General features: G+C 38.2%; 5 protein-coding genes across 5 annotated transcripts in view; all 5 read left to right on the forward strand.

The window, feature by feature from the left end:
• Positions 1-525: 525 nt before the first annotated feature.
• On the forward strand, positions 526-11,612 carry LOC140138863 (uncharacterized). The gene is made up of 8 exons (XM_072160642.1): positions 526-1,582; positions 4,542-4,714; positions 5,534-5,716; positions 7,698-7,847; positions 8,730-8,897; positions 9,748-10,004; positions 10,353-10,450; positions 11,072-11,612. The coding sequence occupies exons 1-8, from the start codon at positions 715-717 to the stop codon at positions 11,089-11,091; spliced, it is 1,917 nt and encodes a 638-aa protein (XP_072016743.1). The 5' UTR covers positions 526-714; the 3' UTR covers positions 11,092-11,612.
• Positions 11,613-21,181: 9,569 nt separating this feature from the next.
• LOC140139260 (uncharacterized) lies at positions 21,182-21,688 on the forward strand. The gene has a single exon (XM_072161041.1). The coding sequence runs from the start codon at positions 21,182-21,184 to the stop codon at positions 21,686-21,688; it is 507 nt and encodes a 168-aa protein (XP_072017142.1).
• Positions 21,689-32,949: 11,261 nt separating this feature from the next.
• LOC140139532 (uncharacterized) lies at positions 32,950-34,534 on the forward strand. The gene is made up of 2 exons (XM_072161253.1): positions 32,950-33,120; positions 33,319-34,534. The coding sequence occupies exons 1-2, from the start codon at positions 33,099-33,101 to the stop codon at positions 34,089-34,091; spliced, it is 795 nt and encodes a 264-aa protein (XP_072017354.1). The 5' UTR covers positions 32,950-33,098; the 3' UTR covers positions 34,092-34,534.
• Positions 34,535-46,936: 12,402 nt separating this feature from the next.
• Positions 46,937-59,530, forward strand: LOC140138867 (uncharacterized). The gene is made up of 6 exons (XM_072160645.1): positions 46,937-47,724; positions 51,903-52,750; positions 54,279-55,408; positions 56,281-56,366; positions 56,682-56,936; positions 58,657-59,530. Exons 1-6 carry the CDS (start codon positions 47,574-47,576, stop codon positions 58,905-58,907), a joined length of 2,721 nt encoding a protein of 906 aa, XP_072016746.1. The 5' UTR covers positions 46,937-47,573; the 3' UTR covers positions 58,908-59,530.
• Positions 59,531-68,790: 9,260 nt separating this feature from the next.
• LOC140139261 (uncharacterized) overlaps positions 68,791-72,089 on the forward strand; it is a 6,849-nt gene continuing 3,550 nt past the window's right edge. Inside the window, exons 1-3 of the mRNA XM_072161042.1 lie at positions 68,791-68,941; positions 70,070-70,917; positions 71,398-72,089. The exon at positions 71,398-72,089 is cut by the window's right edge and continues 402 nt beyond it. Of these exons, the coding sequence (XP_072017143.1) occupies positions 68,791-68,941; positions 70,070-70,917; positions 71,398-72,089 (1,691 nt within the window). The remainder of the gene's footprint in view (positions 68,942-70,069; positions 70,918-71,397) is intronic.

A 72,089-nucleotide genomic window follows, 5' to 3' on the forward strand; every position in this document is an offset into this window, starting at 1 on the left:
CGATCTATTAATATAGCAGATTTGTTGATACATAAATCAAACTCAGTGCTAGATTCAAGTTTGCACATGGCAGCCATTGTACATGAGTTCTGCCACTACATTGCCTTTGATAACAAACAGGTATGATTTGTATCTACAACAAATTGAACCTTTGCGATAACAATACAGTGATCAAAGGCAATCCCAATAGAAACTTTAGACAATGTAAGCTAACTAGAAATACATTGTTTGCTTTATTCATGAGTAATATGCACCGATTTTCCCATTCTATGTTATGGTAAACCATTGGCCCGATACAGGTACATTTGTTCAGATATCCATGTATTTTCCCGTATATAAATACATAAATGAGCATTTCAACTTTTTGTATCATTAATTTTAAAAAAATTATTCGAAAACAAACCTTTTACTTTACACAAGTTAAGTTTAAAGCCATTGTACCGTTACGTCAGACGCGGAACTATTCGTTGCTAAACTGGCTTGTCAAACTGAATCGAGCGAAAATAAGTGCAACGGGGAAATCAAATATATTGTCATAGAGGAACTATGACATGACAACAAAAAAGTTTGCCTCTATTTGGTATTCACCGATTTGTGTTGTATTTGAAGGTCAGGACAGGTATAGAATCCCTTCGTGTCATTTTGCTACCGGTTTATTTCCTGTTCAGCAGCACGTAGCTATGAACATTTGGGAATTTCTACATTAGTTTCAAAATGGCTTCCAATCAGGCCTATGTGTCGGATGACGATGTGAACGCTCATAAGAAACCTAAACCGTTTACTGAAGTGGTATCGAAACACGAAGATAAGCTACCTATTGCTGTTGAAGTGAAAGGTGGAAGCAGGTATTCTGGTACCAGAGATGCTGATAATAATACGGTTCAGTTGCACAAAGGGGATATACTCTGGGTGGTTAAAGCTAATGTGGAGAGTTTCACAGTTGCTGTGGATGGCGCTAAAAAGAAAGAGCAGGCTGTTCTGTTACCTCAAGGATGGTCCGGCAAATTCAAACTGCCTTCTAGTGAAGCATACCCATCTGGACATGCGTATACATCGGTTGCAGAACTTGCCACTGACTTTCCGATCTTTGTCACTGTTACAGAGGAATTCGATATCGATGGTGTTCAAATAGCAAAGGGTAGTCGATTGAGGTTGCTTCGGCAGTCTACCACCACAACAGGAGGAAAGTTCTTAACGTGTGACATTGGTGAAACAGGAAACAGTGTAACCTTGCCGGAAGATCTGAAAGAAGGCAAGTTTGAAAAGACCGATGCTGATATCAGATTTGAAGTTAAGGATGTTCAGGAGCGGCTTCCATTGCACATAGTTGCTGTGCCTGATGATGAAGAGAGTGATGGAGCCAATGTAATTCCTGGTATTCCTGCAAACCATGAAGGCAATTTGTTATTGAGCTCAGTCAGTTATTCAGAAGCAGTTATTTGGGAGACTTGCAATCAGGAAGAGGTTGGGATCTTGAAGGTGCCATCTGGGACGAAGATGGAGGTCATTGTCCTTAAGAACTGGGAGGAAGAGAGAGGTCCACCAATGGGGATCATGGAATTGGCAAACTCCGCCACAAAAGGTATTTTGTTTATCTCAAATTTGGTTCATGTGTCGGGGTGTGTCCGTGTTGTGTGTGCGGAGGGGGTGGTTGTGTGCGGGGGAATTTGCGGAGGGATGGGTGTTTCGCGTGAATGAGGATGAATATTTATTGTGAGATATATTTGTATTGCGTACTCTCTTGATGAAGACCTCATTTATTGTAGTTTTGTGGAGACATTTTCATGTCCCTACAGACATGACAGATAAAATGTGTAAAATATTTATTTAATTTATTACAATTTAACATAATTTGTACATGTTACATTTATTCCTTAATATTTATCAGTGAATCAAAATTAAAAAACTTTTAAGTTTTTAAAAACATCTAAACAAAAGTTACATGTCTGCATTGTGTGATTGTATGTATCTTATCTTGATGGGCGTGGGGTTTTGTGGTGGGTGTAGGGTGGTGTTAGTGGTGTATACACATGTTACATGTAGATCATATAATATTTTTACATAAGATTATTTATACCTATTTGTCTATTTGTACCTATTTCATACCTACTTGATTAACCACAGAATGGTTTTTTTCTTCAAAATTCGTCCAAACCTCATTTATTCCCCTCGCATAACCCATTAAACATAACGAAAAAGACTGAAATAATACAGAATATAGTTAAATCTCATTTTCAATAAATTCTTTTATGTGATAAGTTCAGTAGCTTGAGAATTAGTGTATTGTTATATTTTATATATTATTCATTTACTAGGCAAGTGTTATCAATCTTGCACATAAGGGTTCAGTTTCATTGTATTTTCTTTCACTGTATAGCCCTGCTGGTTTTACTGCTTATTATTAAATATTATTCACACTATATTCAGTACCGTTTACTTTGTAGAACGGGGTCGTGAAATTTTGCGATACTTCCGTCTTCAGTCCGATTTACACACTGAGTACAACTGCCATATCTCTGGTAAAATAACTGGTACAAAAGTAAACAATGCCCATTATGAAATACTAATAAATTGTTGAGTTTGGACTCTGATTTACATGATTACAAAAACGCAATTTACAAATTATGTAAGCCTACCAATATTGGCAAACCCTTTAACTTATCATAGATCAATTAGTCATTTTATTTAATCAATATTAACCATCTTCTTCTGCATCGTCCCCTTTATATTCTACAAAAAGACAATTATGCCAAAATTAAAACTAGCAGCCAATACACATACCTTCAGCTCTAATTTAAGACCTTAGTTGAAATCGGTTAGAAATTAAAGAAAGGAATGAAATCAACAAATAAGGTCTTAAATCCAATCTTAAAGATGCAGCTATATTTGCTGTTGGTTCTATGACATATCTGCCTTTGTTTAGGATATAGAAGAGGGTTAAAAATAACAGGTACCATAATTATTTTGCTATAGTAAATACTAACTATAAGTTGTACCAACTGGAAATAAACACATGAAATAATAGCGATGCATTGTGCGACCAGCATTTAGGCTAATACAAGAAGTTATTTTAAATTTGCATGAAGGCGGAAGTAAACAAGGTATAGATAGGAAGTATGTTAGATCACATGAAATACCATTCTATTTACAGTCACGATGAAAAGACAGTTTGATTTTTTGCGACTACTAATACTATACTAGTTTTTAAAGCCTGTATTGAGCAGCAGTAACAGGAGTATATTAGAAGCTATTAGAACCCAATCACATTTTTTCCACACGGAGCAATCACATGAAAATGCAAATGATCATAAACAATTCGGGGAATTTCTGATAGTTTCATTATTAAACTTGAACCTCTTGACTTTCACGTGAAATCATTTTGAAAACTATGTATCCTACTATTTCAGTTTCAACTGCTTCTATTATTAAACTGACTGAATATTATGATTCATATTTTTATTTTAAAATGAATCATACCAAACCATTTGGTAACAATATTGGAAATACATACACCTGTTGCAGCGATACCAAAAGATTGTATGCTATATATTTGTATAGCTAAGAAGATATACAGCCTACCATAACAAATGAACGCAACTGATATTTAGACCAAAATTGTGTTTTTAATCATAACTGGCTCCGTGTTGGTATGGTAATATTTATACTAGGCCTATATATAGAATATCTCAATAGAATACACACTTTTGAATTGCTTTATAATACAACTTTTACAAGTCAATGATAGCTGAGTACACTTTGACCATTATCTCCGAATTTCATACACTTGTGCCTTTTTGTCGTGGGACAGTTTCCATGATAGATAACCACAGTTTTACTTTCGGTTGTATATTGGCTGCATCCCTGTATGAATTGTTAGATACCCCAAATATCAGAATATTATATACAACGCCTAGTTCTTTAGATAACCTCAATATACATGTACAGTCATAAAATATGTTTTAGATCCGAGTAGATAGGCTTACCTACACTCAGTACAAATGACCACACAGGGAAGTGCCAAAAAATATGGGTCTCAATTTCGGGCATTTGGTATAACAATGGGCCTTTTTCGAGGTCAATTTCGGCATAAAAGTTGATCTTTTTTTTCTCCAAATTTTTCGAGAAAAAAAACACTCAACAATTTCACTTTAGCTAATTTTAAATAGTTTTTTTGAATTTTTGATTAAATTTCTGGAAATGGTTAAATATGGACGTAAGGTATAAAAATGAGTTCAGTTTTCTTGTAAAATTTATATAAATATCGGTGCACTTTCAGATTCTCATAGATCCTTCCGTATTCAAACCAAATTTGAGTACCCACGGGGTATAGATAAACTCAAACTTCATAGCTAACATTTAGCCTGGCCAAGAGCCCTTAAAAAGGTAAGTCCGGTCCTTGCCGGATGGTTTGTTTTAGTGACGAATTAAGCATAAGCCAACTGTGATCGAGACTACCTGTACCTCAGACAACTGAATAGTTTAAATTAATCATAGCCTAATGGACTAAAAAAATAATGCATGTATTTCTTTTCTGCTGCTAGATAAGTCAGTGTATGCGATACCAGCCGATGGACATGAGGAAGCTCTTGACGATCTTGGTATACCAAATGATGCCACTCTCATCATTCATCCTGCAGAGAACATTGAGAGAATCCTTGTGCAAGGATGTAATGCTCCACTGATGGTTAGCAAAAACTATCGGGGATATTTCAAGGTAAGAAATGTGAAATATTATACTACCAACACAAACCTATGACATCTTCCGCTGGTTTGCGAGTACAACATTTTAATAACAATAGGTCTCCGCAAATTTAGTAACAATAGGATACATTATGGGAATTTTTAGTACTGCTTCAAGCTTTGATATTCCTTGAAAATAGTACATGCTTGTCAGTGGCTTTTACGAATAGCCCGCATTACTCCCGATCGGTCCAATAGAGTGCCAAATATGGAATATGAGTATTGCATGCTGATAATACCTTCATAGGACAATGTCCATACTGGGTTATCTCATTATCTTCCCATGTGGAAAGCCTGGCTGGACTAGGCGGTCAACCAATATACAGGTATCCAGTACATACTTTACGGTGGGAGCTAACGTTTTGGTTGGTCCAAATGGACACACCCAACATTTCAAAGTATCTAGTATTGGTTGGTTGGTTGGAAAAAGGAGGGATGAATAATGTAAATGGGATGAGAATTGAAGGAAAATTGCAAGCAAAGGTATTCCAAGATTTTAGTTGTGAAGTGGGGTTGTGGAGAGTGGGGTTATGGACCAGGGAATAAAGCATAATCTCGTTATAACAATATCCAAGCAGCACAATAAATCATCTCCCATAAAAAAGTTTGTTCCTACGAATACATTCCCCAGCTCCCCTGTAAAATAACCCACGGGATTGTTGTTGAAGATATGTGGCCATGCAAGCATCATTTTTAAAGCCTTTAACCACTAAATGATCCACTGAGTTAAGTAAGCCTACTGGTAAATGCCATAATTATGGTCCGATATTATTAATATCTTATTCCTTTGAAGCCCCAAACTGAATATGGTACGGGACAAGATCTGGTCAACTATGGAATCCAACGTGAGGTGCGTGTTACCAAGCCTTATGAACCTACTGAAGATGAAACTGGTTTATCAGCGTTGTTTGTCAATGATATGGTCAAACTACATCTGTCATCTGCTAAAATGTTCTCTACGGATGAGGAGACTGAGGTGAGTCAGCAGGGTATTCGCCGTAGAAGTGACGTAAATAATCGGATTAACTAGCATTGCAATAGATGAATACAATTTTGAATAGATCGCCCTTCACTACATCATTCACGCGGTACTATATTGGACCATAAGTCGTGTTCACACGGTCGGACTTAAGTCACTTATTACCGGTAATACGGTAAGTCACTATTACCGGTTATAAGTCGCTTAATACCGATAATAACTCATTTATTTCCGACCGTGTGAACACGACTATAGATGTCAAAGAAAGGCTGATTACTCGCACCTGAAAAGAGCGGTATTGTATTCAATCTATGTTTGCAGACATATATATAAACGCATCCCAAAAAGAAAGTATCCAGTTTGATTTTGGTCCATAAATCAAAGATGGGGTCTTAAATCAAGACCTACCAAAAGTATGGTACAGATGAATTTATTCCGCACAGTTTGATACCTCATTTGTCCAAATCGATGCAGAATTGATGACACAGTGACCTTTTAAATGCAATCACCTCAATTTAAAAAGTTGCAGTAATCTCTATGTGGTTTTCCTGCTTCTCAAGATTCTTCATCAGAGTTCTTCATAAAGGTACACAATAACTGAGACGGTATAAGACTGTTTGACTTCACTTCATGTGTTTTATTCAATACAGATGCTCGTTTACTCCTTCCTCAATGTTTTACTCTTCACAGTCAATATCTGGTATGTCCTCCTGCTGCATCAATGACTGCCAAACAGACATCTGCGGCGCATGCTTTTAGTGAGACGCCTGATGCGCCCTGGCCTTGATCTATCGCTGCCCATATTGAGCATGTTGAGTAGCAGGACCAAATCAATAGAAATTTACTGCAACTTTTAAAATTGAGGCGATTGCATTCAAAAGATCATTGTGTCATCAATTCTGCATCGATTTAGACAAATGAGGTATCAAAATGTGCGGAATAAATTTATCGGTAACATACTTTTGGTAGGTCTTGATTTAAGACCCCATCTTTGACTTATGGACCAAAATCAAACTGGATACTTTCTTTTTGGGATGCGTTTATATAGGTAAATAGAGCAATCTGCGTGTAGTGCATGGCGATCTATTCAAAAATTGTATTCATCTATTGCTATGGTAGTTAAATAAATAAATAAATTTCGGATTTATATAGCGCCTTTTTCCAGCTAGATCTTGAAGGATTCAAAGCGCTGTAATTTCGCTGCTATGGTGAATCATCACAATCAGATCGCATCATCTAGGCCAGTTGCAGCCGAACCTCAGGCGCACACCTATCCGCATTTATATTGTAACATCCACCAATTATCTGTGCAGCTCCCCAAATTCCATTGGGTGAAGAGAATTTTGATAACCAAACAACTATTTACCGATTTTGTGGAAGCAGGAGGAAACCGGAGATCCTGGAGAAAACCTGTGAGAGCGAGCGTGGAATCGGGATAAACCAAGTGCACATGAGTCCTTGGGCCGCGCCGGGGCTTGAACCCGGGACCTCAGTGGTACAAAGCGAGGGAACTACCGCTGCGCTAACTCGATTATTACGTCACTTCTACAGCAAATAGGGACAATATCGAAAAGTCACTCGGGTCACACACCTTTACAAGTCTATCCATGCATAGCACCTAAACGAAGAAAAACAATGAAAGAAGGAAAAGAAAAAAGAAAGAGAGGAAATAAAAGAAACGGAAAGACCGAAAGAAAAAAGAAGAGAGAGAAAATAAAAAGAAAGAAAGAAAAAAGGTGGGACAAAAAGAAAGAAACATATCAATACAAAGGGCTGTGACCTTTTGGAAAATTATTGTTAAGTACGCCTTGCTGGCCTGGAATTACTTCCTCCCCAAAACCTTCCAGACATTGAGGCAAAATTGTATTCTTCAAATTGCGACATCTCAGTGGCTGGCAGCCTCTACGTAATAGCCCTGCATAATATTTCAATTAAGGTCAACATGATAATCATTGCCTTATTTTCTATATAATAACAGATTCTGGTTGTCGAATTAGAAAGAACTTCTTCAAAAGTTGGTGCCACGTTAGGAGTTATTTACGTGCCGGCTACTGAGGTGGTTGGCTTCCAGGAGAAGTTTCAATACTCGGTGGATCAGAAGATAGCACAACTGGCTCATACGTCACAGGTAAGGGGTGCTATTTATCGCTCTTCTTAGTCTTCTATTTTAGGAACGTGTAACTGGGATTCTAAAAACTGGTTAGCAAGTGGTGGTAACGTTTTCCTTTCTTAGGATAGGCTTGTTAACAGGGCCGTTCCTAAGGATTTTGCCGCCCTAGGCAAAGCCTCTTCCTGCCGCCCCACCAAAGCATACCAAAAAGTGTTAAGGGAGGTTGCCCCCTTGGAAACTCATCATTTTTTTCCAGTGGCGGAGCTAGGGTTTATGGCCCCCAGGGCTAAGGGTACATAATGAAACAATTGCGCGCGGACGAGCGAAAATATGCACAAATAGGGCTTCCCACTAATTAATTTTGGTTATCATGAAATTGAATATCCGTCTTAAATTGATATTTCAAATGATTTTGTGCGAAATGCGCGCGAAAATTTTGACTTTCAGCACATGGAGGGGCGCAGAATCGATGCTGAATTGGTCAATTCGGTGCCCCCACGTGCCTCCACCTCCCCCATCGCTACGCCACTGGATTTTTTCCACCCTGTTTTCTGATTCTCTTTTCGCTCTTTTCCTCCCATTTTTTCTTTTTATCCGCCCTCATTTTTTCTTCCTTTTTTTTCTCCATCCCCGTTTTTTTTCTTTTTCACCTTTTTTGCGCCCCTCTGCGTTTGCCGCCCTAGGCGACCGCCGGCCCTGCTTGTTAATGAAGTCTAGTTTTATTGGAGGAGAGGCACTTAAGGTATACACGGCAGGCGAGGCGATAAGGTAATGGGCAATATTTTGAAGTTAATGGATCATTATTTTTTATTGAATAATTACACCCATAAACAACCCAAGCAAATATTTGCTTTCACCATTCAATCAAGTATTTTACCATCCGTACTTGTTCAATTTCAGGTTCCACTAAACGCATCGTTTACGAATGGACCAGTCAACAAACCCTCTACTGATAGCCCGACCGGTAGATCCGGTACGGACGAGGAGATCCTGAAGCAAGAATCACCCCTTATGATACTAGGATCATACAAGTACCCTATCGTCATGGCAACAATAGTTAACAAAGAGGTATGTCTATATGATTCACATGCTTAATTGTCTTGCGCTATGGAATGAAGTAAGACTGTAAAAACGCTTTTGTCCGTCTCTCCGTCCTTCCGTGAAATTATAGGCCATACTCACATTCTCAATTTGTGTTTGTAGTCGCTGTTAAACAGGAATAAACGTAATCAGTTGGTATCATTGTGTGACGTTTTTGTTTAAGTTTGTTCAGCAGAAAATTATATCGGATCATGTTTTACTTTTGATGTTATAATCGTTTTTCTTAATTGGTTTTGATGTTTAAAGTTTTTATTTATCAATTTGTCCGTTGAACCTGTTGTTGTGGTGCGGTCCAGAACTTAACTGGTCCGGCTATAAACGTTATTCGGATTGGTGAATGTTATTATCGGACTAGCGAACCTTAGGGACCGATCGTTATTTACGGCAGGGGGGGGGAATGGGTGTTTTGGCAAAAATATCGACAAAAAATTTCGTGGTTCCCCCCTCGCGTCCGCTCAAAATTTTCGCGATCCCCCTTGTTTTCCCAATTTTCTCCATTTAAAATTTAACAATCCCCCCTCCTGGTTCAACTAAAAATTTCAGGTTCCCCCCCTCAAGACCACAAAAAAATTTGGTGTTCCCCCCTAAATTTACCCATTCCCCCCTGCCATAAATAACGATCGCTCCCTTAGGACTAGCGATTCCCGTGCTTTGAAGGGTATAATCATTTAATGACACTTTTTTCTTTGTCGTCCATATTTTATCGCTGCAAAATTTCTCCTTGGGGGAAATCCCCCCGGCTCTCTCTGTTGTAGTTTATTAAGTTGTTTGACATTGCTTTTACTGATTGTTCTTAACAACTATAAAAAACTTACAGAGCCCACAAGACAGCAAAGTTGTGGAAATCTCTGAACATTGGAAATTGAAGCTCCATCGTGTCCGTCGACCACCTGATGTCGATATCAACGCCCTTCCAACAAAGAAACAATCAGAGAAGTCAGACCCAGCCGTCAAGAAGGTCTCGCAGATATATTTCGATCGTGTAAATGGACAGTTTCAGCAACTACTTGCTACAAAGAATGTCAGACGACGAGGGAAAAGGACTGTCAAGAAAGAAGACGCCGAGGGCAAAAGGTAACACAAAATTTAAGGTTATGTGTAAAGAAATATAGTTTGGCATGCCTCAAACAGGGATGGTTTTGCCCTTTTCAGAGCCAGGCTAAAATTGAGAGCGGGATTGAGAGCCGCCTGGATATGGGATTCACGTGTTACATCCATCCCGCCCGTCCCTGTAACTGATTTCGCACTCCAAACCAGGCTTCTTTTGTTTAGATTTAAGATAATCATGTTAAGGTTAAAATACATCATCCAGTTAATAGTTCAAAGGTCATACAGAGGTCATCATGCAGATATTTGTGACAGCAACTAATATTCGCTTCAATATTGCGAAAGTAATGCATATGTGTATCACTCTTTTCATAGGAAAACCTGGGTACAGCGCCATTTGTCTTTCAAATCAATCCAGAAGCGTCTATCAAGAGGGCCAACATCGGAACATGCAGGGGAAAATGGACAGACAAGTAAGATGAACAATAATAACATTTTAGGCCTACTCTATAACTTAGACCTACGGCAATATATACCCTTCGTATTCCTACAAGGGCCATAATCCTAACCCTGGGTCTTTTGCCCTTTTAATTCCGTCAAATCATAACCATATTCTCAACTCTTAAACAAAATAGTGAAAGGTTTTTTATACAATTGTGTCAAAAAAATTTTTAGCGTATAGTTGCTATAGTAGGCCTATATTTCGACTGCTCAGTGTCAGAAGTGGGTAAATGTAATAGCTGCCCTGTGAACATTTGGCAATTTACACACCACATGCCAGCTTTCGTACTTACCCACTTCTGGCGCTGAGCAGTAAATCTACAGTATCTAATGGAAGTATAATCAGGGAGTCGGGGGATAACAGTTGGCCTATAACATAACATAACACAACACAACACACAACATAACATAACATAACTTAACTTAACGAACCACGCAATTGCATCGTCCATCGGAGGGGACATTAAGTCGTTGATTACGCCAAAAGATCCACACATAAATGGCAATGAAAATGAAACGGGGAACATTTGTGCTTATGGACAAGCTGATCAATGTGATGTCATGATCCATATGTTTCTCTTTTTCTCTTTCAGCGGAGGAGTGGACAATCTAGGATCCGTAATTCGTCACATTAGAGTGCAAGAAAGTCACATATTAATGCTGCCTCGTGTAATAGGTTTTGAAATTGCATTTACAGAGGAGTCCAAAATGTGACCAATTTTATATCATCATGACGCATTTGGTTTTGAGTTTTCTACGAGTGGAATAAGATTAGGACATGCTCAGTAGAACTGGCAGGCATTTAAGTCCCCGGGATAAGGACCGAAGATGAAAATCAGAATTTTTTTGGTTTCCAACCATTTTATTTATAGAAGCGACATGAATGCACGGAAGTTTCAGAACAAATTGTGTAACTGAGTGTAGCAGGGAGGCAGAAGATGTCTTCGGAACTATATAGATATAAGGCCCGAAAGAAACTTTAATCAATCCTAATTCGTGAGTCTTGTTAACCGCGGGACGAATGTCTCGTTCGGATCGCAGGCCTTCTCAATAACAAGGCGTTCCGAATAGGATTGACAAAAACAATACAAAATTCTAGTTGAAATCCATACACAACCTAATCTTCCACACAGTAAATTTTAAATGGGATTTCCTGAATAGGTGACACCATCTACACCCCTTGTGTGAAGGATTGAGGTCATGCCTTTCACGTGTGTTGCTAATCTTCGAGTATCGAGTTTCGAGTTCGAGTATCGAGTTTCGAGTTGCAATTTTCGAGTATCGAGTTGAAATCTTCGAGTATCGAGTTGAAATTTTCGAGTATCGAGTATCGAGTTGCAATTTTCGAGTATCGAGTTGAAATCTTCGAGTATCGAGTTGCAATTTTCGAGTATCGAGTTGAAATCTTCGAGTATCGAGTTGCAATTTTCGAGTATCGAGTTGCAATTTTCGAGTTGAAATCTTCAGTATCGAGTATCGAGTTGCAATTTTCGAGTATCGAGTTGAAATCTTCAGTATCGAGTTGCAATGTTCGAGTATCGAGTTGGGATGTTCGAGTATCGAGTTGCAATTTTCGAGTATCGAGTTGCAATTTTCAGTATCGAGTTGAAATCTTCAGTATCGAGTTGCAATTTTCAAAAGTATCGAGTTGAAATCTTCGAATATCGAGTTCAATTTTCGAGTATCGAGTTGCAATTTTCAGTATCGGTGTTGCAATATTAATGGTACCACGATACCAACCCCCTTACGGATGACTTTACCGTAACCTAAAATCTGCTTTAAATTTAGTTTACACCCTCTACTTTTATATAGCTCGATAGGTATCGGTATTGAAACTCGAACATTTAAAATTTGGCAGATTCTCGAATTTAAAACTCGAAGAGGCCGCCTTTAACATGAGCCTCATGTTAAAGGTTTTTCGAGTTTGAAACCTCATACCTATCATAATGCCAAAAAACTAACGATTTTTCGAGCTCATATAAAACCAGTAGAGGTACAACGATTATATTGCAACTCGATACTCGAAAATTGCAACTCGATACTGAAAATTGAACTCGATACTGAAGATTTCAACTTAAGATACTTTCTTTTGTGCAACTGCGATACTGAAGATTTCAACTCGATACTGAAAATTGCAACTCGATACTGAAAATTGCAACTCGATAACAAACTCGAAAACCTGAAAAGTTCGAACTCGATACTCGAAGATTTCAACTCGATACTCGAAAATTGCAACTCGATACTCGAAAATTGCAACTCGATACTCGAAAATTGAACTCGATACTTTAAGATTTCAACTCGATACTCGAAAATTGCAACTCGATACTCAAGATTTCAACTCGATACTCGAAAATTGCAACTCGATACTCGAAAATTTCACTCGATACTCGAAAATTGCAACTCGATACTCGAAAATTGCAACTCGATACTCGAAATTTGCAACTCGATGACAATATCAACTCGATACTCGAAAATTGCAACTCGAAACTCGATACTCGAACTCGAAACTCGATACTCGAAGATTAGCAACACACGCCTTTCACCGGGTTCATGGATTTCAACAGGAATGGCCATTTTTTACATGTCCAGTATTAGTTCACTTGTTTTAAAGCAAATCCCATTGTGGTGAATACATATTATGTAACCATTGTTTTATAAGTCGGTTGGATCATTTTTATAGTTGTGTATAAAAGTAAAACGTAAATAATCAATTCATCAGCAATATGATCGGCAACATCACTCACTATCGCACGTGTCTGTTGACTACTCGTTGACTCGTTGCACATTGACTATTCTTTCGTTTCCCGATTTGCAACGTTGGTATATTAAGACAAACCAATTAAAGAATAGGTTGAAACAATAATGATTTATAAAAACTAACTATTTCATATGCAAATGTGCAAACACACAACAGAATGCGATATGCCGATTATATAGTGTTTATAAACACATCAAAAAAAAAGTTCCCACTCGTTTGAGTGGTAATAACTTGGACCACAATTAATTAAAATCAAGACTGATATGCTGCACATGTGGCGAATTTTGATAGCTGGAATATGATACCGTACATATAGGTAGACAGAAATCGGAATGATCAAGAAATTATTCAAATTAATGATTGAATGATATTTATTGCGTTTCGAGAAGTAGCTGAGTGACTTTACTGTGTAAAACGCTACGCTAATGGGTATCAACTACCAATGCATGTAATCAGTGGCGGCGCAAATGCCCCCGTCAGAACTCTTGCCACCATGTTGCCCCTGTAAAAACCCCAAATTACGAACATTACCACTTTTTACGGCAATTTTGCGCAAAATGTGTTGATTTCCCCCTCCCTTAAATTCACTTTGCCCCCTCAACCCTCCCCCCCCCCCAAAAAACATCCTGGCGCTGCCACTGCATGTAATACACACCAAATTGAAAAGACGCGGTCAGCATGGTCAGTGCACCGATCGATGACACACGTTGATTGCCACTAACTTCAGATGAGTAGAAAATGTTAGGCTATGCAATTTGTTTCAAATCGCAATCAATTTCATTCAATCACATAACCACGGGCATGGCTCAATCACTCCGATTTGTTTGACACAGGTTTGGTATACAGCAGCTAGCAATTTATCCTCACGTTTATATCAACTCTGTTGCTGGTAATAAATTGGGCTCAATGTTATGACCACTCAAATAAGTGGGGATTTTCTTGGTGTTTACTTCATTTGTATATTGTATTTTAAATACTTGGTATAGGGAAAAACGAGCTAGTAAGAAAACTTCTTGGAAGTGAGGGATGTCACTAAATGTTGGATTTTCTTCATAGCAAAGAAGTGTTTATTGATGAACTTTTTTTATTGAATGGTCAAGAGAACTTATTTTGACATTAAAATTACCACACACACGACACAAAAGTACTGCAACATCGCTGAAAAAGAAGAATTCGATAAACTGTAAGTTGATCCAATATCCTGACAAATTCTCATTATGAACCAGATAGCAATGTTCCTTGCATGAAACAATTAAGATTAGGCTAATCGATGGGATGGAAGATGACCACTGTGGTAACATCATGTACGTATCGGGTGGAAGAAATCAGCAGCTTCAGAAGACAAAGATCCTTCAAGGTCTGTGTGACTCAGAAAAATGAAAGATCATATGGATGCCCCTAGACAATTATTTTCTTCCAAACACCTATATGATGAGTCATTCTACGGGGCACCGAGCCTGATTGAGAGGCCAATAACCGTTTTTCCGAAATTTTCAATGGGACCATTCAAATGTTTCATTTTGATTGGCAGCATGTGCCCCCGCTGTGACGCCACGCCATATTGAGAACCAACGTTAGGGTCAACTTAAAAGCTGACGAAGCTTAAGGCGTGGGGTATAAGCGACCTTGAAGTACAGGTATCTGGAGAAGGGAAGCAACGAGTTACCCCAAATCACAGCGCCGAGTGTTAATATATATTTATTTTGGAAGGTTCGTGTTTGTTTTAAATTTTGGGGCGTTTTTCCAAATTTGATATTTTTGGTGATATTTCAAAAAAGCGACATGCCAAAGACAAATCTTTTTGCACATACTTTGTTATTGCTAATACAACTCTTTTCTGCATACCTACGTTACAATTCGTTTTGGTGATTTAGTAATATTATAAATTTTGTGACTGCATTTTGGCGTTTTCGATGCGATTTTAGGCTTACTGTGATTTAACGTTGATATCTGGTCTTGCTCCTTTTATAATTTTACTTTGATCGTTGGCTTTTGTAAATAACAGAATGTAGATTGGCTCTGAATAAGTCTCGTAGTCCTCTTGGTGGGTTTTTTCATGATATATTTAGTTTGTATTTGCATGTAACAACCCAAAACCGACCTCTGAATTCAGGGTTGAAGGCTGTTTTCGGGCCACATTTAAGGTTTTACAATATGGCTATATTTTCATTTGCTTTAATGAAGTAATCGGATTTGAAATTATTTAATTAAAATTGATAGAAATTTAATAAAGATCATGAAGGTAGGTCAACATCAACGAACACTGGGTTTGTGAGTAGGTCTAATGTGTTTGCATTCTGATATTATGTAACATAAAATCTTTTAGATGCTAACAATAGGGGACCTATACATAGTCTTCCAACGATTTACGATAATACTGAAAATCTTCAATGATATGTCATGTGTGACTACCGCAAATGTTTTTTTTGAATAATCTCATGAAGCTCCTCTTATTACCCGTGACGTGGTTGAAGTCATTATTATTTTGCGATAGTCACGTTACCTTATCATTAAAGTTGAAGATTTCCCGTCTTTTTTCAGTCTTGCAATCTTTGGAAGACTCCTCCTTCCTTTCCCTGTGGTTCCCTTCCGGTCACCAATTCCCCCGTCACCATATTTGGACCTCCCCAAACAAAATGAATCATTGGGCTCCAATACTGAAGCCTTCTGGATTATTATCTGAACCAAAAGTCTCCCTCTCTCCGCGTTAGACGATTTTGGCATTAATTCTGCCAGTTTAAGCTCTCGTGACTTGGGTAGGTTAAATTGAACATTTTGTCATGTGGCCAGGCTAATCGTAACTGCTTCCTGGAAAGATCCTTGACATTACTTAATGTATAGAATCGATAGGACCAATTAGGACCCATGGTCCTCGCGTGGGCTTATATTATGTATGACGCAGATGGTTGCCTGCCTGTCTGCCTGCCGCGTGGTTGTTTGTTTGTCTGCCCTGGTGGAAGCAAAATCATTAATCCACTGCGCAGCTTAAACGCAATAACCGATCACCTACAAACTTGGTAAGGAGATAGTACATGGTGGCCTGATGTGCTGTATAGTTTCGTGATTGTTATTTGTATATTTATGAATATTGATGACTTATTTGTTTATTTTGTCTCAATTTTCATTAATCCACCCTGCAGCTTAAACGTAATAATCATTCAATTTCAAACTTGATATATGGTATAGGATATGATGGCTTCATGTGCTGTATAGTTATGTGTCATGTTATTTGCATATTTATGAATATTAATGAGTTTATTTGAATATTTTGCCTGATATTCAATTAACCCACTCTGCAGCTTAAACACAACAACCAACCAAACTTGGTATGGTGGCAGGGTATGTTGGCTTCACATGCTGTATAGTTTTGTGTCTTCCATAGGGGTGTATATGTTTACATATGTTTGAATATTACCGACTTTATTTGCATATTTTGCCTAAAATGCCATTTCTTTACTATGAAGCTTACATGCAATTACTAATGAACTTCTAACTCTGTAGGGTAAGCAAGGGGGCAAAGTTTATTGGCAAGGCGGGGGATTTTTGGCACGCCGTTTGGAAATTTTACCCCCCGGCTTATAATTATTGCACATTGGTCTCGCTAAGAGTTTTGGGGGCATTTTTTCACTCAATTTTTTTCACTCAATCTCGTTTGCATCTTTACAAGGGCTAGACACTTGTGTAATGACATTAAAACATAAAATTGAGTAGCATATAGCAAGGAAATTTTCAAACTACTTTTTATCATCATGAAATGAAAGGAATAACTCATATAATTGGACTAAATTTTATTTAAACTATATGTAAATAGCGCCCTCAATTTGCACACAAATACACAGTTTATAGAATAAAAAGTACTTCAAAAAGGCAGAAAAGGATGAAAAATTTGATAAAGAAAAGAAAATATAAGTTAACAATAAAAATATATGTATATTGGTGTGATAGCTGTTGGTATTGACCACAATAGAAATGGTATATGGGTTCTATAATGGAGATCCCAAGGCAAGATATGAGGGGTGCCATTACCGTATACCGCCCATGTGCATGATTTTTTTCGGTAGGGGTAAAACACATCACATCATATTACATCAAATCACATCACATCACATCACATCACATCACATCACATCACATCACATCACATCACATCACATCACATCACATCACATCACATCACATCATATCATCATATCACATCATATCACATCAAATCACATCATATCACATCACATCACATCACATCATATCACATCACATCATATCACATCACATCAAATCACATCACATCATATCACATCACATCATATCACATCACATCACATCATATCACATCACATATCACATCACATCACATCACAACACATCAAATCACATATCACATCAAATCACATCATATCACATCAAATCACATCATATCACATCACATCACATCATATCACAACACATCACATCATATCACATCATATCACATCAAATCACATCATATCACATCACATCACATCACATCACATCATATCACATCACATCACATCATATCACAACACATCACATCATATCACATCATATCACATCAAATCACATCATATCACATCAAATCACATCATATCACATCAAATCACATCATATCACATCACATCACATCATATCACATCACATCACATCATATCACATCACATCACATCATATCACATCAAATCACATCACATCACATCACATCATATCACATCACATCACATCATATCACATCACATCACATCATATCACATCACATCACATCATATCACAACACATCACATCATATCACATCATATCACATCATATCACATCAAATCACATCATATCACATCATATCACATCATATCACATCACATCACATCACATCACATCATATCACAACACATCACATCATATCACATCATATCACATCATATCACATCAAATCACATCATATCACATCAAATCACATCATATCACATCACATCACATCACATCATATCACATCATATCAAATCACATCACATCATATCACATCAAATCACATCATATCACATCACATCATATCACATCACATCATATCACAACACATCATATCACATCATATCACATCACATCACATCACATCATATCACATCAAATCACATCACATCACATCAAATCACATCATATCACATCACATCACATCATCACATCACATCATATCACATCACATCACATCACATCACATCACATCACATCATATCACAACACATCACATCATATCACATCATATCACATCATATCACATCAAATCACATCATATCACATCAAATCACATCATATCACATCACATCACATCACATCACATCATATCACATCACATCACATCACATCACATCACATCACATCATCACATCACATCACATCACATCACATCACATCACATCACATCATATCACATCATATCACATCACATCACATCATATCACATCATATCACATCATATCACATCACATCATATCACATCACATCACATCACATCATATCATATCACATCACATCATATCACATCATATCACAATACATCACATCATATCACATCATATCACATCACATCACATCAAATCACATCACATCACATCATATCACATCACATCACATCACATCATATCACAACACATCACATCATATCACATCATATCACATCATATCACAACACATCACATCATATCACATCATATCACAACACATCACATCATATCACATCATATCACAACACATCACATCACATCACATCATATCACAACACATCACATCATATCACAACACATCACATCATATCACATCATATCACATCACATCACATCACATCACATCACATCACATCACATCACATCACATCACATCACATCACATCACATCACATCACATCACATCATATCACATCACATCACATCATATCACATCATATCACATCATATCACATCAAATCACATCAAATCACATCACATCACATCATATCACATCAAATCACATCAAATCACATCAAATCACATCATATCACATCAAATCACATCACATCACATCATATCACATCATATCACATCATATCACATCAAATCACCATCACATCACATCATATCACATCACATCACATCATATCACATCACATCACATCATATTACATCACATCATATCACATCACATCACATCAAATCACATCATATCACATCATATCACATCAAATCACATCACAGCACATCATATCACATCACATCATATCACATCACATCACATCACATCATATCACAACACATCATATCACATCATATCACATCAAATCACATCATATCACATCACATCACATCACATCATATCACATCATATCACATCAAATCACATCATATCACATCATATCACATCACATCATATCACATCATATCACATCAAATCACATCATATCACATCATATCACATCAAATCACATCACATCACATCACATCATATCACATCACATCACATCACATCATATCACATCACATCACATCACATCAAATCATATCACAACACATCATATCACATCAAATCACATCATATCACATCACATCATATCACATCAAATCACATCATATCATATCACATCATATCACATCACATCACATCACATCACATCACATCACACATCATATCACATCACATCATATCACATCATATCACATCACATCACATCACATCACATCACATCATATCACATCACATCACATCATATCACATCACATCACATCATATCACATCACATCACATCATATCACATCACATCACATCACATCATATCACATCACATCATATCACATCATATCACATCAAATCACATCATATCACATCATATCACATCATATCACATCACATCACATCATATCATCACATCACATCATATCACATCATATCACATCACATCACATCATATCACATCATATCACATCATATCACATCACATCACATCATATCACATCATATCACAACACATCACATCACACATCACATCACATCATATCACATCAAATCACATCACATCATATCACATCATATCACATCAAATCACATCACGTCACATCATATCACATCATATCACATCACATCACATCACATCATATCACATCACATCACATCATATCACATCACATCATATCACATCACATCACATCACATCACATCAAATCACATCACAACACATCATATCACATCACATCACATCACATCACATCACATCATATCACATCACATCACATCACATCATATCACATCACATCACATCACATCACATCACATCACATCATATCACATCATATCACAACACATCACAACACATCATATCACATCAAATCACATCACATCATATCACATCACATCACATCACATCACATCACATCAAATCACATCATATCACATCACATCACATCATATCACATCACATCACATCACATCACATCACATCACATCACATCACATCATATCACATCACATCACATCACACATCACATCACATCATATCACATCATATCACATCAAATCACATCACATTAGGCCTATATAGCGCTTTGGTAAATTATTAAATACGTGGCGCTTTACAAAATTTAATTCTTTGACTTAAAGCCAAAACTTTCGTTTTGCTAACGATTAGCCTTGACCTGTGGAAATATAAAGGCGATTATTGGCATCATTTCTTATATGATCAATGTGTTATATTAATATTAAAAAGTAGTGAATATTCTCAGTCATCCAGTCGTTAAAAACACAAGGTTTTGAATTAAATCAAATACTGGAACTTACATTTTTTGCAACTTCCTACGTTGCGTCTGAAACCATCAGATTTCATCAGGCAACTGAACCGCTGGGCTGGTCATGTGCCACTTTGAGACGGCTAGGGATCGTCTTGATGGCCCGGTCCCATGCGTGAGATAAGTTGTGTATGGAAAGTTTCGAGCAGCAAGCCTTGCAATCATACCCGGGTGTTAAGCCTAGACTCTGGTTACGTTTTGTCGATGATACCTTCGTGATCATTGAGCGCACCGAATTAGAAGGTTTCTTTCAACACATCAAATTTACACAGGAAAGTTGTAAAGACGACACGCTAGCTTTCTTAGACTGCCTGATCAGTGTGAAGAACGATGGTTCGCTAACTTCAAATGTTTACAGAAAACCCACGCACAATGATCATTACTTACAATTTGGATCACATCACCCATTGATACACAAGTTGGGAGTAATAAGAACTTTACAATACAGAGCTGATACCATCATAAGCGAAAACGAACTTATTCCAGAGGAGAAAGACCACATCAAAGAATCGCTGAAGAACTGCGGTTATCCGAACTGGGCTTTTCTGAAGGCCAACAAGAGCAGAAAAGACCAAAAACAGTCTGATGGTGGTGGTCAACCCAACAAAGCTCGCGTCACAATCTCATATATAGCTTGACTCTCAGAACGTGTAAAGAAACACCTCAAAGCTTTTGGGATTTCCTCGTCATTTAAGCCAAATAACACCCTACGTGGCAAGCTCCTTCAAGTAAAGGACAAACAATCAAAAGAAAAACGCTCAAACTTAGTGTATGGATTAGTGTGCGGTGACGCTGATTGTTCCGCTGCCTATGTTGGCGAAACAAAACAAGCCTTGAAAGCTAGACTCAATCAACATAGGAGGCCCAGTACAAACGAGGCCCAGAACTCCGCCGTGTACCTTCACCTTAAAGACACTGGTCATAATATTGACACCGAGGACGCAGCGGGAAGGTCAAAACTCATCAAAATGACCGACCTCGGTCACGATCGACAGAGTAACACGCATTGGTGACATATGCTCTGGAAATTAAATAGCGATTTTCCTTGTTTTTCTCATCTATTCGGGTAATTAAAATGGGGACATATCAGAATTTGGTGGAAAAGAAATACATTTCTATTCTTTATGAAAATATTGCAAATTTGGCTAAAATTGGGAAAAATATGACTCCGGCCATCCTACTTGCCTTAAAGGTACAACACATCTATAACTTAAAGGTACACCAGATGTCGTACATTAAAATGAACTGCTGATATTATCATGGAAATCTAGATCTTATCTACTATTTCCATGATATCAAGGCTAGAATTTTAAAACAATTAATAGATAACAAGACAAAAAAGAGGAACGTGAAGAAGCTACATCCAGGCCTGTATTGAAATCTACGTTAGACCATAAAAATATAGGGTTTTATCTCGGATACATTTGGTTAAAAAGCTATGTGCTATGATTTTTTTAAATTATTATTACTGGGGGAAGCCATGCGGGATTATTTTATTGCATTTTGACCACATTTTATTCGACGCAAAGCAACTTAACTATTAGTACTTTCAACCTTACATACCTTAGAACCGTTAACCAAATTAAATCCATTGTACGTTAGAAGGAAGTTGTAGTTGTTTCTTTAGTACATGAAAACGCATTTAATATGAAGTCAGAATATTGTTTTTGTTTATCTGAATTGAGCCGCATATTATTATTATTTATTAGTCTCGCATTAACGTCAAGCGATTGAGGCAAACCATGAAGTTGGCAATCGGGTCAATGCATGCACATAAAAGGGTGTTTACCCTCAGTCGTTGAGTGCGGAGCGACTGGTATTTAGCCAGTCAGTTATCAAAAAGCGCTTTACCTGATTGGTTGAAAATCAGTCGCTTGTCGCTCAGTGATTGAGTGTAAATTTGCATTATCATAGGCTCTATGACTAAAGAAAAATCCCCGGTAAAAAATCCCTTAATTTTTTTGTTTTCTGCTATGTTGCACCTGACAATAGGTTCCTACGTCAGCTGAACATATTTGAACTTTAGAGTCAAGCTGATCAGAGACAACAAAATTAATACACCTTATAGGGCTTACATTAAGAATTCGAAGGAACACAGTTGGTTTACCGGCGTGATTTAGTTAAATTTTGGATGTCTGCCACACATTGAGCAGACGTAGCTCATCAAGATGGCGACGCGCAAGACGGAAGAAAAATTCAGCGCAGTGGTACGTGCATATAGAAAGAAACTTCCCATTACAATTCAAGCCACGAAAGGATTTTATAATAGCGAACATGAAATATCCAATGGCGACATAATGCGAGTACTTGATGTCGATGATAGAGTATTTGCCGAGTTCAACCACCCTGATACAGGAGAAAAGGTTAAGGTAAAAATCCCTTTACATTACACGGGAGGCTTTGAGACCGTCTTACGGCATGGTCCGAATCATGTTTACCGCTCAGTGGCCGAGGTTGCTCGAGATTTTCCTCAGTCCGTACGGGTATTAGAAGACGTTGAGATACAAGGTATGGTTGTAAAACGTGGGGAAGGTCTCAAGTTAGAACATGTTCAGAAAACTACGGAGGGAAATTGTATACACTGCACCCACGTCCAGACCAAAGTGTCACTACTTGTACCATATAGCGCAAGAGGTCGATTTTCGCCTAGACGCGATGATGGGATTTATACGATAGAAGAACTTGAGAATAGAATGCCTGTTTTGGTGAAAAGGGCAAGTAACGTTGGTCGTCGCATCATAAATGTCAATTCTCATGCGATTCCCGGTGTTCCTGATGACTTCTTTGGGACAATGCTTCTTACTAACAAAACAATGGTAACGATTGATCATTGGGATGATCCAGGGTGCTTAGGTATCTACGACATCAACACAAATCGGAAAATGCAGCTTCCAATCAACTTTGACATTACTGTTATTCACGCGGATGGCATCGTAGCCCCATATGGATCCTCGGAAGATCTCTTTGCGGTTGCTAGGGAATGTACCCCACAGCGACATCCGGCCTTTGCTGTTTTAAGTTCCGGACAAAAAGGGCTAGATTATCTTAATCTGGCACGCGATGTTGTGCTCATGATACATAGGATTGAAACCAAGAAGGGGTTCCTCATCAATGGAAGATCATCTCGATTCCTGGTTCCGAATGATTACAAAAATACGACACGTTTTAAGGTATGTAACTCTCGATAAGTTATCTAATTATCTTGTAAATATTCTCTCTGTTAAAGACCACCGCCAAACTTCGTACAGTTTGCTTTGTATAAACTTACAAACTCGCACCTGAAATGTTTTATTCGTTTGTGCGCTTCCAAGCTAAAGTGCTGGCAACCCATCACAGCTGACTGCTTTATTGTGCAAAAGGGCCTGATTACTTGTTTAGTGTGTAGGCTCCCTCGTCTTAGTTTCACTGAGTGGCGTAGCTTGTTTGGAGTGTCCTTTCCTTTTCTGCGGATCATTTCTTAATTACGTATAAGCCACCTGATGGTCTTATCATCTTTCGAAGACAAGTGACAGCTGATTGCGACTTGCACGCATTTAAGTCAAGAAGCCAGAAAAGGTGAGGACAGTTTAAGGTTATTAATTATTTTAAACTGTTGTGATTTGGTAGTTCACAGCATCTTACGAATGGTAGTGAGCTTAGGCAAAAACTGTATTGCTCAATTCATAGCGAGTGTGTAGAAGAATTAAAATATCACAGATATACTTTTATAGGTGCTGCGGTTCTTGAGTTACGTTGTAAAGAGGGCTGAAACAACAACACTTTTGTAAAACGTACATAACTCATTGACAACAATAAATTAAGCAAGTTTGCTAAATATATGATTTGCAGAATGGACTTTTGCAAAACATCAAGGTGTTATTTTTCAATAATATATTGATCTAGATAATAAAAATCGATTTTTAGGTTGCTTCGACCAACAATACCTCGTCTACCCTTAAACAAAGACGAGGGAGCCTACTTACTGAACCATATCCTTGCTCAACCAATCACGCCCTCTACGGTAATATATATTGCGTGTAAAAGGAAGCAGGTAGATGTGATGGGTTGCCCGTCTGAAGAAGCCACTAGTGTAGTGGTGAAACTTCACTAAAATGTGAGTAAACATCATTATTTGACGCAATAAACAACAATCAACTTAACTGAATCTAAACATCAGATACGCAAATACGACTGGCTGAACAGTCCGAAACCAAAAACAACCCAACCCTAAACTTTAATGCTATTGACTGGTAAAGTTCATAAGTAAAGAATTCAGAATGCTATAAAGGACCAATAAATCATCCAGAAAAGAAGTTTTGACTACTAACTTTTTCATGTTTTTACTAGCTTTAGCATCAGTTCGACCATGAACTTCAATCATACTCTCGCGGCTTCCAGTTTGTGCTTCAAAATTTCACCGACCTCACTGCGTTTCAATATAAAAAAAAGCGACGCAAAATGTTAACTACTTTTTACTTACCATACTTAAACATTCGTTTCAGATCCTGGGAAATGAGTACATAACCCCATATGACCTGTGGAAATCAAAATTTATGGGTCCAGTGAAAGCAGCTGTATCCTGCAAAGCACCGGAAGGCTTTCCAGGAGCGCGCTCTATCTATAAGAACGATGAAGTGCGTCTGTCAAGCAAACCTACGCAGCGGGAAGAGTTACCTAAACTTGTCGGCTGCGACGGCGATCCGGAAGAAATGGATGTGGTTCATCTGGAGAGGATACTATCGACGACATCCACGACGCTTGGGTCCATATATGTTCCAAGTTACCTTACGGTACACTTACGGGAGGAACCCCCAAGTCTCGGGGAGCACTCTCTTGGGGATGTCACTAAGTATGGTAAACTACCAATGAGGGTAGAGCTTTCCACTATTACTAAGGGTGCATCAATGACGAAAGATGACAACCACTTGTTGAACGAGGGTCCATTGACCATAGAAACCGAATGCGAATACTCAGTAGCATACGTGACGCTATTCGATCCGCACAGTGTATCTAATGACATCCAAGAAGCATGGGAAATCCCACATTTTCATCGAATACAGGTTCGACCAATTCGCGAGAAATTTCCTGTTAAAGAAGTCATTGTTCATTTCCAGAAACCGATTCCACACGTATTTTATTTGACTTTGAAGCAGTATAGCGAGCTGTATGAAGCAACAGAAGAGGACCCCGAAGAAGACAAGCATGACTACGATTGTATACCAGAGAAAGGGCTCCATAGAGGACAAGACCCACATCTTCCTCCAAGATCTCCCGCCTTAGAAACAAAACACGGGCCCAGATTCCCACCTGATATATCTCACAACGGCAAAAAAACTCCGTTCAAAATACATCACAGATCGAGATCAGATTCTGTAGAACCTCATCACGACTCTAGATCTCATGCTGAAGTACAGATCCCTCTTCGCGATCCTGTTCTCCCTCCTGTTACTGAAAAAACAAACAAGCCGTCTGTTTTGCCAAAATCTAGGCCTGTAATCCTCCCAGAAAGATCTGTTGATGGTGCGACGCGGCGGAAGAGCAAGCCAATGGTGCCAATGTAAGTATTTGAGTCCAATCTCTGTCTATAGGATATAGTTAATATTTGCAGAGGGTCGGATGCGATATTGCAATTTGTGTTTAACTGGAAAGGGAATTTCATTCTTGATACCAAAATGGAGATGAGGAAGTGTTGCGCGGAGGCGACTAAAAACCCTGTTCTACCTGTTCTACGGCTATGCTGACTTCCCAAGTAAGGTCAGCTAGTACGAGGCTATAACACTAAGAAATCCACTTCGCCCAACATGGCCAAAAGACGTTTGTGCTCATGTTTTCTAATCAGAAACGAGTCTCCGAGTATTTCTATTTTATAGTACTGGGGCCCGAGCACTGATGAAGACCTCAGCATCGCTGGATTTAGATTTATTTGCTGACTTGGAACTTTTGCCATGTATAAAGACTTTTGTCTGACACGGCGTTTATTTTATAGGCCTGTTGGTCTAACGGCTCGCATCCAACACTTTACTTGGAAAACAACCTTTATTACTTACTTTGCGTGCCGACGTAGCAACCTTGTTTTCTATGGCCAAAAGACGACTGCTTTACTTCATCGAGCTAAAAAAAACAAATCCCTACATTTGAACGCATAATTTGGGTTGGTGGTACCTGTATGCATGGTATAATCAGTTTTTTTCCGTCGCATGAGCTCTCGATATATCTATATACTTTAGATTTTGTGAAATTTGAGGGCACATTTTTAGTAAACCTTGACCTTGTATTGTATTTACTCATTTGAGTCATGATCATGATGATTTAACACTTAAACATGGTTTTTTTGCTATTCATGGTTTTTCCCTTTATTTATTGACAACAATGCAATGCAAATATCCAAAGCTTAAAATGAATAACGACAGCAATGTTATCATTTAGTTAATAATGTTACATATTACATGAACCAAACAGCAGTGCATGTGCATGTAATTGTTCTGGAAGATCGGTGAAGCTTCCACCCCGGGCTTCCATCATCGGTCCCGGAAAACGCCAAATATGAAAAAAAAATAGACTTTTGACCTTGGCGTAAGGTCATTATACGGTCATTATAATTTGGATTCACAAAAAATTCACAAGAGTTGGTTCTCATCTTGGATTTAAATAAAATAAAACAACAGTTATTTCCCACAGTAAAGGATATTGAGCATGGAATGAATTTAGTGCATACTTTGGCTGTTTCCTGATCTTATGATGAGGATATTAATGCGGCGCATGCATTATACTAGGAAGTTATTATTTAAAAATAAAGGTATTGTTAACCGCCGTCGTGCATATATCGTCTCATAGAGCACGGGCGACATCATTTTAAGTAAAACAACGAGGCAAAGCCGAGTTGTTTTACGCCAAAAATAATGACGCGTGTTATATGAGACGATAGATGCACGACAGCGGCTAAAAACAATACCTTTCATACCTTTATTCTCATTCTTAAATACCTCAATTCAAATAAATATATTAATGATCAGTATACCAAATTTTAATCAAATTAAATCCTACATTACATTTTGCAAGGAATTTTACCTACAGCTTAGAATCGATCAGAATCGATGCACCTCCGATTGCTTCAAATAGCGCGTACGATTATCGCCTCGAACCGCAAGCGCTAAAGTGTGTGATATCGTGTCATATCACACGACTAAGAACCAATAAGATTGCAGGAACTTTCCTTTAAGAATATGCAATAGCCTACTCATAATTATTATGTCCATATTTGGCACTTTCCATGACTGATCATGGTATTAACAAAAACTAAGAGTGACTGTAATTAATAATTTCAATTAGTTGTTTGCAATATTTTATAAGTAACTGATATGAATTTGATATTTTTATAGATCAACAAAAACACCAATACAACCCGACCAGCAGCAAGGCCCACAAGCAGAGAATAAAGACCGTCAGTACATTCATCTGAGGCCGGTCTCTGAACTAACCGCATCTGGCCTCGGTGAAGCCTTCGACTTGAGTTCACAGATCCGATCTAGACTTAAGTCTTTGACACCACATTCAGATGAAACATCGACAATACCAAATATAGGTCATTCGTCACACTCTGGGTATGAAGAACCGACAAGGAACACAGCCTCACCAGGTAATATTTAAAATGGGCCAAAATAATGAAAGGTGTGTCAACACACCATTTCCTTTCAATATAAGGGATGGTCTAAACCAACATGACCAATATTCGGCAACCTTTTAAGAGCTGAGTACCAACATGGCAGCGTATAAATTTATCCTCAGACGATGTTGGTTATGCCTCGTTCAATGCGGTACGTAGCAGCCAAAATCGTAAGCGAAAAAGCACGTGCCGCCAACACTGTCTGGTGGAAAGTTATTCTGCCTACAGGTTGAAGGCAATACTCCCGGGCAATACTTCTGACCAAGGTGCATTTGTGCATTTGAAACAAAGGCACCGAATACATTTCCAAAGCAATTGAATGGAAGCAATAAAGACGCTGCCCCGCCATTCGATCCCGTGACCTCTCGCATACCAAGGAAGAATCATACCACCGGTCCAACCCGACACTAGCTTGCGTATCTACGCAATTTTAAATATCCATACAAAACAACAAAACATTCAAAAATAGAGTGGAGTCGACTCACCAACTTCACAACGGTTTTTGTTTCATAACATAATGCATACTTTATAATTATATGTGCACATTTCATAAGGCCAACAGATAAATGGTGGACTATCGTTGAAGGCTCAGTTCCGCAGTCTGTCACATTTCATGTTTAAGTGCCAAACCAATGATGACGTCAGAAATTAGTCAATCTTGGTCGGCCTCTGTTACTTATTTACTTATTACATGTATTAGATCTTTACAAAACCAATAAAAAGGTTAACTAGATTTTATCTTTATCTCTCAGATCAAGAATTGATACCAAAACATCCACCACCTTCCGACGGGAACATATCAGAATTCGACACCCTCCAACTAGCCGGGATGTTACGCCATCTTGATTTCGGCGTAGATGCACTCCGGAAATGTATTCTGACACAAGTTGACGGAGCTAAACTATGTGAGATGGCGTGTCGCATGACGGAGGACCAGTTAAAAGAGGAGTTGGGTGTGACAAGTGATAGCCACTTTTATGCACTCAAACATTTTGTGTCCAAGTCTAAATTCGGTACGTATAAGTTAAAGATATTAGACAGCAATGGAGAGTAATGTTTGCGATATAACGATTTACCTCGACCTCTACGTCATCTTCATTTGTCTAACGGTTTGATGGTTTTGACGTAGATCATATGTGATATGGCGTCCAAGATGAGCGAGGATGCGTTGACAAAAGAACTTAAAATCGACACAGCGTCTGCTCACCAATTCTTCGCTCTGAAATACTGCATTTCAGTGTCAATGGTGGAAATTAGCAATAACTAGTGGGACAGTAAATTCTCGGTAAATTCAATCCCAGTCGACTTCTACATCATCAGCTTCATTCATTGTTCATTCATTGTAGGGGTTTCACAGTAGTGTGGTTTTGACTAGATACTCTTCTAGACGGCGAAGTAAATTGCATTTCCATATTCTCCATTTATATATAAGTGAACGCTGTACGTGAACGCGTGGTGGTGTAAATTTGGTGCAAATCAAAGAAAGCAGTAAATATAAATATATATAAAATATAAAATTTGGAATCTTACACTACCATTATCTCATTATTGTGATTGTTGTGGGATAGACCACTTTAGGCCAATCACTTCCTAGATATTTCTCACCTTTCCTAGCAGCCTATTCCCAGCCCGAACCGAAAAGCCTTCAGAGGATACTGTTTTGCCCTAAGCACAAAGGTTCACGGCAAAAGTATCCATTTTTAGCTTGTTTCCAATTATCGATCGACACGTTTCGGGGACAGCATGACCTATTCACGGTTATTGCCCGATTGGTATTAGCGTAGCCAGCGGTAAGGCAGAGTGCCCGCTCCCGACAAAAACTGAAAGAAGCAAATGGAAAGGCAATATAAAAGAAACGGGGCAAGGAGCCCATTTCCCACAAAATTCCCCTCGATATGGACGTGTTCGATACTTCAGACATGGTGGAACTTGGTCTCTTATGCTCCTGAAATCGCGTTTTTAAGGAGTGTTATATACTATGATATATTATATCTCCCTTATGTACAATGATGTAAGCTTCTCTTCATTGGCCGGTTGTAGTTTGAGCTTAATAATTGTTTTTCTATTTCGTAAATCTTTCACAGCTGCAGCTGTTCGGGAGGTTCGAATAGTTCCACCTCCCAAAGACGGCAAAATTCATCATTTCGACGTGCAACAAATCGCTGGTCTTTTGAAACATTTTGATTTCACAGACCAAGCGGTGTCCAACTGTTTGATGGAAAAGGTAGATGGCAAGAGGCTATGTGATATGGCATCCAGGATGAGCGACGATGTGTTGGCAAAAGAACTTAAAATCGACACAGCGCCTGCTCATCAATACTTCGCTCTGAAATACTGCATTTCAGTATCAATGGTGGAAATGTAAGTATATTGTATTTTTTAATCTCTGTCTTTTTTATTCTCTGTCTTTTTATTAGCAGTAAAGAAAGCATTAGGCCTCTGTTGAAAATTTTTATAATTTTAATTACTTGTACAGTAAACAGCATCGCAAGGTCGAAGTGCAACGAATCTTACCAGTAGCATCACCATTTTCTATTCGTTATGTATATAGAGCTGACGACGAATCATTGGAACACCTGCGGTCATCAGACCCTCGTAGCACGTCCGGGTATTGCAAAGAATATTCAGCAACTCTGGACCACAAGAGTCAAGTAGTAGACGTTCCGGATACCGGCGTCAGGCTGGAAGTTCCAGAAGGGGCAATTCCTGAGACAGAAACAGTGGAAGTCACCATAATATCAGTTCATATGAATGGGAGTAATCATCCTCCTTTAGGAAATAACCAATTCGTCATAGGACCAACACTGTACATTGAACCACATAATGTAACTTTTCTCAAGCCAGTAGTCTTAGTTCTTCCGCATTCTGCTCAAAATATCACAGAGAGGAATATAACAGTTTGGTCGAAGATCGCAGAAGGTAAGAATTGTTTGATGGAATATTCGACCTCAACTGAATTAACTATGTTGTAATCAGTTCCATAATGTTAGTTGAACCTTGTCAATGTTATCATTCCAGTTTGAATTGATGAGCTAATATTCTGAGCTACCTACTTCGCCTATTCTTTTGAAAAGCCAGTGTGTTTTTCTCTAATGTATGACTTATGATTTTACAATATTAGCTTCGCCGTGGCACGTTTTATTCGATGGAGCTGCTGCATCAGATGCGACTAAATCAACAACAGTTCGTGTCACAGAAGGCAAAGTAAAGATAAGAGTTACCCACTTTAGCTGGTTTTCAGCGCTTCTTTCGTACATCACTGGATCACAACAAACCATACAGATGGATATGAGGCCATTTATGCATCCTCCTTGTATAAAAGATACAGACATGATCCACGTACGGGTTTATGTTCTCAGAGAGGATCAGACAAAGGTGATAATAACTTATAATCGACACTATATGAATTATCTCATATACCTTGGTTTTGAATAGATTAGATAATGTTGAAGTGGTAGCATATAGCAATAATTCCAATGGTCATTTCATATGATAAATCTTTATTAACTTATTCATCTTTTTCTGCTTTTTTGTTGTTATATACTGTATATTTGTGTGCAAATCGAGGGCGCTATTTACATATTTTTTTTATTTCATTTAGCCAGATAATATAAGTTAATCCTTACAATTCATGATAAAAAGGTTTTTGAAAATGTCCTTGTTATTTGTTGCTCTTTTTCTGATATTTAAATACCTTTCTACCAGTGTCTACCCCTTGTAAAGATGAAAGCAATATTTAAGATAAATAGCACCATCAGTGTTCACCTTGACTACATTTACATGCCATCAAACAACCCAATCCTGATTCCTTTGTTCTTTTTGTGATTGTCCTTTTCATTTCAGTGTCTTGAAACCGAAGAAGTAAAGGCGAACGGAGTTCAGTGTGGAGAAATGACACCTTTTGTATTGCACTTGAATGGAGAAGATATCTCTTGCCGAATACAGATAATCTGTCCAGAAAACAAGTGGCAACTGGTCGAAGAACAAAAGGCATAAATAATACTCCCTTCATATTGTACATTTTAACCGGTTTTCTCGCACAACTGCCCCGTGGGTGTGTGTGTGTGTGGGGGGGGGGTGTAATGTGACAGTTTCGTCGTAAATTAAGTAAATTAGTTAATGCATCATTGCAATCTTCTCTTAACAACCTGGGGTTTCTTTCTACAGCTCGTATTATTATTGAAGTCATTCTTTTCTGTCGTATATTATAACTTGTTTTTATAATTTGTTTTTATAATTTTATGCTCTTATAGGATATATTGTATGAGCAGCTGCAGACTGGCAGATACGCCAAGTGTACCTTTGCCTTCAAGAAGACAGATGGTAGTGTAAAGGCGATACACGGCTTGATAAGTGGTGATCAAGCTGAGCGAAAGCTTTTTGTAGATTCAACATTTGCAAATACAATGTGTGTTTTACGGAGACAAGGTAGGAGTACGCAGGACCGGATTTACCTTTTTGGGGTCCCTGGGCCAGGTAGGGCAGTAGGCCTACAATATGTTTTTGAGACACACTGAACATCAAACATGTAACGATTTTCGCTTTCAAATTTTATATCCGATGAGTAAGTTAGTATATATGAAGAAGGGGTATTGAAAATTATTTGTATTTTCTATTTTTATCTAGACAACCAAGCCGACAACCTTCACCGGCCCATGTCTAGTCTACAGCCAGCAAGTGATCAACCACGGAATCCTGGGTCACGAGACATAGATCCTATCGAAGAACAGTTGCAGGGAGCGTCCGCGACACCTGCAACACCGCAAAAGACCGCAAGTCACCAATCTCAGCAATCAACACCCGGATATCATACGCCATCACATGGTTGTGGACGTGGTGCAATGAATCTTCCCATCAGTAACTCAACGAACCAGGGAACAGCACCAGGTTCTCTCCGTTCTGGAGCTGATGATGAATTACGTTCAATGGAACCCAAACAATCCAAAACTATTCGAAGAGATCTTGGATGTAAACCACAGTATCAGTCATTTGCATCAAGAAATTGTGGACCAGTGAAGCTGCAAGTCAAATGTTCTGGAGAGCATGCAGATCCCGATACAGATACTCTTACTGAAGAATCGCTACTTCAATCGTTGCAGTCTTACAAAATGAGAGAAAGAGGTTCTCTTACGAATGCTTTCCTTGAAATTGTCGCAAGAAGTATTCGACCACGGTGGCGAGCGCTTGCTGCAAGACTAGGATTCACTGATAATGATTGTGACGAATTTGAAAGCGGAGATAACATTGCTGGACCTTACTGGCCAGCCTTTATCATGCTTGATCGTTGGAGGGCAGATTTAAGTGACACTGAAGTTAGAAATGGAAAGGCGATTCTAGCAGATGCCATTCAGCCGCTTGATGAACATCTTTATGACAGAATTGTTAATTGGGATAGGTGATATATAGATGCGCCGCAAAGTTTGAAGATTTCTTTTGACGTAGGAATAATTCTTATATACGTCAAAAAGATTTCCTGGAAACATACCAAACACTGTAATTTAAGCTACTAACCAGCCAACACAAAACGTTTTACAGAAAACTTTAAATGTCGGGTTATATAAAGGGTATAAAATGTTTTAATAACATTCAGAATTTTTTTTTTGAAAACTTGCTGCAAAAAAATTCTTGGACTTGGACTTTGGACTTATTGCTTTCCTCCCTCGGATCCTGGGAACTTTGGATCTAGCAGCCGTTTCACCATGGAAGTCCATATGCCTCTGTATGTGACCATACTCCTTGCATTGTAGATTGATGTAATCCCAAGTTCTTGGCAGCTGCTTTTTGTGTTGTCAAGCCAGCGCTTTGGGGGTCTACCTCTAGGCCTGTGTCCAGGTATTCTATCTTCAAGGACATACATAATATTATTAAATGTTGAAAATAGTATATTTTGCAATGCCACTTTGACAACATATTTAAAATGTTGTTGCAGTGTTATTTCATATAAAACATTTTCAAAATGTTTTCATGACCTTTATATAAGCCGACATTTTAATATTAACCAAAACACATTTATAACATGTTTATAAAGTTTTTATTTTTGCGCTTGCTGGGTCTGTATGAGTAGACCCTCCCTCGGGTCCATGAATAACGACTGGTACTATAGACTATATAACATTAAAAATCAACCCAATACATGAGGAATCAGCGATAAATTTATTTAATTAATTATTATTAATTAATTAATTAATTAATTAATTAATGTCATCTGAGGTCATCAATCAGAGGTCATCCAGGCTCAAAGGTCATATGGGGTCAACGGGGTGAAACAGTTTCACTATCATGCAGCAACTAGCATTATACTGTGATTACAAGACAAGGGGATTCCTAACTTTTAATTACTCATCACACACGTAAACACAAAACTATGACAAATAATTTCAATAATTTATTTATGTTATCAAGTAATATGTTACTAGTTTAAATCTGTTGGGGTGTGACAGTAAACCCCACTATAAAGTATGGGTTTTCACTCTTTTACGTGGCTACGATATGCTATGATATAGACTTTAAAATTCGCGTACCTGTAACATTGGACACATGGCTCAGTGGTTAGCGCTCTCAACTGTCAATTCTCATTTATTTTTAATTGTTTATTATCTTGTAAAAATATATACATTGTACAGGGAATTATATTTTGTATACTTTTTTTTTTTTTCTGTAATGGGGCAAATAGAGCCAAAAACCCACCATGGGGAAAAATATTGCGTCTAACGTCCAGGCAGTGTGCCTTCACATTGTCTGTTTTTGTTTACGATATTCAGGCTATTGGCTGTTGCATAGGGCCTTCAGTTAGTCTTCAATATTTGAAGGGGTGTGAACTTATTTTGGTCACGCCTCTATTATAATGATACCCACACAGTACAGTGATCTATCTGTACACAGATTCTCTATGCATACCCAGGGACCGTGTATATGAAGGAACTACTGGCAACGGATTATAGATAGCTATTGTCAAACTATTGTTATCAGATTATCTTTTAAGACCGTCGATTACATGCGAGTTGCATCGAGGGCATGATGTTTGTTTTCTTATTATTTCCTCATGTTGCCCTACGAAATACCGAACACACGTCAGAATATTCAAATATTTCTAAAGTTATGTCAAATCAGAGAAGATGTAAGGAAGAGGAGGTTGAAAGTAGAGCATGTCTCTACCTTTTTGCCTGTTGCTTGGAGGATTAATTTGCCTGATGCACGGGGGATTAATTCCTTGCAAATCCAAAATACACGGAGCAATCTTTTTACAAGGTCTGTGCAACATGCAATTGCTTGGAAAATTGCCTCGTGTATGTCGGCCTTTACATCTTCTCTGGTCAAATAGAGTGCTTGCACGAATGGTCATTAGTTCAAGTCATCCTCCAGACAAGCTCCATAAGATATGCTAATGCATGGAGTACAATGATTTACTTTGATCTATACCAGTTTACATGTGATTGGTACTGTACTCCATGCATTTGCATATGTCTTCTGGAGCGTGTATGGAGGATGATTTGAACTTATGAACTTCCGTGCAAGCACCCTATTGGGTAAAATGTCTATCCTTTGTAGAACATAATTTCCGTGTAGCGATGGTGATTTTGGTATCTAATTATATGTTTTCTTGCATGAGAAATACAACTACGCAACTTAAAAAACTGTACATGGAACCGATTACCTAATAATTACAATATGGATGTTTTTTAGCAGCCCTGTTGCAAAAGAGGGTCATCGGTTCCTTGTATAGTTTTTTAATTTGCTTAGTTGTATTTCTCATGCAAGAAAACATATAATTAGACACCAAAATTACCAAGATCAGACGTTGTTAACTATGGTCAGAATTCAAAAAGGTCGTTGACCTTTGGACATTTTTCATCAAAGCGCCCTCTAGAAAGGTCTGACACATAACAATCTATACATTTTTGGAATACTCATGACCATACGAGTATTTTAGCACTCAACGCTCTGCAGGGTCTATTGTTCTATTGTTTCCGATTAGAGCGCTGACATATTGGAAAATGTTGCCAATCAATATTCATGAGAGTGTACATTCAACGTCCAGTCAGGTGGATGTGAGTTCATAAGAGCAATGTCGGGGATTATAGATCACAATTTTTCAATCGATGTGGAGAGATGAGGTCCGACCGGAACCGACCGAGTCTCCTACACAGGTTACGCTCCCTGTGGAGGGGACGGAACCAAACTGGCTGATGTGGAGACTAAGCCAGTTTGCGTCAGTCTGATACCAGGCGGATGTGAGTTCATAAGAGCAATGTCGGGGATTATAGGTCACAATCGATGGGGAGAGATGAGGTCCGACCAGGTCCGACCGAGTCTCCTACACAGGTTACGCTCCCTGTGGAGGGGCGGAACCAAACTGGCTGATGTGGAGACTAAGCCAGTTTGCGTCGGTCTGATACTCGTCTTTGACCATGTGCAGATCTGGCTGGTCAGGAAGATATTTAATATCCCGAATTTATAATATGCCTACCAGTTCCATCTATAACCGATTTGCTAGACAATATTTGTTACCATGTTTAATAAATTCGTATTAACCGTATAATAAAATGTGGCCAAATGTATATTTGTGTACATAGTGTGTGGATCCACTCTTCTACGGACTTGGCTACTAAGCATGTCGGGAAGGATATGGCGGTATGCTGACCTGGGTCAATATGTTCTGGGCAGATGAGGTCCGACCAACTGCCTACGACCTTGTGTGCGATCATGTGTGACAGGCAATTCCCGATAATAATAGAAGTTCCCTGCTGATACTCGTCTATACTCGTCTATCCTCGTCTTTGACCATGCGCAGATCTGGCTGGTCAGGAAGATATTTAATATCCCGAATTTATAATAGGCCTACCAGTTCCATCATATAACCGATTTGCTAGAGAATATTTGTTACCATGTTTAATAAATTTGCATTTATCGTATAATAAAATGTAGCCAAATATATATATGGTCGAATCCAACCAAAAGTGTCCACGGGCCAAAATAAAAGTCCGAAATAAAAATGTCTCCACAATTTTTTCCTTTTGCCCATTGATTGATGACATATTGGCCTTATAGGAACCAAAAGTGCCATTACTAATCTTGAAAAATAAACCCCGGACGTGTGATCGTAAATGTGATATCAAAACCCAATGTTACCTACGAATACCACTAGGATGCTTTCACTATCGCAATACTAATCAACCTAAAACAAATGGAATATTCCCATTAACGCTTTTTTCGTGTAATGTAGACCACAGGGTGTCAGGAAAATGCTAGCTCAACCAGAAAATATTTGTTTTTATTTTTATAACGCGATCAATATGATCTTAGTCAATTTATGCTAGTTTATTTTTGAAAATGAAGTTTAGGTCAGTTTCTGTATTTTATTTATCAAATGAGTATGAATCAATTTACACATTGTATAAGAACGAGTAGGATATATGTTTTCAAGAATATTAGAAATTATACGCATACACCTAACGCTTTATACAATGAAAAGGTGAAGAAACCCGGGTATTCGTAGGTAACATGAGCGATTTAACAATATCTATATTGAGTTTAGAGGTTTAAATTTGGCTATTATGGTAATGAATTAATAAAATGGTAGTTTTAGATCTCTTTCAGATGGTACGTCCAAATGAATAAATGCTATTACCTTAGATCAAAAATTTTTGATGCTTTTAGCAAGATTTTGACCACTTCATTTTGATATACAAGTAGTTAATCAGCAATTTTACATAATAAATAATTGTTGAATGAATCCGTATATGGGTAATAATAGTGTCCTGGGATACCGCTTAAAGTTTTTGACAATTAATTTCCATTGGTAGGGACACTTCATTACACATGTCATGTATTATGTTGTATTCGTAAGTAACATTTCAGTATTTGTAGGTAAGAATTAGACTTTTGGTGGATATCGCAATCAAAACTTCATTTTATAAAGCACTTTGAATGTATTATTTTCTTTATGTGCGTTTATTGATATTTTAGACCCTATCATGTATTAATAATGTCGGTTCACAGCGGTTGAAAGAGGATTGAAGTAAGAAATTAATTTGCTTAATTGCACACAAATCGCTTAAAACCGTTATTGCAGACTTGTGAAGTCCATCTTGGAGTCAGCTACGTCTTGTGGCCTTTCGTTTGAGGGCAACTACAATTAGCTTTATACCACGGTACATCACTGTGTTGTCTAGATCATGAGACAATGAGAACAGTCGTTTTTTCCATGGTATTCGTAGGTAACCTTAGCGAAAACGTCAAAAGTTACCTTCGAATAAACCAATTTAGACACAAATTACTCAGAAACCAGAAGGTCGGTAAACATTTAAAATGAAGCACACATGACAGTTGACAAATCCAAGTATTTATCCCTTCTAATCTTCTTTGAATCTGATTTTTCTTTCAAATGAGCAGACCGTCGTCTATTTCAGTACATATTTTTCAACAATTAAGCCGTATTCACTTTTGCATGGTGGGCATGCATGTGAATTCGCAACTTTCATTGACATATGATTTGATAGCAAACATACAGGCCTTCGTTATGTACCAATATGGGCATTGGCATGAATGGCGGTGTTTCACAATACTGTCATGATGTCTAATTGTATTCGTAGGTAACATACGGTTACCGAAATTTACCTACGAATACTTGCTTTTATTGTTGACATCTCAGAAATATTTAAACGCAGGCTATTGAAACTTGGTAGAAATAAAGAGTGTGTTACCCTGCACCTATTGCTTAACTATTGTTTACTATTCTCTCACTTTGTGGAAATGGCACAGCTTTTAACATGTATTCGGAGGTAATGCATATTTTTTACCAAACCTACCTTTGTGCCATTTAGAATTTCTGGCAGCTAAACACAATAATAAAGATGTCCGAATGCAATGCATTTCAGTATTGGACATATCAAAGCTTGTATCAATTGCGCATTTATTAGTGATTTCCATTTTTAAAGATATATCTAGTGCTATGAAAAATTGTATTCGTAGGTAATGTAAAAAATACCACTCAAAAAATTATCACAAAAATTCATAATTATGTACAAATATGTAAAAAATTGAACAGGCAATCTTTGAATACACACCTTTCAGGAAATCAATTTAGATTCAATCCAATGACTTCTTTTCATAAGTGATTTAGATGTTTTTAAAAATACTTTAAGAAAAATTAAAAAAAAATGGGTAAAAATAGCATGTTTTGGGGTCTCTGTGTCTAAGTTTTTCACAGAAGGGGTCTTATTATATATGGCGCGAAGCGTATGATTAAAGCGAATAAACACAATACAAAAATAAATGCCAATTGATTAATACTTTTAAGTTATGGCCCTGAACATGCCGTGTACACTTTTCGTTGGATTCGACCATATGTGTACCTAGTGTGTGGGTCCACTCTTCTACGGACATGGCTACTAAGCATGTCGGGAACGATATGACGGTATGCTGACCTGGGTCAATATGTTCTGGGCAGATGAGGTCCGACCATTTGCCTACGACCTTGTGTGCGATCATGTGTGACAGGCAATTCCCGATAATAATCAAAGTTCCCTGGTCCAGTTTTCGAAATTGGGTGACTTGTGTTTGGTAGGTGTGAAATACCAACGCACTGAATGGTCTCACTGAATGGTCTATTGTTCTATTGTGTTCGATTTGAGCGCTGACATATTGGAAAATGTTGCCAATCAATATTCATAAGAGTGTACATTCAACGTCCAATTTTCGAAATTGGGTGACTTGTGCTTGGCAGGTGTAAAATACATCTGACTGGGCGTTTTAAATACGTAACGCATAAAGACATTGACATCATCGAATGGCTGCCTATAGTGCTGTTAGTGTTAGACCTATGTGTGGGGGGGGGGGGCGCTGTGGTTAGTTTCTATAATAATATAAGGCCTACATTTTGTCATTCCTTTCTTTTCTTTTCTCTGTACTTATTCTTTCCTTGCTAAAGTATCACTCCCTCTTCTTATCTCCCTTCCCTTCTCCATCCCCTCTTACTTTTTGTCCCCTCTCATTCCTATCATTTTTGTTACCTTTCTATTTATTTACTTCTATTTATTTATTTCTCTTCATTTCTTCCTCTTTCTCTCTTTCTCTCTTCCTCCAATCCCCCTCTCATTCTTCATATCCCCTCTTTCACCTCTTCCTCCCTCATCCCCTCCCAAGACCACTCACAGAAGAGCTGCCCCCCCCCCTTCAGTACGCCACTGTTTATGACATTCTCCTTCTTAAAATAAAATAAAATGTCAATTTGTGAAACAACTTTTATATAGGCCTATACCGGTATACTTATTATTTGTTACATGTATACGTAGCTATTACCATTATACAGTACTATAGACATGCAGACATGGCAGCCTTGATGTGTAATCATTCAGCAAGCGCATTCAATTTATTTAAATGAAGCACCCGAAGTCAGTGGGGTGATCACGAACTGTACATCAGCGGCTAATGTGTGCCTTTTGTGCTTACGGCTACTCAATCACACCGTATACTTCTATGTGAACTCAGCCTAAGGCTGAGTTCACATAGAAGTATATTGTATATGGTATTCGCTATACGAAATACGCTCATTCGATCAGGCTGAGTTCATATAGGAGTATACTATGTGAACTCAGCCTGATCAATGAGCGTATTTCGTATAGCGAATAGCGAGTATGTCAGTTTACCAATTTTCTTCGTCTTATCAAATGCTTGTAACTTTACTTCTTGAGGTCACATTGCATTCAATGAGGTGTCATAATGTGCAGAATTAGATAGTGCATCTATTAAAAAAATGAATTTGCCCACATATGGTTTAGGTTTTTAAAATTTGGACGGTATACGCTGCACTAAAATCGAACACGCGCGATTCCCACTATACTATACTATACGCAGGTATACGGCCTTTTCGAATAGCTCTTATGTGACCCGGTACTATGAAATTACCTTGCTCGATTTAATCTATACGCGTGCACCTGCAAAACGTGCATCGTATACCCGAATAGTATACTTCTATGCGATCGTAGCCTTATGTGACCCGGTACTATGAAATTGCCTTCCTCGATTGAATTATATACGCGTGCACCTGTAAAACGTGCACCGTATACCCGAATAGTATACTTCTATGTGAACGCAGCCTTATAGAATTCAGACCCACACAAGCACACATTTGGGATACGTGAGTACAATGGTACCACTTTACACATGACTGCCCTTACACATGAATGTAGTGTGGTCCCGGAGTGTGGTCACTTATTGATACTCGCCTGTTGTGTAGAGCGTTAATATGATGCCGGATCAGTGACCAATTTAATGGCGGTACCCCTTTGTTAGAAACAATGGTACCACTTTTATGAATAGCCTGTCGCAACTTCTAATCGGCATCAAACGAACAAAAGATTATATAATCTATTGCGACTCTATTTCTATTGAAAGCTCTTTGGGAGCACTCTGAAAATTTGACCCCCATGTGACCTTGATTGACCCCTCTCCTGAATGCCCGGAAGTTTCAGGAGGTGAGCCCAAGCTAAATTTATTCACAATCAATCAAAGATCCCAAAATGACTCTCAAACTTTTGTTCTATGATTTAGTCACGGAGTCTACAGGCTGGTCCTCTACTAAGAATGTTACAACAAATTTACATTTTTCTGGAATGTGTACACCGTATGCTTTCTGTTCCTACTGATTTCGATACTGAAATAATTCTTAAAATAACGTTCTTTGATTATTTATGTTGGCATTTCTAGAGTCAATCATTATAGATGATGTGACTTCTGACGTCAATGCCTGACAGTATGCGCACGCATCATCACAATTTCCATTGTTTTTTGCCTGGCAGTATGCGCGCGCATCATATTTTGTTCAGGGCTCGTGTTTTTAAAACTCCCGCCACATCACAATAATACTATTAAACAGTGTAGTGGTTGCATGGGGTTCATTCAAGCATAAAGATGATACCAGTCCCTTGCCTTTGTTGATAAACATTGAGGTCACCTCATCTATAGGCAAACATGTACGCTCATTTCGCAATGTACAAGACAAGCCCGGGAAGACAAGCCACACGCTGTGTTGTAACTGTGCTTGGGTTCGTACCAGGGTATCGACCGGGGGTATCGATCAACGTAGTGCCGCGTACTATTACACTGAGCGTGTTTATAGTGAATATACCGCATATTGAGTATACCGTATACGATAATCCTTGTATATATAGACGAATCCAAGTAGCCAAGTCATGGTCAGGATTTGGTCGGACATCTTTGGGTAGCCGCTAGCACCAACCTGATGTTTTGAGCGTCCAATTGTGCAAATAAAATCCGCCTAACACCTAGAGAAGATGCAAGGACGAGGAGGGTTAATAGAATAATAGCTAATAATATATATAATGGAGATAATTCCGCAGGTAATCCCGTCGCATCTATTCATACATATAGTCCTTTTGTTCGCAAGTACGTCAATGCATAGATACCGCGTATAGTTAATCCGATTATTTAATATGTCACTTCAACAACGAATAGACCATGCTGTGTCGAAGGGAACTGTACTGTGTTATTCTTTTGTCTACCTTTTCGCGAAAGGTGTAAAACGGGTGATGGAATGCAGTTTAAAATTTCCGCCAAGGCCGAATAATTTCACATTTTGAGTGCATTGTAGCCGACGGCTACCCAACTAAAGGCTGCTAGTCAGGTGTAGGAATGCGTGAATTTAGATTCGTCTATACCGATACCCTTGATGTTTATAGTGAGACACAGTTACCGCACAAATTATATACCAACTAACATTATCGTACATTTGCAATGACCCCGAGGTCACACGGGGAATGTGTAAATATTGTGGCGCGAGCTATAAAGAGCCCATTCAACAATATGATCATGGCGGTGAACATGTACCTTCTGTTTTGATAACTCGTGGGGGTGATAATCGTTCCGAATGTCCTGCGCGCATCCTACGCATCATGAAGAAGCTCCTACTTCCGGTATTACCGCACACAATTTATACAAGTGTGTTTATAGTGGGAATATCTCGCCACAATATCCTTCGGTTTAGAAGGATATCGATGTACCGTACATACATATACTGCTAGTGTTTATAGTGGGCAAGTATCCGGATAATCTCTAACCGGGTAGAAATTGTACCGCAATGTACCGCACATATGCTCCCACTATAAACACGCTCATTGACTTTCCTATTCGGCGAGGATGATCAATTTTGACCTCCTCATCTATTTACAAATAGAGAGGTAGACAAAAGACCGTTCTACTTGTCCAAACACTCAAGTATCAGAAGGATGGTTCACAATAGCGTGATTCATGTAACAGGGATTAAAAAGCTGTCAAAAAGCTTCTTTTGTCCAATTTGCCATCAAGATTTCAAACGGAAACAGTTCAGACCCAGAGCACGATCATGTCAGAAATTTGTTCTGGGCAGTGGCGTAGCGTCATAGAGCGTGTTTATAGTGAGCAAGATTATGCGGTATTTAGCTGGACTGCCACGCAGTCTATATTTGTTTATGTTTTACTAACCATTGCAAATCTAGACTACGCGGTAGTTTAGCTAAATAACGGAAATATTGTCTCACTATAAACACGCTCATAGAGCGTGTATATAGTGGGAGCAGATGTGCGGTACATTGCGGTACAATTTCTACCCGGTTAGAAATTATCCGGATACTTGCTCACTATAAACACTAGCAGTATATGTATGTACGGTACATCGATATCCTTCTCAACCGAAGGATATTGTGGCGAGATATTCCCACTATAAACACACCAGTATAAATTGTGTGCGGTATTACCGGAAGTAGGAGCTTCTTCATTATGCGTAGGATTTGCGCAGGACATTTGGAACGATTCTCACCCCAAGAGTTATCAAAACAGAAGCTACATGTTCACCCTTGCCTATGTGTTCAGTGTAAGAGATTGAATGGCCAATCAGAATGAAACAACAATCAAACTGCAGTGACCATTTCTTTTGTAACCACATGCCAATCATCTGATGCTTATCCATGAGACCATGCAAACCTGCGAAAAACGAGACAAATTGCAAGCCCTATGCTGCATTAAAATGACGTAGACCACCATCGTCTGCGCCCCTGAATAAATTTGACATCGCCTCCTCTTTCAGTATTGGACTATTGGTAGCATGTCGTACCTTTGCATGCTAGAAAACATACCTTATTTCTAGTAATATTTATATGTATACACCTATCCGACTTCGCCATTACTGCGGTGTCCCCGATGTAAAACTGCGGTGTCCCGAGGTCGGGGGTTCCATCCATTATTTATTGTGCGCTATACAGAACTGTACCCGGGAATTGTACACAACAGTGATATTCAATACACAATCATGAGTATTGAATTACGAATTAAATCTCCCGCTCTGGTACATCCGTGTTGCCGTCAATAGAGGGCCAAATACAGTAAATGCTTCTCGGATTGGTGTATAACAACTTTTACAACTGTTTACAACGACATAAATACAAATTTACCCGTCGTGTCAGTCAAGGGCGGATCCAGGACTGCTTCCCCCCGGGTGCTTTAAATAAACCTTAAATGTAAAAAATGTGCGTGAAGCGGGCATCGCGTCGCGCTTGCGTTACGCAGGGGGTGTCTAAGGGGGATGTGCCCCCTTAGAAGTAAGAAACTTTTGCAAAATAAAGACCTAATTGAAGCGATTTGGTGGACCATTTAGTGTGTAAAATTTTAGTTTGAAAAAGCCGAAAATTTGTGAAATGACGGGGCATGAAGCCTTGTTGTGGACAAGTTTTCCCTGTAATTGTTGTAGGCCTGAAAATTGTTTTAAACATAAATTGGCAAATGTTGAAAACAGAAGCTATTATGGCTACTTTGTTTATGCACTACGCAGGGGGTGTCTGAGGGGGGATCCCCCCCCCCCTCAGAAGTAAGAAACTTGCAAAATGAAGACCTAATTGAAGCGATTTGGTGGACCATTTTGTCACTATATATAGTGTGTAAAACGAAAATTGTGAAATGATGGCCCGTCCATGAAGCCTGTCGTGGACAAGTTTTCCCTATTATTGTCGTCTAGTGACTTTAGTGAAAAAATGTAATAGCCCCGCAGTAATTTTCACAAGCTTTTGGTACGAGGACCCACCTTCAAGCAATGCCGAAAACAATTGCAGGCCTATATTATAGGCAGGCCCGTACGCAGGGGGGGGGGGGGGGTGCGACCGCATCTCCCCAAATTTGCAAAAGTATTAAAAAAGTCCAAAAATGTAAGCATTTGCGAGCGTAGCGAGCCAAAAAATCAGGTTTTTTACGGTTTTTTGGTCAAAAAAGGTCCAAATTTGGGGGAAAAGTCCACTTTTCACAAAATCACAAAATCAAAAAAAAAAAGTCCACTTTTTCAAAATCAGCACCCCCCCTAAAAAAATCCTGCGTACGGGCCTGATTATAGGGCCTACTTCCGATCGACCCGACTGTGCGGTTTTTTAGGCATGGACCTATAATAGTAGGCCTATACTCAATACGTGCAATTATTAAAACTTTTTCTCTCCTCCTTTTGACCTTTTCTCTTCTCTTTTCTCCTTTTTACCTCTTTTCCCTTTCTCTTTACTTCTCTCATTTCCTCTTTTTGTGGGAGGAGGGCCCGCTCCCCCTAAACCGCGCCTGCTGTAAAGTTAGGGGTCTAGGGTGTTGGAATGGGGCAGCGTCCCCTTGCCTAGGGAAATTTTGCATTTCTGAACTAAATTCTCGCGATTTGGTGCATACTTTTTCCTTCCTTTCTTTCTTTCTCCCTTTCTTTTTTTTTTCTTTTTCGATCATACCCCGGGGTGCTGCAGCCACGGTGCAGCCACAAAAGCACCCCCCTGGATCCGCGCTTGGTGTCAGTGGTAGTGTCTGCATGACTTATTTGTGGGCGCACATGACATCTTTGACATGACACATCCTTGTATAAAAAGGCACGAAGTATGTTTTGTCTAGCTTGGAAAGGCACAGAATGGCCTGTAATGGCCTCGATGGCATGTTATACACGAAACTCTATTGCATGCACGATTCCATATTTGTACGTGTCATTTTTCAAGTTCAATAAGTTCAAGTGTTGTGTCAATAAGTCTATTGATAAACCCGTATCAATGTGTATCGTAAGCAAATTAATTGTGCTGGCGTAGGGTATATATTTTATTTCCTGCTTTTATAATCATGTACTAAATGTTTATTTGCCTTTCAAATGTACTAGTTTGGATATGGAGTTTATGGCTCTTCCCTTGTGCCTTTGACTGAGCAGATATTGCGTTCATGACAAGTTTGCCTCTTTGAAGAAATGCTGCTTATTTCACAGGACAAAATGAATCCAAGACGTCCAGCAACTTATACACCCAAGGAACCAGAAACAAAATGCTGAATAATGTGACAGTGCCGCTGTACATAGTGACCTGTAGCAATTACTGGCAACTCATCTTGAGATTGACGAAATTCAGATATATCTCGGTATCTAGAATTTAAGGACACTGCATTAGCAGATACGTAGATTTTTGAAGGATATTAAATCCGTTATACGTACATAATATTCAGCTTTGCAATTTGTATGTGAAAAATATACCTGGCATGGTGATTAGTAACCGGATTTGTAACTCTAGATTCAACCAACAGCACTTGCAACTCATTTTTCTTCGATTAAGTGGTACCGAAGCTTCAAACCCCCGGGTTCAAGCCTCACTGTTAAAGACCATTACGAGTAGCACATTTACTGATTTCGTCTGGCTGAAGACCGTACTTAATATTTTCACGCCATATGAACGTTATAGTCCTCCATATGTAGGTAATGATTGAATTGCCGTCGGGCTTCGAGTGCAGAAGCTCATCGGACTCATTATCCCTTTGTAAAAGGTAGTTGTAATAAATCAGCATTTTGGAAATAAGGACTATATTGATCACCAAATTTGGTGATCTGAATAATAAATATGAGCGTAGAAAGTGAAAGTACGGGTGTTTCGAGTTCAAGAAGAGCTAAGCATGATGCAATCCCATTTAGGAAGTTTGTTCAAAGAAATGAGAGGAATCTTCCATCACTGGTCCTTGTTACCGACTCATCAGAAAAGGACATCGTCAAAGGTGGGTTACTTATTTCTTATTTACTGTAACCTTATCATAAAGTGTCCGTACACTGCAAAATATTTTGAGTAAAAAGGTCACAACTCAACAATTGAGTAAAAAATTTGAGTAAAAAATTACTCAACATTGAGCTCATATAGGTCACAACTCAACAAATGGGTAACAAATTACTCAACATAAGCTTTTTTTTTTACTCATTTGTTGAGTTGTGACCTATATGAGCGCAATGTTGAGTAATTTTTTACTCAACTGTTGAGTTGTGATATTTTTACTCAATGTTTATACACTTGTACTGTAGAGTACCTTTGTGGGTACTCTAGAATCACACAAAGATTACACACACTGGTGCTAGTCTGGTGCTGCACTGGTACTTCTCGACTTAATTGGGATTGGTTTGCAACTCAGAATATATTTTTGTTTTCCTTATTCTTTTTTATTGGCACTGGTTGTATGTTTTTACATTTTCATTAAAGTTATAATAATACCAACGATACGTATTTATCTGTTTTTATGTGCGTATAAAGATATCTTTTATCAATTTTCAATGATTATTTGAAATATTAAATTAAATCTTTATTCTCGAAATGGTTTTGTTTTCATTTTGTCAAGGATATTAGAATCATTAAGGGAAGGGGTATGAACGTTTGGACAGTATTTATTGTGGGACATTAGAGCACATCAGACATATCGAATTGCATTCTGAATACGAAGAATGTCCTTCTGATATCAAATAATTTCGATTTTTTGATATACGCAATGTAATACACATTTTATGGCAAATCATTAAAAATTGATATTTTTGATATTTAACAGTACTTGAAGTAAACTTTATAAATCTGATGATTTACACTTAAAGTGTATGTAGGTGGGATGAAAAGCCGACGATCAATTGAAAATTTTGACCTTTCGTATTGAAGATATGGATTTTTTCCCAAAAACACCCACAAAAAATAGGTCTTTTTGGGAAAAAAATCCATATCTTCAATATAAAAGGTCAACATTTTCAATTGATCGTCGGCTTTTCCTCCCAGCTACATACACTTTAAGAATATATCATTAGATTTATAAAATTTATTTCGAGGACTGTTATATATCAAAATTTGAAAAATATCACATTTTAATAATTTGTCATAAAATTTGTATTATATCGTGAATTTCAAAAAATGAAAATTATTTGAAATCAGAAAGACATGCTTTGTATTCAGAATGCAATTGAATACATGAATACAAAAGCCACCCAAGTTCATGGGAAGTTATTTTGAGAGAAAAACCTGTGTATCATTTTAATTCCTTCAGTTAGATTTACCTGGTCAATATGGTAAGTTTTACGTGCACATGAGTGGATTAACCTGTATTAGGTATGACGATTAGCATTTCAGGGACTTCGTGGGGTTCATTTTAAATTTTGGACTTGGGTGGTTTTTTGAATCATATACAAAGACAACAATGTTAGAATGAGATTACCACTAGTAAGATAATACAAAATAAAGCGCACAGGTGTGTATAATGTTGATAAGCATTCTGCCATGTAATATAAACCATACACTTTCCTTTATTAAACCCATTTTTTTTTCAAAAGTCACTCTCTAGCAATGAATGTGTTACAAGTGGACTTTTATACATACTGGATTTTAATCAATGTGTTACAAGACTCAAATCATGGAATTGTGTGATTCTTTCATACATGCTATTTTTCACATGCTCAATAGACACAGAGGATGAATTTGAGTTGTTCTTTCATACATATGACAGGCCTATGTATAGCAACACTTTCCCATGCTTAACTCAATTTGGCTTAAGTATGGACTTGGGTGGCTTTTGTATTCATATATTCAATTCGATACGTCTGAGGTGCTCTCATGTCCCACAAAAAATACTGTCGAAACGCCATAAACGCTCATTCTAGATCCCTTAAGGGTCTCAATTTTCTCATAATTATTTCAGTTCCTCTTTGGCTTTGAACTTTCATCGTAACTACAGGCCTACTTTACACTTCATTGAATGTATCTTGATGAAAGTCATAGAAAATCGTTATTCTTAGCACAGTGAGAATTAATTTTCTTTTTATTTCAAGTGATCAGAATCCTTTTGATCATTTGGTTTGCCAGGTTGCCAGTAATCGTGGCCACCTCCATCCATTGCCGTATCAAACACCTCTGTTGTCAGATCTTTTACACGTAATAGCACGCAATTTCGGATATATTTCGGAGTTATCATGCCAATACAGGGTGTATCAAAATGATTGGTACCGGGCTATGTGACATTTTCAAAAATATATCAAAAATATAAAATTGCTAATTAATATAGTTTTTGTACTATAAATAGAAAGGGGGATATGTTAACTTATTGATCCAATAATCTGAAGGTGATTGGTTGATGCACCTGGGAGCTATTGTCATTTAAACGAAGATCGACGTAATCATGGCTTAACTACAACACAAGATGAATAGTTCACTGCTTGAACTATTTATTGCATACGTGCTCTTCAATAGCTCAACTCAGTCTACATAACAAAAAAATGCTTTACACATGCTTTTAGAAAGATAGTTCCTGAAGTCCCTGCCTTACGACTCTGGCAGTATGAGGTGAAGCCTTATCTTGAATGAACTTAACACCTGGGATGAATCCGTTCTGTAACTGCCCATGTGATACATTGCAAGTTTATAGCATGTTTGCATGAGATACTCCTTGCGCTTGAAAACTGTCTTCAAAATCTTCTCTGCACTTCTCCAAGGCTTCAACCAGCGATTCTTTACTATGAAGTGTGCTAAAGTGTGGAATACTGTTGAATACTTTTACCAGGTCTAACCTAACCTACACTGTCAACAGTTTATAGCCATTCTGCCACACCATCTATTTAATAGTAATCTCCATACTACAATTTAAATTACCGCCCTGGAAGGTGTTGAATCACAAACTTATTTTACCCTACCTAGATTATTCAAGTCAATAATATTACTCTCAACCATTAATATTGATTAGAACATTTTTATATAATGAATGAAGAAATAGGCATGGAAAAATGAAACATTCCCATGATTTTCAACATATCATTCCCACAAGGTATTTGTAGTAAAATAGAGCTTTGAAAACGTTGCGCTACTGATCCAGCTTTACGATGAAAAGTGTAAAAACACCTACTTTCCTTTAGAATCATGTAACTTCTGAACAGAATGTGCTATATTTATGATCTAAAATTCTTAGAGAAGATAAAACTACTATCATTACAAATATGTAAACAATTTACCCCAAACTGGTACAAAAAAAGTTTAAAAAATCGGTAAAAATGAAAAGTCGTCCGTACCAATCATATTGATACACCCTATACAGATAATCTCAATTTGGCAACGCAGTCTATTGCTTCGTTCCCCGTGGACGATTCCATGTGCATGGATTGTCCCCTAAGTTCAGTCTTCACATGTAGCTAGATTAGGCCATGAGACCTGACCAAAAAGTGAGGTTAAACGTATGAAACATGGCAATATGTCTTGGGCGCCACATTAGGGGAGGGGGGGGGGTGCCCCAATGTCTAATTCAGCATCGATTCGGCGCCTCCTCCAAGAGATGAGATGAAAGCCAAATTTTCGCGCGCTTCGTTCGCATTTCACCGCTAATGGTCATTTGAAAGATCAATTTAAGACCAAACTTTAACTTTACTATAACCAAAATTAATTAGTGGTATTTGTGCAAATTTTCCCTCCCTTCGTGCGCAATTGTTTTAAGAATTGGAGGGGCATTATTTATCCTTGGCCCTGGGCGCCATAACCACTAGTTACACCACTGCTTAGAATGGTTGCATTGGAAGCTCTTAGAATGTCCATTGCAGCTGAATTTCATTCTTTGAACGTATATTTTGTATGGCACGGTGATTCCTGTGCGGTTTTCTACCCAACAAAAATCGCACAACATGGCGAATCCCAGTACAAATGACATGCTCTCCCTATTATTATTATTATTATTATTAAAAATCTGTATCAAGTTCACAACCGTACAAGACCGAAGGTAAAGGCATGCTACTTGGGGTTTTCTCACTAAACTTCAACCACAACATGCCTCCTAGTTGCTCCATAACCTCAATGGTTAATATTTAACCTCCGAATATATAGAATCTTCTTGAATGATTATGTTTTACTGACAAATTATAACACTACGATGATAATTTTCTTCTTTTGATGCAGGGGATGTTCTACGACTGCTTTATGTCTGGGAACGTTACGAAGCAGAATTTGAAGATCCGCAATTACACCGTAAAATGCGTAGTGTCGTACCACCCGATCTAGGCGGGTTCAGAACGGTTTCCCAATTTCCTCTTAACCATGTATACACCTCATTCCATGAAATAGCTCTAGACTTCCCACCTTCTATCAGAATTTTGGAAGATGTCAAGATTCAAGACACAATTGTCCACAAAGGTGAAGGACTCAAGTTAAACAAAATCCAGACGATTGGTTCAAAGCAATATATTTTCTGTCAGCACATGCCATTTGATAAACCTCTTATGGTGCCTTTCGACTTGAAAGGTAAATTTAGAAGACGAAACGATGAAGCGTTGTACACGGTGGAGCAGTTGAAGACCAGAATGCCGGTACTGGTAAAAGTGGAACTGGGTGAAGGAGACGCATTACGTAGCCATACCCATGAAGACTTGGGGATTCCTGAAAATGTTGAGATGTTCTTGACGATGTCAACGGTTGTCCAAGTTGAGCACTGGCACCGACCTACCAGACTTCAGTTATACATCAGTTGCGAGAAGCGAGACATGATGTTGAAATTAGATCGGGATCTTCAAGTGGCACCTTTGGAAGAGCTGATTGGACCTGCGCAAGACCTTGCTGATGTGTTGAAGGATACTAACACAACATATCCCGTTTTTGCAATAATTCATGATAATGAACACTACCCAGAGATACCAAAGGATAAGATCTTAGTAATACATGGAAACGAAACAAAGGAAGGAGTCGTGCTGAGAGGGAACTCGTCCTATCTATTGGTACCCAAAGATTATGATCAAGTCACGCAGTTTAGGGTAAGTTTATAACGTTAATTCTGGTTGTGATATCGCATAATTGAGATCTTCTTCCGATAAGACCCTGCTTAGTCAGCCTAGGGCACGTAGAGCAGCTGGTTTAAATACCTTCTCTGTCTCTGGCCCGAGTGAATGGAATAAACTCCCTAAAGCCATTAGAGAGTCTCCATCAATTCCAGTGTTCAGAAAGAAACTGAAAACTCACCTTTTCAGTTAGCTTCTTTCTTGTTCCTTCTGTGTTTCTTTTTTTCCATCCTTTCTCTCCTTGTTCAGCGCTTTTATAAATTTCAAAGGCGCTTTATAAATATCTTTTTTGATTGTAATTAGATTTTGAATTTGCCGCCTGCTCTGCGAGCTTCATGTGGCGTTCTCTGTATTTTGTATATAATTGCAGTTATGTAATAAAATATTTGAAGTATGGATGTATCATTTATTAAAAGCATTTTGTTTTCGTAATTATAGTAATGTGGTCACCCTGATGCTATAAAACCGTTAATAGTATTAGGATTAAAGATTATGATCAAGTCACGCAGTTTAGGGTAAGTTTATACCGTTAATGCTGGTTGTGATATCGCATCATTGAGATCTTCTTCCGATAAGACCCTGCTTAGTCAGCCTAGGTCACGTAGAGCAGCTGGTTTATATACCTTCTCTGTCTCTATCAACGACCTAAAACACGTAGAGTTGCAAATAATTGAACCAGGAATCTTTTGCACGAGAAGTGAGAATACTAAGCACTAAAGCTATGACTCGCTAATACGCAACAGTAGCACTGAAAATGGCATTTAGCCTTGTCCACACAAATCTTTGACATTATTTGTATAATTTGCAGAAAAGCCAGGGTTGGCTTCAAACCCCAACCGCCGGTAAACCGCCGGTGCCCTGGCAGTCAGCAGTCAGAATTAATAGGTAAATTTTCACGGGAAAATTTTCTGGACACGTGACACCCATGGGCGCAGACATATTAGCATTATGGAATGTGACCCCGAGCACAGCGGGTGTTCCACCAATGTATTTGAATAGGAAGAATTCTTCCTTTGAGGCAAAATAAGTTACTTGTCGCAAGTTAATAATGTTATGGTAAGAGTTTCCGTAGATAAATATTTTTTTCCGTGGATAGATATTTTTGAAATTACGTTTTGATGATATTGTGAAAAAATTAAGATAACATGATATTCAATAAATTTGCAATGCACAAATTTGTATCAAAATTGCGGTCAAAAATACTATTCCGATTCAAAATTACTAAGACTTGAATAGTGAGGTCACCGCCGGGGGTCAGAGATCAGGCTCGAGGTTACACTCACATTGATACGCATTGGTCACGTGTCCAGAAAATTTTCCCGTGAAAATTTACCTATTAATGTTGACTGGTCAGAGCCATCGCCCGGCGATTTAACCATCTTCTATTGTATCGAGTAATAGAAAACAGCCCAATCGCCGGTTTTCAAGGGTGCCGGCATCTCGATCCCATTGAAAAAATAGTTTATATTCTAATATGGGAAAAATCTTTTTGTTTTCTTTCCAGATGAGAGGAAAGGAATATCCCACCCCACTTGACTTATGGAAATCCGGGCACACTGGAGAAGTGACAGTCTGGTCCACTGTAAAAACACCCAAAGGATTCCAGAAAAGTGTTCGATCACTTTATCGAATGGACAGAGTCAACCTTGTACGAATGCCGGAAGAAAACACACTGTTCAAAGTTCTAAGCAACAATGATTCAGACGAAATTGAAACTGTTGAGCTCAATAGGACATTTTCTAATGAAAATGCTCGCCTTGGGAATATTTCAGTAGATAGTGACGCAAGGGTTGAATTAGAAGAGGCTCCTTCAATCGTAGGTGATCATAGCTTAGCAAATATACTACGCTACGGGGATCTTCCAATGGATATAGCACTATGTCAAGTAACTCAAATAGAAGATTGCTCTATGAGTGATATGATCTTGATTTGTGAATCTCCCTTCAAGGTGTTAAAAGAATGCATGTACACCGTGACACACGTGACAACTTATGAGACAAATCCAGAAGAAAGTTTAACATTTGAGATACCCGAATTCGCGCAGCTACAAATCAAGCTGGCAAAAGGGACTTCAGATGTTCCGAAGAATTTTCAGAAACCAAAATCACGCGTGCACAAGCTTTCAATGGGGGCGTATCACCAGCTTACTGGCGAGGCGCTAGATGATGGAAATTATGAAGAAATTGACGATACTTTGTTCTTTCTGTCACATTCCGCTTCTGATCGTTACATGCCCATTGAGTCACCACCTGTGACCCCACCACTGTCTCCACGTCCGGGTACAAGAATGCCATCTAAAGCACCCGCTAGCCTTCCTTTCGTATCGTCATCTGCAACCCCACCATTGCTTCCCCGTCCAAGAAGACCATCTGCACCTGAAGAGTACCACTCATCAACAAGCGTAAGCCTTCCAGTAATGTCCGCCACTCTACCATTACCTCCTAAGCCACGTCCAAGGCCGTCTCTAAGAAATCAATCCCTGACTTCACCTTCATCCTCAAGAGCAGATACCTTGCCACGACGACCTGTTCCAGAAGTTCCGATTCCACCGAAGCCACCGCAAAGATCAGTCAGCAAATTTCCAAGTCAACCAATCCCACTCTCTGAAAGAACACCACCAGTACCTCGTCCAAGGTGAGTGAGAACCAGCAATTATAGGAAGATTCGATGTTGTGTTTGAGCCCTAGACGTGACATACTTTAATGACGTTATCACGCGATCCGGTTGGTCTCATACACAGTTCATAACGTTATTCACGCGACCTGGTTAGTCTCACACACAGGTAGGAATGGACAAATAATATCACGGGTTCAGGGACTGCTTCCACATACTAAAACCAATTTGAACCCTATAATGGTAAGGCACGAGAATATGTGGTCACATTAATCGCTGGCCAAACCATGGGCTCACACCTTGCTAAATTTACCAATTCTAAGTACAAGGCGATCATTGCGGCTTAGTATTCCAAATAGGTAGAGTCGTCCTATACCAAATAAAATCGATTTTTGTTCTCGACCATTCCCGATGTTAAGGGTATAGGTATATAAATCAATATAATTTATATTGTTTAGAAATAATACTTTGATGTTTTGCATTCTTTTTTCATTCTACAAATCATATACTTTGAAAACTTGCTTGATTTATTGTTGTTAATGAGTTTTGGAAGTTTTACAAAAGTGTTGTTGTTTCGGCCCTCTTTACAACATAACTCAAGAACCACAGGACCTACAAAAGTATATCTGTGATATTTGAATTCTTCTACACACTCGCTATGCAATGATCAATGTAATTTTGCCAAAGCTCACTACATTCGCAAGATGCTGTGAACTACCAAATCGCAACCGTTTAAAATAGTTGCTAACCTTAAGATTCGAAATCGATGACGAAATTTCGTTATTTACTGGTTAACGTTGTTTCTAGTTTATGATTATAGCTTTGTCCCAACAGTTATTAATGTAGCATGTTAAGGAATTACGTTTCTTTTTGTTCATGATGAATTATTTTAGGAGACTTCTGAGTGATCCAACATCAAAGCAGACGCCTACTACTCCCAGACATAAAGACAATTATTTGGAAGCATTTGTCATGAATGGTAAGTTTTGTAACCAGACATAATGATTTCACTAGTTACATGACCTGTTAGCTTTTAGAACTAATGGCAAACACACTACATTTCCTTTGTAGTGCATTTGTGGCCAAATATTCAAGTAATGGCCAGGAATTGTGCGTTGGATCAGGCTTCCACTTTGTGTGTAAATAGCCTACATTCTTTAGTTTGGCAAAGGTGTTATCAACCTAAGGATATCACATTTGGGCACAATTTGCGTGAGAAGCTAGAAATGTTCTTGTAGACGGTGAAGGGAACTTTAAACGATTTACATCTTAAACGTTCTTCTAATTTCATTAGATATACCGAAGGTCAAACCGCCGGCCGACAACATAATAACGTCATTTGATGTCACCCAGTTGGCTGGCATGATGCGCTACCTTGGTTTCTGCGATCACGCAATAGTCAATTGTGTACATCAGAAGATCGATGGTGCAAAGTTACTCGAGATATTTCGATCAAAGTCAACTGACGAAGAGATTGTTCGATGTCTCAAGGTGGAGAAATTAACCGAGGTTCATTGTCTTAAGCATTTCGTCACCCAGTCTGAACTTGGTACGTACCTTTAAAGCAAATCATATTATAAAAGTATCATATTATATTGAGTAGTATTGCATGCTGTGACGATTATTTTGGCACAAATAAATATTGGGGTCGATGCATGAAAATTTCCTTCCCTTAAATATTTGCCCACTTAAATCTGGAGTGAAGTTGTATAGCCACTCATTCTGTGACGTTTTGGTTTTATTGGTCTACTGTTGTTTAGTCAACCATTATATTGGTGTGGTATAAAACCAGCACATGAATTTCGGCACCATCCGGCAAGGTCCGCAGAACTGGTATAGCTATTGTTCACGGGCAACTCAACCCAGACCTCCACGTGGTGCCGGATGGGTAACACTAATTTGGGCAGTGAGGAACAGGCGTTGAAGCGAGGATTTCGGCGTAGTCGGAGAACCATGTATAGTTTTGGCCACGGTCTAGCCACTTCTTCTGCTTATTCGGCCTGGTGTGGCTCTGAAAAAACGCCGTTTGGGTAGTTGAAATAGTATGCAGGGAAATGAAATGAAATAAAGGCACAAGCATCCGAGAGGAAATATGTATTGCACAGCGTCAAGTGGTTTAGCCATAGAAAATAATCAAGGTGCAGCGAAGCATATAAAGTATTGTATTGGAACAAAGGAATAACAGGGGAGAATAATAGTATAGCAGATGGTGCAAATAGCCATAGCAGCTGAAAGCACCCCGGGGAAAGCATCAACCCTCTTCAAACATTTGTCAAACAAACAGAAACAGAAACAGTTCGGCGCAGATCTAGGGCGTATCCCTATATGGTCAACATTAATTAAAATGTAGAAGGGGAACAATAAAATGTAGAAGGGAAACAATTATTTCTCTTTCCATTTTTGGTATGGGAATTATATATAATTCCCCCCAATCACATGTTGGTCATTTAGGCCAACTTCCATCTTATATCATCGTTATTGCAGATTGTTTATTGTAAGGGTTGTAGCTTAAGATTAAACATACGTAAACATAATATTATTATTTTGTTCCGTTTTTGTCTCTTCGTGTTAATGCGGGCGTAGGCTTTAGGTTATTTCTAACCTCTTCGATAACACGGTAATTTCCGATAATTTGAGGTGTATGAGTTTTTAGTGTCCATACCGAACAAGATGTCCACTGACCGTCTACAGAGATGACGTGTCGCTAGCCAATTGTCCTCAATTAAAGAAAAATAAATCGTTAATATCACATAATATAAGTCCATAATTCTATTGTTGAAGACTGGCTTATTGTCTATACGCTGGCGAAGTTACGTAATTAATCGGATTAATTACCATAGCAATAGGTGAAAACTATATTTTGAACATATCGCGCTGCACTACAAGCAGGTTACACTCATCGCCTGTGTATGTCTGCAATCATTGATTGAATACAATACTGGTCTTTTCAAAGATACTAATCTTACAGGTGCAAGTAATCAGCATGATATGGTTCAATGAACATGATGAAGAGGTACCGCGTGAACGTATCAGTGCAGCGCGGTATATTCAAAAATTGTTTTCACCTATTGCTATGGTAGTTAATCCGATTATTACGTAACTTCGTCAGCGTATTGCCACGACATGTTTTGGCAATAGACAATAGACACCAGTTTTACAGTACGTGGATGAGTCAAATGCTTGTTTAAAAAAAGTAGAAGTTTTCAATTTCTTACAGTATCATATTATATTTAATATGTTTTCAATTATTTGACTTCTATTTCATTCAGCTGAAGCAATCCCCGATGTGAAACCTCCACCCGATGGTGACATTAGTGAATTTGGTGTTCAGGAGCTAGCTGGCCTGATGAAACACTTGAAGGTCACTGAACAAACGCTCTCAGCTTGTCTCGCCAAACAGATAAATGGAATGATATTATGTAACATGGATGCTGATACGATGAGTAAGGAGCTTGGGCTGGACAAATCAGAGGCAAATTTCCTAGCGCTTCAGTATTTCAAGTCACAATCACAGCCATAATGAGGAACCATTGTGTATATTTACATATGATTTCAAGAGGTATTCGGCTCCATAGACGTTAACAAGTTAACCCGGTCATCAATGGCGACACCACGGGGGACCATTCTCAAAATATCAGATGTTGCAAATGTATCTTTTGGCGTGCCCCATGGATCTATCTTGGGCCCTCATTTATGCATGTTGTACAGTATGTCTTGCACGACCAACCTTCATGGAGAAAACGCTGCTATTTTCTATGCTGGAAATACAGTCGATAATGTTAGTTCTTGGATGGAAAAGAATAAATTCGCCCGGAATGCTTCCAAAATAAAAGCCATGATTTTTGGATAACATTTGAAATTAAGTAGAGCTGGTCAGCTTAAAAGTACAGTGTAGTTTTTTTAGTTAATGGAACAAGAAATTGGAAAATATGACTAACACCATCCCATTCGCCTTAAATAAATTATTTCATGTCATCTTACAGCTTTGGGAAGAGCATTTGACCTCGACAATAACCGATATAGAGAAAACACATATAATAACACATTACGTATATTACAGAGTGTGTCAAAATTATTGATACTCAACAATGTTTAAGTTTATTGTAAAGCCTGCCTCTTCCAAATGCAACATTGGATACTCTTGAAATATCGGGGGGGTGGGCTGAAGAAAATACAATTTTGCCGCCCCTTCACCAAACGCCCGAAAAGGTTGACCCAATTTTTTTTTTTTTTTTTTGAAAAAGTGAAGAGCAAAAAAAAAACCAATTTAGGCGACACATTTTGATATATGGTACACTTTATCAAATTTTACCGCCCTTTTTATTTACTAATTCTTTTTGCCGCCCCTTCGTTCTTTGCACCGACCTTCTTTTTGCCACCCCTTCTTCTTCTTCCGCCGCCCCTTCCTTTTGGCCGCTCCCCGCTTTTTACCCCGGGGCTGGCGCCCCTAAAGCCCCCAAAATTTAAAGTTTTAAATTTTGATGTTCGTCCATTATCAATGAATACAGATGGCTACCAATCATTTTGATACAACTTGTATAGATCCTTTCCTATCTGCGCAGGTTTACTGTATATTATGTAGAAGAAGTCAACGAGCCTCAACTGAAAATATCACTTGTACAAAAATGTAGGTTACTAAAATGATTGTGGAATGGATAATAATTAGAGAATAAAGGTATTGTTTTTATCCGCTGGAGTGCATCTATCGTCTTATATAACACGGGCGACAACATTATTTTAAGTAAAACAACGAGGCGAAACCGACTTGTTTTACATCACCTCGTTGTTTTACGCCAAAAATAATGATGTTGCGTGTTATATGAGACGATAGATGCACGACAGCGGCTAAAAACAATACCTTTATTCTCATTCTTAAACAATTCAATTAAAATAAATATATTAATCTTAAGTATATCAAATACCTAGGGCTTCGAATCGATCAGTACTGTTGTTGGTTCAAATAGCGCATACGAGTATCGCGTCGACATGTACGCGCTAAAGTGTGTGATATCGTATCATATCACAAGGTTAAGAACCAATAAGATTGCAAGAACATCTCCAAGTGTTTAAGAATTGGTTATATATAAACACGACAGAGTGTCCGACCGTTTACTATAAACCGTCGCTATCTAATACTTGAAACGCTTCAGGCGATTCGGCGAGGGCAAATAGCGATCAAGCTTTTGTATTGTTTTATTCCGTCATAAGAGGGCAACGTACTGTTTACTATAAACCGCCGCGTCCTTGTCTAAAACGTGAAGCGCTTCAGGCGATTCGCCGAGCGATCAAGCTTTTGAATTTTTTTATTCTATCAAGAGAGGGCGACGTTACTGATGTTTTTATCAGTGCAGGTTTATACTCGTATTCTATTCGGCAATATGCAGTGATCTCACGAATAGGTTTTGTAAATATTTGTAATAATATTTTCATGTGCAATTTAAGATGCTTTTTAATATATATACAATTTTGTATGTTATGCGGGCATAAAAGTAAAAGGGCTCTATTAAAAATAAATATATGTAAATTTATTTTGTAGGTTTGATGTTATTTTATATTATAATCTGTGGCTGGACCATATGGACGATCAGAAAGACAATTAAATGTCTCATCTTTGATATGGACCCAGGATAAAGAAGAAATAATTTACTTTTTTCACGAGTGGCTACGATATGTGTACCCGTAACATTGAACACATGGCTCAGTGGTTAGCGCTCCCGGGTTAGCGCTCTCAACTGTCAAGTGGGATTCGCGATATTGGCAGATTTTTTTTTTTTAATCCATTCATTTTAATCCAACATAATTTAGTTTCATGTAAAAATATATACATTGTACAGGGAATTACATTTTGTGTCCTTTTTTTATATTGGGGCAAATAGAACCAAAAACGCACCTCAGGGGAAAAATATTGTGTCCAACGTCCAGGCAGTGATGCCTTCACATCTGTTTTTGCTTACGATATTGGCTGTTGCCGCATTAAAATGACGTAAGCCACCATCGTTTACGCCCCTGAATAAATTGACCCCGGGAAATTGACATCACCCTCTCTTTCAGTATTGGTAGCATGTCGTGCCTTTGCATACTATAAAACCTACTTTATGCCCGAAGCTAATATAGATTTTCCCAGAGTATTTCTCATTAATATCATTCATATTTGTAAAAAGGATAGTTTAAATTAGCCCTAAAAGTCGCACAAACTAAAACCAATTTTATTGTTCTAACATTGAATGTCATATTTCTATCAGTATGTTTAACATTTGTATCATTGCTATTCGTCAAATAATGTGTTCAATTAATGAATCGTAAAAGCAATTTCGCCTTTTGTCATTCATTTTAAGACATCATTTATATTAGTCTGGTGAAGTAATAATATAGCCTTCCAGGACGTTCACTTCCGGTTCCGGGTCACGAAGTCAAAGGTTAGCCGAGGTCAAAGGTCAACCCGGGACATTTCCGGGCCATGGGTCATGAGGTCAAAGGTTAATAGTTAGTAGGTCATAGGTCACCCAGGGTCAAAAGTCAACCGGAAGTGGTCAAAGGTCAACCATAAGTACCACCAATTTTGTTTAAAATTAAAAAAGATTAAAAATTCAATTACGCAACAAAATGCATTGAAGCGTAACACAAATTGCGTCATAGCGTCGTGAAATACTCACTTTATTATATGAATATTAAAAGGGCATTTCGTGATCCACCGCCTCATCCCCCTCCCCCACCACTGGAAACCTCTGGATACATATTGTTTATGTACCAAACATTTCTTGCAGATTAATTTTTTAGCAAAAATATCATCAAATTTGAATTTCGTTCTGTATACCAGAACGAAACTACAACAGGGGCCTATGGAGCAGTATAATACACATATTATTAGATAAATGTTATAAAAAGAGGATGCTAGGATCACGAAATCCTCCTTTAATGAGGGGGCGTGGCTAATTAGCATATCTGAATATTTATGAGGTGGGCGTGGCTAATTAATCAGAATAACACCCTCTATGTACCTCTGACGTCATTTGACCTTTGAACATTTTGGTTGACCTATGACCAGTTTTGGTTAACTTATCTGGATTCGTTATCTTTGACCACTTCCGGTTGAATGCGTCGATTGAGTAATCAAATGCGTCAAAATGTGTCGATTACGTTATGAAATGTGTAAAACTGCGTGAATTGGGTTAAAATGCGCCGATTGCGTAACGAAATGCGTCATACAAAAGTTTATATAAGCCATTTATTTTTTTAAACCTCTTGGTCTTTTCGATCGTAACCTTCAACGATCTCTTTGTATATAGCTCTATATGGCAAGACGTTCTCGCGCAAGTACGATTTTGAGAGACACGAGCGACAGGAGGATTCCAACGATAACAACTCGGAGGTCGAAAATCGCGAGGTCTCGGACGAAGAACACAATGAATTGAAGAGAACGAAGCTTATCGGGAATGGTACAAGGGAGCTAAAGACGCTACGGAAGACATGGTGATGGAAAATACGATAAGTACATCGGCGATGACAAGGATCCGGAGATGTAGAGGGAAAAGGCCTATCTGAAGACCGTATAGGCCGTCAAACGCGACTTTTTCGATCAGGACAGTACGTTTCTATGAAGCTACACGCGACTCGAAGACGATAACGTTTATACGGAGATCTTGGACGATCTTGAGGAGAATATGGAGAAAGGTGTCGAGGTGGACCGAGCCGTGAAGAGAACGATGACCAAACATCGATCTAAATTTGACGAACTATTCCAATACGATGAAGGTGGTAACTTCGGCGACAAAGTCGGCAAAGGCGGCGAAACATATTGCATCATTAAAACAAGTTGCCATAGACCGAGTGAGAAACTCTAATGAGCATCATCACCCAATTCCCATATCGTCGTCCACAGCCAATACAAATAGAGGGTATTTATTACTACATCATCGATGTGATTGCTCATGCATAAAATTCCTCCACATAATTATGCTGTTTAGCTCAATCGGGAAAGTAACCTCTTAATAATTCGTAGAAATTGTAATGTTTAAATCTTTTAAAACTTCAACATTAATGTTGCATGGTATCAAAAATCACACAAACTGTAAGCACTTGATCATTGTCATTCGGCTCAAATGTTCTTTTGAAAGTTAAAATATAACATATTTGCACAACCTAAAGAATTAAAGTTGGAAAGCTTCCAATTGCAAACTGCAATTTCTCCTACAAAATGTTATTCATCTAGAGTAAAAGCATGAATAACATAACACCGTCGGATTATAAAGTGGATAACGTGGACTAAATTTAATTTAAGTGGTGAGCGAGTATGAAAAAAGCGCCTGTGATCAAACTTGGAATGAACTGCATTTTTTTTAATTCTGATGTCTACTTCTCGACTTATGTTCAATTCACCCGGTAATTTTTTCTGGGACACCCTGTACAATGTTCAGCACAACGTGAACTTGCAAACAAACCAACACCGCCAAATTCGACTGACGTGTGTACAACGTGGAAAGCTATTTGGAAATTGAACACTCGTCGTCTGATCATGTATGTGTTTATGGTTCGGGTAGCGGTTACTTAGCAACTCTTGTTCCGCTTGGGTTTATTGAATACACTCTGTTGGAGCAACATTGGCCTGTTTGCCAAATATGGGCATTATAGAACTTTATTATTATTATATGAATATTGCATGTTACATCAAAGGAAAATACGCGGTAGGTGTCCAAATTGGGCTGGAACATACCTTATGGTCGATACTATCAAGTGAATTTGATTAATTTTATGAATGAACTGTAGTATGAATGGTAGCACGTCGCCAACCACAGTCTTCTGTACATGTCAGCGCTGCTTGTACATGTATTGTCAATGACATTATCGGGCCTTGGTTCACTACGAAACAGTGGAATGCTTGGTTGAAATTCCATCGGTACCTGTGTCGGTTTTTTTAAGTTTTTAAAACAAATTGTGCATGAAATATGAAGATAATATATTCAAATCAATATCAATTGTGACATTCTGGCCTAAATACATTTGTTTAGCAAGATGCGGCTTTTGGACACGTGCAGTTGGCCTATACCATTGAGTATGTGATTATTACGTAGTCAATTCACCACGCACGGGTGAATGGGAGATGTCCTCCAACTTTTTCTAATGTATAGCCTACATATGAGACGAAATTAAATGACCTGCAATGTGACGAAAATCCATTTCGATTTGGATTTGGAAGATACCTTCTCTTAAATAACAGTATTGCGAACCACCAGCATACATAACTCGATGTAGAGAGACTTTCCTATTCAGAGGAAATATTGCAATTACACACCTTATTGCCTTTTAACAATAACCAATGACACTAGCACATATCAGTGAAGATGTAAGAAAAGGAGGAGAACAGAATTATATCCTTGAGATAATCCTGTAGGTAATCCTGTTGCACCTATTCATAGTCCTTTATTCTCAAGTGGTGGGTTAACCAACAATTAACAATGAGAGGACATTCCTGAACCTCGTTCAGTTGGGGATGATTTGAAGTGACCGCCAATTATGACCATTTGATATTTAATACCAGCAATGTGAAAAAAAATAATAATGTAGTGCCAAAATAATGTACCCTTTTACGGAAGGAGCAAAGTTTAACAAGTTATAACTCCGCTTCTGCAGTACGAATGTCAGCGGCGAATGTCAGATTATTATTTCCCAGTCTTAAAAAAATGCAGGCAGAGGTGGGAATCGATCTCGGTACCTCCCGGTTAAACAGCACTGTGCAAGACCACTAAGCCAACTAAATATCTGTTGTGAGATGTGTGACATTAATCTTTGATATTGCTTAATGGAACAAATCGCGGAATTAAATCAGTAATAAAAGAAGTAGATTCTTATATAGCGGTCAAATTGGATAAAAGGGGAAATATTTGTCCCTGCTCTAAAGAAAATATAGGTTAGAAAATTATCCAATAAATTTAAGGGATCCAAAATGAGCGTTTATTGCGTTTCGACAGTATTTTTTGTGGGACATGAGAGCACCTCAGACCTATCGAATTGCATTCTGAATACGAAGCATGTCTTTCTGATATCAAATATTTTTCATTTTTTTTTAATATATAATACAAATTTTATGACAAATTATAAAATTTGATATTTTTAAATTTTGATATATAACAGTCCTCGAAGTAAATTATATAAATCTAATGATATATTCTTAAAGTGTATGTAGCAGGGAGGAAAAGCCGACGGTCAATTGAAAATTTTGACCTTTCATATTGAAGATATGGATTTTTTCCCAAAAAGACCTAATTTTTTTTTGGTGTTTTGGGAAAAAAATCCATATCTTCAATACGAAAGGTCAAAATTTTCAATTGATCGTCGGCTTTTCATCCCACCTACATACACTTTAAGTATAAATCATCAGATTTATAAAGTTTACTTCAAGTACTGTTAAATATCAAAAATATAAATTTTAATGATTTGCCATAAAATGTGTATTAAATTGCGAATTTCAAAAATCAAAATTATTTGATATCAGAATGACATTCTTCGTATTCAGAATGCAATTCGATATGTCTGATGTGCTCTAATGTCCCAAAATAAATACTGTCCAAACGTTCATACCCCAGCCCTTAAATTAAAAATTGAGATTTTATATTTATTTCTTTCACGAGGCGGCATTATCACAGACAAACACTGTATAAGCTAAAAACTCGACCCTCATCACTAGATGCTGTCATAGCTCAATGGTAGAGCATCAGACTACTGATATCAATATCGTTGGTTCGAGTCCTCCTGCCAGCAATGGTTATATTTATGATTTTAATGCTTCGCTAAAATTTGTTCATTTTTTTTCGTTTATTTATTTATTTATTTATATTTTTATTTATTTATTTATTTATTTATTTATTTATTTTTGTTTATTTATGTAAATAATTTGATATTATTATTTGAAAGAGGTATTTGAGCAATTTGAAATTTTGATTTTATAATCCTATGGGGTCATTTTGAACCCCCACCCCCTCCCAAATTGCCAAACGCACAACACCTATGAGCTTGCATCATACATAATGATCAGTACGTCCATGTCATCATCATAAAAAAAACCATTCTATGTATACCTGACGCCGGCAACTAGACTACTATAAAAAAATAGTATCACATCTTTCCTGCTCAATCAAAATAATACTTGCAAATAGTTTACTAATCTAATCCTGTAATATAGACGAATCCAAATACACGCATTCCTACACCTGACTAGCAGCCTTTAGTTGGGTCCCCGTCGGCTACAATGCATCCAAAATGTGAAATGATTCGGCCTTGGCGGAAATTTTAAACTGCATTTAATCACCCGTTTTACACCTTCCGCGAAAACACAGGTAGACAAAAATATGATTTAAGTTTACAACACAATACAGTTCTAACAGTTGTGCAAATAAAATCCGCCTTACACCTAGAGAAGGTCGAGGAGGGTTAATAGAATAATACAAAAGAGATAATTCCGCAGTGTATGAATAGATGCGACAGGATGGATTACCTCTATTGTATATATTATTCTATTATCGTCTTTGCATCTTCTCTAGGTGTTAAACGGCTTTATTTGCACAATCAAACGCTCAAAACACCAGGTTGGTGCTAGGGGAAACCAAAGATGGCCGACCAAATCCTGACCATGACTTGGCTCGTTGGATTCGTCTATAGACCTGTAATAGCACATGTAATATAGGTGATCATTGTTTACATGGTTTGTTATGGTTGGGATTAGTGTCCGATATCTGTAATGTAATGTAAATGAAGCATATTGATATGCAGGAAGAATCGATCAGGGCGCTATCTTTATTGTCCTATGAGATGTAGGGCCTAGTGCGAACTGCCCAAGCTGATTGTTCATTTAGTATCATAAATACTATTCAAAATATCAATAGATAAGAAGAAAGGGATTTAGAGATTTGTAATTGAGTCATGCATGATTTAACAGAAGGTTCTTTCCAAAACCCAATCGTAATGCAATGACTCAAACACGAAATATAATGGTATAATATTGATATCCAATGGTACAATAGCGAAATTAAACGGGAGTTTCTGGATCAAAGATCATTCGGGAAGATATTCAAATGTCTTTTGTACGAATATCAATGACACAAGTGTGAAATACTATACCATGTCATAAACAACAACACACCACCCCAGCACGAGTATGGTGAGCCATCGAGGTCATTACGCGTTACGACACCTGACTGCTTTAATTACAAAACGAAAAAAAAAAACGAACGAAAAAAGAGCCAATTGATAAAGTAGGGACACTTTGGATGGACCTAAAAAGATTCAACAAGTGTAGTACTAGTAGTGTACACCAACAAGGAAATGACAATTATTTCTAGTAATATTGTGTATAACAACTTATATTATGTGGGTTTACAAGACGTTAATACAAATTTACCCGTCGTAGGTAGTGTCTGTATGGTCCAGCATGGGTTATTTGTGGTGAACATGACATCTTTGACATGACAAGAAGGCACGAAGTACGTTTTTGTAGCTTGGAAAGGCACAAAATTGTCTGTAATGGCCTCGATGGCATGTTATATACACGAAACTCGATTGCCATACACCATTCCACACTTGGATGTGCCAGTTATGAAGTTCAATGATTTCAGGTCATTTATGTCAATAAGTCTATAAATAAACCCGTATCAATATGTATCGTAACTTCCAAACTTCGTAAGCAACAGGGTATAGACCTATATTTTTATTTCCTGCTTGCATAATCATTAATGTGTATTTGCCTGCTGTCAAATGTACTAGTTTGGATATTGAGTTTATGGTACAAGCTCTTCCCTTGTGCCTTTGATTTTATTACGACTGAGCAGATATTGTGTCACAAATACCACATGATCAGTTTTGCCTCGTTTGCCGCTGTACATAGTGACCTGTAGCAATTACTGGCAACTCGCTCCGGCATCTTGAGATTGACCAAATTCAGATATATCTCAGTATCTAGAACTTTTACACTGTACCAGCATTACCAGATACACACCTCTTTGAAGGATATTAAATCCATTTTACGTACCTATATTATTCGTAATCAGCTTTGCAGTTTTTACGTGTGAAAAAATGTACCTGGGATGGTGATTAGTAACCAAGAACCAAGAACACTTGCAGCTCAATTTTCTTCTATGAAGTGGCACCAAAGCTTCAAGCCTAACCGTCAAAGACCATTACGAGTTGCATATTTACTGATTTTGGCTTGTTAAAGACCGTCCCAATTTTTTTTCAAGCCATATGATCGTTTTGTGTAAGTAGTCAGTGCTCCATTAGTCCATATAGGTAATGTTGGAATTGCCGCGGAGCTTCGAGTGCAGAAAATCATCGGACTCATTATCTGTTTTATAAATCAGCATTTTGGAAATAAAGGACTATATTGATCACCAAATTTGGTGATCTAAATAATAAATATGAGCGTAGAAATTCAAAGTACGGGTGTTTCGAGTTCAAGAAGAGCCAAGCATGATGCAATCCCATTTAGGGAGTTTGTTCAAAGAAATGAGAAGAATCTTCCATCAGTGGTGCATGTTACCAACTCATCAGAAAAGGACATCGTCAAAGGTGAGTTACGTTTTTATTTCTTATTTACCGTAACCTTATCATTAAGTGTCCGTACACGTCACATGCACTGATGGTCAGGAGAGATCTGAGGTAGGCCTATCAGAGGCTATTTTAAGGGGGAAAATAACTTCACGTATGGTAAATGAAAAATTTCCAGATCTTGTATTAAGTGTTGTGAACAAAGCGTTTGCAAGGGAGTTTGAGGCGCTAATGTTCCCCAACTTATTCTCATTTTTCCTATAGCCCTATGAAATGAATTTTCTAAGAAAAGCATCAAGAAGTGCTCGGTCCCGCAGAAAATGTCTTGTTTTATTTCCTGAGAGTAACCATAGAGAAAGGCTCTACTAGATTAATATTACACTACCAGATTAATATTGCTGCCGCCCAGATGTAGACTTCTGCCCAGCTACTCCATCGGTACTCTATACTGTGTGGGTACTCTCACACTTAGAGTACACACACTGCACTGGTACTTGGTATTAGTCTGGTGCTGCTTTTGGGACTTTAGAGTAACTACAATGTAGCTGGGCTGTAGTGTACCTCTGGAGTCGGCAGCAACCGGAATCTGGTAGTGTACGAATCGTTACTGAGTTTCTTAAAGTCTTGGTTGAAAGTTTGTGCTGCATGTCTTAAGAGGGAAACCTCTTCTCTTGGCTTTCCTTCTATACTTTTCAAGTTTCTAATTTGTATTAACATAACAGTACCAGTGTGTGTATTGTAACATTTCCATAAAAATAGATTAGTATTTCTGTTCCATAAAATGTTAGCTTTTTTTAATACTGTCAGATATGTCCCCTTTTCATTTTGAGCCGAGCAACTGAGGTAAAGCAAAAGAAAATTTGAATTTAACTACCAACGCCGATATCGCCAATGCGTGTCACTCCGTCGGTCGTACTACGGTACAGTCCTTTGTATGAGAGTCCCGCACGCCATGTCATACTGTGTCATGAACATCGCGTACGCGTTCGACTAATATTTCCATCATAATAATAAACAGATTTGGACAAAACCACATCACCATGATATGACCTCAGTGATTAACATTTAACCTCTGAATATAATATTTTTGATGTTTTTACTGCAAAATGATTATATAACTACGATCATAATTGTCTTCATTTGATACAGGGGATGTTTTACAACTTCTCTACGCCTGTGAACGTTACGAAGCAGAATTTCAAGATCCGCAATTGCATCGTAAAATTCGTTGTGTCTTACCACCCGATCTAGGCGGATTCAGAACGGTTTCTCAATATCCTCTCAACCATGTATACACCTCATTCCATGAAATAGCTCTAGACTTCCCACCTTCTATCAGAATTTTGGAAGATGTCAAGATTCAAGACACGGTTGTCCACAAAGGGGAAGGACTCAAGTTAAACAAAATCCAGATGATTGGTACAAAGCAATATATTTTCTGTCAGCACATGCCATTTGATAAACCTCTTATGGTGCCATTAGACTTGAAAGGTAAATTTAGAAGACGAAACGATGAAGCCTTGTACACCGTGGAGCAGCTGAAGAGCAGAATGCCGGTACTGGTAAAACTGGAACTGGGTGAAGGAGACGCATTACGCAGCCATACCCATGAAGACTTGGGGATTCCTGAAAATGTTGAGATGTTCTTGACGATGTCAAAGGTTGTCCAAGTTGAGCACTGGCACCGACCTACCAGACTTCAGTCATACATCAGTTGCGAGAAGCGAGACATGATTCTGAAATTAGATCGGGATCTTCAAGTGGCACCTTTGGGAGAGGTGATTGGACCTGCGCAAGACCTTGCTGATGTGTTGAAGAATCCTAACACAACATATCCAGTTTTTGCAATAGTTCATGATAATGAATACTACCCAGAGCTACCAAAGGATAAGATCTTAATAATACATGGAAACGAAACAAAGGAAGGAGTCGTGATGAGAGGGAACTCATCCTATCTATTGGTACCCAAAGATTATGATCAAGTCACGCAGTTTTGGGTAAGTTTATACCGTTAATGCTGGTTGTGATATCGCAAAATTTATTAAAAGCATTCGTTTTCATAATTATAGTAATGTGGTCACTCTGGTGCTATTAAACCGTAATATCGACATAACGTAGAAGCCAAACGCCATGCTAAATAATCGAACCATGAATCTTTTGCACGAGTAGTGACAACACTAAACCACAAGCTATGACTCGCTTACACAACAAATGGCCTTTAAGTGGGTCCACGAAAATCATTGACATTATTTGTATAATTTGCAGAAAAGCCAGGGATAGCTTAAACCCGACCGCAGCGGTCAGCCGCCCTCGCCCTGGCAGGCAGAGCCGCCGCCCGGCGATGCAACCGTCTTCTATATATTAATAGAAAACATGCCCAATCGCCGGTTCTGCCAGGTTGCTGGCATCTCATTCCCATTGAAAAAATAGTTTATAATTATTCTAATATGGGAAAAATCTTTTTGACTCCTTTCCAGATGAGAGGAAAGGAATATCCGACCCCACTTGACTTATGGAAATCCGGGCACGCTGGAGAAGTGACAGTCTGGTACACTGTAAAATCACCCAAAGGATTCCAGGAAAGTGTTCGATCACTTTATCGCATGGACAGAGTCAACCTTGTACGAATGCCGGACGAAAACCAACCGTTCAAAGTTCTAAGTAACAATTATTCGGATGAAATTGAAATTGTTGAGCTCCATAGGACATTCTCTAATGTAAATGCTCTCCTTGGAAATATTTCAGTAGAAGGTGGTGCAAGGGTAGGATTAGAAGAGGCTCCTTCAATCGTAGGTGACCATAGCTTAGCAAATATACTACGCTACGGGGAGCTTCCAATGGATATAGCACTATGTCACGTGTCTCAAATAGAAGATTGCTCTATGAGTGATATGATCTTGATTTGTGAATCTCCCTTCAAGGTGTTAAAAGAATGCATGTACACAGTGACACACGTGACAACTTATGAGACAAATCCAGAAGAAAGTTTAACATTTGAGATACCCGAATTCGCACAGCTACAAATCAAGCTGGCAAAAGGGACTTCAGATGTTCCGAAGAATTTTCAGAAACCAAAATCACGCGTGCACAAGCTTTCAATGGAGGCGTATTATCAGCTTACTGGCGAGGCGTTAGATTATGGGAATTATGAAGATATTGACGATACTCT

Source organism: Amphiura filiformis, chromosome 18 (assembly GCF_039555335.1).
Source record: "Amphiura filiformis chromosome 18, Afil_fr2py, whole genome shotgun sequence".
Taxonomy (NCBI): domain Eukaryota; kingdom Metazoa; phylum Echinodermata; class Ophiuroidea; order Amphilepidida; family Amphiuridae; genus Amphiura; species Amphiura filiformis.

Bases quoted from the DNA above. Each gene is read 5' to 3' on its own strand.
- LOC140138863 (XM_072160642.1), top strand. From the start codon at position 715: ATGGCTTCCAATCAGGCCTATGTGTCGGATGACGATGTGAACGCTCAT. The intron at 4,715-5,533 runs GTAAGAAATGTG...ATTCCTTTGAAG, and splicing joins ACTATCGGGGATATTTCAAG to CCCCAAACTGAATATGGTAC. The intron at 10,451-11,071 runs GTAAGATGAACA...TTTCTCTTTCAG, and splicing joins AGGGGAAAATGGACAGACAA to CGGAGGAGTGGACAATCTAG.
- LOC140139260 (XM_072161041.1), top strand. From the start codon at position 21,182: ATGGAAAGTTTCGAGCAGCAAGCCTTGCAATCATACCCGGGTGTTAAG.
- LOC140139532 (XM_072161253.1), top strand. From the start codon at position 33,099: ATGTGTGTTTTACGGAGACAAG. The intron at 33,121-33,318 runs GTAGGAGTACGC...ATTTTTATCTAG, and splicing joins GTGTGTTTTACGGAGACAAG to ACAACCAAGCCGACAACCTT.
- LOC140138867 (XM_072160645.1), top strand. From the start codon at position 47,574: ATGAGCGTAGAAAGTGAAAGTACGGGTGTTTCGAGTTCAAGAAGAGCT. The intron at 56,367-56,681 runs GTAAGTTTTGTA...TAATTTCATTAG, and splicing joins GGAAGCATTTGTCATGAATG to ATATACCGAAGGTCAAACCG. The intron at 56,937-58,656 runs GTACGTACCTTT...TATTTCATTCAG, and splicing joins CGTCACCCAGTCTGAACTTG to CTGAAGCAATCCCCGATGTG.